The following is a 72089-nucleotide window of genomic DNA, read 5'->3' as shown; positions in this document are numbered from 1 at the left end:
TATAATTCGACCATCAAAACATGATGGTATCTCATATTTCCTATTATCACACCAAAATTTGTTCATAAAGCATCTTCTTTTCTCTTCTCCTTCAACTTTCTTCTTCTTCCTCTCCTTTCTGTCCTCCCCATCTCCTCCTTCTTACTTCTTTTTCTTTCTCTCCTCCCATCCTCTTCCTCTCCCCTTCTTTTTCCCTTTCTCTCTTTCTCTCTCTGGAAGAGGTGGAGATAAAAATAAGATTCTCGAGTTAGGGTAAAATAAAGATTTTCAAGGCATTAAATTTATTTCAGGTGTACCTGGCTGGCTCAGTCAGTGAAGCATCCAACTCTTGATCTCAGAGTCATGAGTTTGAGCCCCAGGTTGTATGTAGAGATTACTTTAAAAATAAACAAATAAATTTGTTTATTTCAGTAAACACTTACCAGCATTAATCTTTCAGGGGGAAAAAAGGTATAATGTTTTATTTAGGTTATCTGTAAAGTTGAATTTGGGGGGGCAGGCATTTGGATTCCCCCTTCATGAATTATTGTCTCATATCCTTTGTACATCTAATGGCATATTTGCATAGTTTATACCTGGTTCCATCAAAGGAGGGGATTACAACTCAATATCTGTAATTGAAGAGAAACAGGATCTTATTATTTACTTAAGTAAAGGAAAATTATATGACCAGGCACAGTATCCTTAAAGAAAACAAACTCCTCATCTAATGAGGTTCTTTGGAAGCATTTGTCTAGTGGTTGTATTAATTATAGAGGCAAGCGTGGGTTTACATCAGCCTTAAAAATGTGACCTCTACTAGTTAAAGAGAAGAGAGTGGGTTATTCTGGGAAGACTTTGAGGGGGCCCAGGGAAGACCACTCCAAAATATGCCACAATGTCATAATGATTATTTTGAATTACTTGAAAAGCAGCTAGGGCAAGAAGGGCATCTTGACTCTTTGTCTTCCTGAATGCAGGAAATAATTCTCCCATGTGAAGGGCATCCCCATCTTTACCTGGAGACTGAGAGAAGTATAGTTACCACCACAGATGGGATTTCAGGGTTGAAGAAACCTATATAGACAAACCTTGTTACTTTTAATAATTTACTGTCTCAGCCTGAATCATCTTTAGAATTCTTTATTAATTAAAGGTCACCATTTTCTTTGTCTGATCAATTACTCACAGATTTCTGCTTCTTTGTCTAAAGCATATAAAACTGCCTTTCTTGGTCATTTCTTTGGGTGTCAGTTTTACCACTGGGCCTCCATGTGCACCTGATTAAGCTTTTTTAAAATTATTATTATTCTCTTAACCTGTCTTGTGTTAATTTAATTCTTCAGCCAGATGAATCTTGAAGGATAGAGAAAATTGTTTCCTCCTCAACATCTTGGTGACTGGCTGGCTTTCAGGAATATTGGGCTGTCTCTGATGGCTTTCAAAGGAATTTTCACAAAAGCAAATTGATTAACAGAGTTGCTTGTTATCATGACTATAGAACTGAATCTTTCTTCAAGAAGCCTAAAAACTTTCTAATACCTAGTTTTTTATGCTAAGGATATTAAGCTTTTGTTGTGTTATTCAAATTTTTGTTTTTAAGTTTGTCTTTTAACTTGGAAATTCTTCAAATATAAAAATACATAGTTTATTAAATTCCCTTGTCTTTATGCTGCCTGTCAGTTTAAAATCTTTTAGAACTCATGGCATACGATGGGAATTTTCCTTTTTTTTTTTTATTAGTTTTCATTTTTAAAACAATTCTTTATACTGATTTATAATAGCCTCATATCTGTATATTTTGCTTCCTCTAAAATTCCAAGCTCCATGAGGTCAGGGTTATATCATTTTTTTTTTTCTCCCACAGCACATATTACAGTGTATATGAGGTATGTGAGTTAGCAGTGTGAAGCTTGGATTGGAACAGGATTAAAGACTGTAGGATATCTATTGGGGTAAAGAGTTAGTAAGGGTTGATGTAAACCAAGGACAAGTTGGATATGAGAAAAGATTCAAGAAGAGGTAAATGAGGTTCCAAATTTGATAGAACTTAACTTGTTCATAAAACAAATTCTCTTGGGTTGCAAAAATTTCTATAATTTTTTTTCTTTAGTAATTCCACTCCTTTCTTGTTTGTTTGTTATTAATTCAGTGGACTGGAAATAGTGGAGTTCTCTTGTGGGATCTTAGTAAAGTAAGATGGTTAAGCATAAAGACTTGTCTTATAAAAAGAGTCCCTAACAACTGAATTTAATAAATCCCAGAGGATTAGAAGACTGAGGACTCAGGTGGCAACTTTATTTAAATGGCTACTTCTAAACCTAGCAGACACAAGTAACCATTATTAGTGTGTTTACCCAAGGGTAGTTCTCAAAGGCACCCAAATCCCCAAGCCATACTGGAGCCATCCTAAGGGTAATGAAGATCAAGTTTTCTTTTTCCCAAAAGAGTCTCAAAAATTTTTGTACTTGTTGTATTAGGTTAAAAGACAGAATATTCTGTATTTAGATTTTCCATTATGTAAGGTAATGAATTTCTTCATGATGGTGAAAGAAAGGAGAGGAAAAGAAAAGAGAAGAAAAGAAAGGGAAGGAAGAAATGGAGGGAGGAAAGACAGAGGCAGAGAGGAAGGAAGGAGAAAGGAAATAAAAGAGAACAAAAAAGGGGAAAGCAAATAGACTAGAAATGAGAAGTCATACTCAGAGATCTAACAGATGTGAAAGACTGAAGCCTGGAGTCTAGTTTTCCTTGAAACAAGTGCTCTGCCAGTTATGGGTTAATTGTATAATGTTGTTGTGTGGGACTGCAAAGAGATCTAGGAGCAACCTAGTTCAAGTCCTTTTTAAAGGACTTTTTAAAGAAAATATTGAATGCTTAAAGGTTAAATTACTTGCTAAAGTTAGTACCAGGATTGGAACTATAATTCAGATCTTCTGATTCATACCTAATGGTGTGTAGTTTATGAGATGCTTCATTACACACACCAACCCCTGGCTCTTAGTTCAATAGCTAATAGGCGAGAGAGCATAGTCAACTAAACAAAGAGTTTGGCTACCTTTTAATGATTCTGGATGAATTCCTAAGGATGTAATTAATATTTCCCAGAAGGACTAAAGTCAATTTTTCAATTCCTTATGCACCTTACATGATCTAGGTTTGTTAGGCTCTATGGGGAAGATAAATCATTTATGGTGGCTCTGGCAAATATATGCTTTGCTTCCTACATCTTGCAAAAGAATGAATGGGTATGGAAAATAAAGTTTCTAAGAATAAATGTCTCTGTCTTAGTTAAGTGTGACTTTTCCTGGTAGGACATACATACTATTCATTTGCAGTGGTCAATGACAAAAACCAGACAAGAAGATTGATTTTATTCAGATCAGAGTATCCAGAGGGGTGGTATTGCCTTAGACTTTTATAGGCAGGGGTAATTTACAGTGGAGGTTGTTTTGTAAGCAGGGGAAGTCTCAGTCAGTTATTGGAACAAATGTTTTTCTCTCTAGTTGGCTAGTTTCAAGGAGACAAATAGTTCTAATCTTAGCTGAAAATCAGGAGACAAAGAATGGGAAGTTGGTGAGGTAGAAAGCAGGTTCAGGCAAAGAGGAATAGTATGTGTCTGGCCTTGTTACAGCATTTACCCAATCAACAATTATTGAATCACTCGTTCTTTTTTTTTTTTTCAAGGAATTCGTTTTCTCTCTCTCTCTCTCTCTTTTTTAAAGATTTTATGTATTTATTTTAAAGAAAGAGAGCTAAAGAGACAGGAGGTGGGGGATGTTGGTGGGGGTAGGGAGTAGAGGAAGAAGGAAGAAGAGAGAATTTCCAGAAGACTCCAAGCGCAGAGCCCAACATGGGTCTCAATCTCATGACCCTAAGATCATGACCTGAGCCAAAACCAAGAGTTGGGTACTTAACCAGCTGAGCCACCCAGGTGTCCCCGAATCACTCTTTCCCTCCCTCCCTCCCTCCCTCCCTTCCTTCCCTTTTTTCTTTCCTCCCTTCCTTAATATTTTATTTATTTATTTATTTATTTGATAGAGAGAGATACAATGAGAGGGAACACAACAAGGCAAGTGGGAGAGGGAGAAGCAAGCTTCCCACTGAGCAGGAAGTCTGTTGTGGGGCTCGATCCCAGGAACCTGGGATCATGACCTAAGTAGAGGGCAAACACTTAATGACTGAGCCACCTAGGCATCCCTCACTCTTTATTTCTTGATTGAACTAGTAGGTTCCTAAAGTAACCAGATCCACTGCCTTTGTCTAGTCTTAGTGGAAAGCTCTCTGTTACAAAATTAATTTATGGAAAATATAACAGTTTCTTGTGAATGCTTTTAAACGTTTAGTTACCAATGTTTTTGTGATTAAAGTTGTCCATGAGGAGTTCTCAGAATGGATAGACTTTGTAAGTAGCCATGAGTAAGATAAATATAGGGCATAAATTGGAAGATAGTGTGATGGTTGTATAATTTTGTGAATACACTTAATGCCATTGAATTTTTTTTTATTTTTTATTTATTTATTTGACAGACAGAGATCACAAGTAGGCAGAGAGGCAGGCAGAGAGAGAGGAAGGGAAGCAGGCTCCCTGCTGAGCAGAGAGCCTGATGTGGGGCTCGATTCCAGGAACCTGGGATCATGACCTGAGCCGAAGGCAGAGGCTTTAACCCACTGAGCCACCCAGGCGCCCCTGAATTATATATTTAAAAATGGTTAAAATGGGGGTGGGGGAATGGCACCTGGATGGCTAATTTGGATAGGCATCCAACTTTTGGTGTTGGCTCAGGTCATGATCTCATGGATTGTGAGATGAAGCCCTGAGTAAGACTCTGCTCCATGGGGAGTCTGCTTGAAGTCTCCCTTTGCCCCTCCCCACACTCACACTCTCTCTCTCTCTCTCTCTGAAATAAATAAATAAATCATTTTTTAAAAACCCCAAAATGTTTAAAATATGTTTTATGTTATATATATTTTACCACGATTTTTTTAAGCACATGGAAAAAGAGAAGAAATTAGAAAATGTAATGCACAGATCCTTATAACAGTAAGAGAAACTAGACTATCTAGAAAATTATAAAACTGTATAAAAAGACATAGAAGAACACCTGGATAAATGGAGAAACATACTATGTTTCTGGATTGGAGAACTCAATGTAAAAAAAAAAAAAAGACAAGGAAGCTCTCCTCTAGTTTATTTATGCATTCCATGCAATATAAAGGAAGTCTTTATAGAATTTATATAATATAAGTAGACAGACACACGTACACATGTACAAAAACTGATTCTATAATTATCAATGATCTAGAATGGATTATTCAGTAAGTAGTATTATGACAACTAACTAGCCAACTGGAAAGTGATAATCAAACTCCTACAACTTAACATACACCAAAATTAATTACAGTGGATCAAAAATGTGAACTTAAAACCATAGTGAAAACACAGAAAAGATAGACCTCTCCTCTCCAAATATGCTGAAGTCTTAAATAGGCATCACATAGAACAGAAATTCCAAATGATGAATCAGTGAAGTGCTATTCCCCATAATAATCAGTAAAAGCAGAATAAGTTATGTCTAGATCCACAATAAGTTACATCTATATACCCATCAGAATGAGTGAGTTTAAGAAGGTTAATAAAACCACATATTGGTGAGAAAGTAAGCAATGGGAACCTTTGTGCCCTGTCATTGGGAGCAACAACTGGGACAACTTCTTTGAGAAAGAGTTTGACATAAACATTCCCAACAACTCCAAAATTCCACTTCTATCAGCTCAAAAGAATATGACTTATTAATAAAAAAGGACGTCGGGGCACCAGGGTGGCTCAGTGGGTTAAGCTTCTGCCTTCGGCTCAGGTCATGATCTCAGGGTCCTGGGATTGAGCCCTGCATTGGGCTCTCTGCTCAGCGGGGACCCTGCTTCCCCCTCTCTCTCTCTGCCTGCCTCTCTGCCTATTTGTGATTTCTCTCTCTGTGTGTCAAATAAATTTTTAAAAATCTTTAAAAATTTTTTAAAAAAATAAAATTAAATTTTAAAAAAGGATGTCTAGAGAGCAGGTTCACATAAATATTTTGAACTGAAAAATAAACATAGGGGACATGCTCTCCTAGATATCAAAATATAAAGTTATTAAAACTTGTCATATTGAAGCAGTTATAAACAAATTGACCACTAAAAGGGAAGAAAGTTCAGAAACCATTAAGGACATATGTTTTTATTGTGTAGTTACCTTAAGGACATATATTTATACTATGTGGTTATATTAGGGATATATATTTATATTGCATAGTTACCTAAAGTTTCATCTCAATCAATGGGAAAAAAATGAACTATTGGGTAAGTACTGTTTTATCTGTTCTGATAAAAAAAAAAAAAAAGATTCACACATCACACCAAACATAATAAATATTTTGATTTGACTGACTGGGTGGGAAGAGCATGTGACTCTTGAACTGGCAGTGGTGAGTTTAAGTCCCACGCTGGGTGCACAGATTTAAGATTACTTAAATCAATGAAACTTAAAATAATAATAATAATAAATATTTGGGGGAGGAAGAGACTTAAAAATCCAAAGATAAACAAAGATACAAATTTACCAGAAAAAAATTTGTAGAATACCTTTATAATTTGAAGTAATGGGGTGAATGTGTGTTCGTGTGCATGTGTGTACCTTAAATATACATTGTATATACATTGTATATATAGTTAAAGAAAATTTATCTCGAACTTGGAAAGAGATAATATGATAATTAGTTGTTTTTTTAATACACGCTGCGCTGAGTCTGCTTGCCCTCACTTTGCCCAAAACTGGATTCACCTCCTGGTGGGTGTTGCGCCAAAAAGATACCACCAAGTCAAAGAAGAGGAAAAGGAAGGGTTTTACGTACAACAAGTGAAGAAGAAGACCAGGGCTAGTTCCCAACAGAACAACTCTAGGGAAGTTTTAAGCTAAGGATGCATATATATTCATGAAAGGGCTTGTGCAGTGTGGAATTTAGCATGGAATTGGGGCAAAAGTTATCTTAAGGTGACAGACTTTAGGTCTTGGTTGATTGAAGTTATGGGGGCCAACAAGGGTCAGAATCGTCAATTCTCTGGCTCCAGCAGGTCTGGTATTTGAGTACTCAAAGGAGTTTAAATCCTGCAAAGATAACTCAAGAATGTGCATAAGGTCAATCTTTACTTTTGAACTGGCACTGGGAGTTTTTCTACTGATTTATTGTCTCTGATATGATTAGGCTATCTCCTGGCCTGATAGTGGCTATTTGGTCTTACATTCTTTTGTTCTCTTAAAAACATTAACTACTGTGGTCTATTCTTCTGCCATTTCAACATATCCCAAGAAGTTCTGCAAGAAATGGGCTGTGGACAAGCAGTGCTGATCAAGCAGAGATCACAAGATGGCCAGGCTCTATAAAATGACTTCTCTTATGTCAAGAGAGCTATGTCTCACCTTTCTTTTTCTGGAGCTCCCCCAACTGCCTACACTAATGTGATACGCTTGGGAAATGACACTATATATTTGACAATAATCAACATCTGATGAAGTTACAGAAAGACAACTGATCTATAAAATTAAAAGTTAACATGTAAACCTGTAAGTTGTTAGGATACATACTACCTTGTGGAGATATTAACCATAAGTTATAGGCCTTTATTGCTCTGAAAATGTTAACCACTTTTATGGCCAATTTTGCAATCTTATTTGGCATTTCTTTCTCCTCTAACCAAATAAATAAGATGCTGTTCTTCAAAAACTTCTCAAGCCAGTTCTGTTCTTACCTGCTAATTCCTTCACAATTCAATAAAAGCTTGGCATGTGCTGGGGCACCTGGGTGGCTCAGTCAGTTAAGCATCTGCCTTCAGCTCAGGTTATGATCCCAGAGTTCTGGGATCCAGCCCTGTGTCGGGCTTCCTACTCAGCAGGGAGTCTGCTTATCCCTCTGCCCCTCTGTCCCTCTGCCCCCACATTTGTGCTCTTTCTCTCTTAAATAAATTTAAGAAAGAAAGAAAAAAAAACTTTACATGTATTAACAGGTTTATCTAAGAATTTTGCCTTTCAATATAATTGTATATTTATAGACAAGTCTCTGGAAGGAATGTACAAAAAGAAAATTAGACAATGGTTTTACTTCTGGGGATGCAAGTAGGACATTGAATTGTTACATTTCTTTATTAATTTTGTATTTTAAATGTCCCTTAATTGAGAACACAAAAATGTTATTGTGTCAATAAAAAGGAAGTATAAACAAAGAAAACAATGTTTCCATGAACTCTGTTCACTAGAGAAATGTTTTAGCAAACTACGATATTTTTTTCTTTGGAAAAATACACAATAATTAAAATTATTTTGTGAAGATAATGTTTTATTTTATTTTAAATATTTTCTTTTTAAATTTATTTTTTATTTATTTTTCAAATATTTATTTATTTGAGAGAGAGAGAGAGAGAGTGCAAGAGACAGCACAAGTTGGGAGGAGGGGCAGAGGGAAAGGGAGAAGCAGAATCCCCACTGAGTAGGGAGCCCAAAGTGGGACTCAATCCCAGGACTCCAGGATCATGAACTGAGCTGAAGGTAGATACTTAACCAACTGAGCCGCCCAGGTGACCCTAAATATTTTATTTATTTATCTATTTATCTATCTATTTATTTATTTTTCGAGATTTTATTTATATATTTGACAGAGAGAGAGAGACAGCAAGAGCAGGAACATAAGCAGTGGGAGTGGGAGAGGGAGAAATAGGCTTCCCTCTGAGCAGGTCCAGATGTGGGGCTCAATCCCAGGACCCTGGGATCATGATCTGAACTGAAGGCAGATGCTTAATGACTGAGCCACCCAGGCACCCCAAAGATTTTATTTTTAAGTAATCTTTATACCCAATGTGTGACTCAAAGTCATACACTCTACCTACTGAGCCAACCAGGCACCCCAAAGATTACATTTTAACATGTAAAACTATTGTTGTTTTTTTTTAAAGTATGCATAGAAAAGAAATCATGGGAAGAAAAAACAATATATTCATGATAGTCATCCATCTTAGGGTAATAGGCTATTAATTTTTATTTTTCAGTATTTTCCTCATTGTCTAATGAGCACCTCACCTTAATAATGAAGAAAACACTGATACAAACAGAGCATAGCATGTTTCAGCATGCCCTGACTCTTTGAGAATGTGTGATGCAATAATTTGGCCTTTTGTGACTTTTACAAAAGCTTATAGTTTGTGTTCCCTCCCACAACTAAGAATTTTACCTCACATAATGGATATTTGATAGGGGACTTTTTTTTAAAGGAGTGCAAGTTAACACTTTAAACTGTGATTGAATTAAAGGCTTGCAAGTTTTTACTAAGAAGACAACATTTCTGAGCTGTGTTGTTAATCAAAGGAGCTTCTTCAGATGGTCTATCTATTTCGAAATTTTTTTTAGTAGACACTGAGAGGAAAAAACCTCTACCTTATTAGGTTTAATACCTGGGAGTAAGCAAATTAAATAACAGCAGGAGAAAAGGCACTCATTTTTTTTTAATGTGTATAGGAGTTCACAGAAAAGAAGGGAAACTCAGAGAAACAGAGCTTATATATCTTTTAACAAGAGAAAGGGAGTTTGGGCTTGCAAGGACAATAAATGGTGGGGAAGTGAAACTAATGGAAGATAAAAGCTATTTTAATAAGTTTTGTTTATGCAAACTCATCCTGGTGATGGTTCCTTGGCTTGGACAATGAGAGTCACTCTTGCCTATCTGGTGGGGGTGGTTGTGGGTAGAGGTGTGATTCTTAATGTCTTCAGCACAAAATAATCCTTACACTTGGGGTACCTCGGTGACTCAATTGGTTAGGCATCTGGCTTTGTCTCAGGTCATGGTCCTGGGGTCCTGGGATTCAGCCCCATGTGGGCTCCCGGCTCATCTAAGAGCCTGCTTTTCCCTCTCCCTTTTTCACTTCCCCCACTTGTGTTCTCTCTCTCTCTCTCTCAAATAAATAAATAAAATCTTAAAAAAAAAAAAAAACTTACACCAAAGTGGCATATTTTGGGGAAGCATATTTAGATCCCTTTCAAACAAAAAGGAATAAAGTCACAATGTCTATAGGGTAAAAATTCAGCATTCTATGTAAAGAATTCATTGCTGTGCCAAATTTATGCTTTTGGGGGAGGCAGGAAGCCTCCAGGGTTATGAGCAAAAACTCCTTTTTTTAAAAAAGTTTATTATTTATTTATTTAAGTAATCTCTATATCCAACGTGGGGCTCAAACTCATGACCCAAAGATCAAGAGTCCCATGATCTTCTTTTTTTTTTTTCAAAGATTTTATTTATTTGACAGAGAGAGATCACAAGAAGGCAGAGAGGCAGGCAGAGAGAGGGAGATGAGGAAGCAGGCTCCCCGCCAAGCAGAGAGCCCGATGCGGGACTCGATTCCAGGACCCTGAGACCACGACCTGAGCCGAAGGCAGAGGCTTTAACCCACTGAGCCACCCAGGCGCCCCAAGAGTCCCATGATCTTCTGACTGAACCAACCAGGTACCCCCAAACAAAAACTCTTGATTGCCTGGCTTTTCATACTCTAGCACTGTGCCCTTCAGCAAAAGTATTAATCTCTTTGAGCTCAAATTCTTCACCTGTAGAAGATTATTGTGGTAAAGATAAGGCATAGTTAGCAAAATGTCTGGCACAGTAAACAATAAATGCTACAAATATCCTTTTATGTTTCTCTTTAAAGATGTTTTTTTCATAAGGGCACCAAAATCCTTGTATTAGGCAGTGTTAGATTTGAGAAGCAGAAACACTATCAATAATAGGATAAGGAGTTTATTGTAGGCATTAGAACTTAGACGATTATGGTAGCTGGTTGAGAAGATGTTTGTTAAGAGCATGATGTCATGCCTGCTGGCAATCAGGGGCTGGGTGTAAGTAGGGAAAAGAAAGAACTGGATTCAATAAGAAGAAACTGGAAACCACGAGGACAAACCATGATGTTGGGTGACCTGTGGTAGAAGCTGGTGCCCTTCCTCATTGGACTACACCCACACCTGGCCCAGAATTAGGGAAAGCTGAAGGAAGGGATATGGTGTGTGCTTGAGGAACTATGAACTGGGTATTACCATTCACTACTAGGTGCGCTAGGACATCAGCAGCAACATGCGATCACTACCACAATGCCTGGCACCCTATACTGACTTCTAGCATGAAAAAAATGGCAACTACTTCACTTAAGCCTTCTAAAACATTCCTACTTCTCCTGTGGTCAACTGTAACACAGAATCACACAGGCAAAGAAATTCTGGGAAAGTTAGTTTGAAGTTTGGTAAATTGATGTAGTACAAAGTCATTGTATTCTTTGTATTGTTTGTAATCCTGCTTACTTCAGTCGAAACTGAAAACTTAGAGGAAAAAACACACCATACGATTCAGATATTTTAAGCCTAGCTCTTTTATTTTGAAACTTGGGGACTTTTAATAATAAAAATTCACTTTCAAGGGACACCAGGGTGGCTCAGTTGGTTAAGCGTCTGCCTTCAGCTCAGGTCATGATCCCAGGGTCCTGAAATCGAGTCCTGCATTGGGATCCTTGCTCCATGGGGAGCCTGCTTCTCCCTATGCTTGTTCTGTCTGCTGCTCGCCCTGCTTGTGCTCTCTTTCTCTCTTTCTGACAAATAAATACATTAAATCTTTTTTAAAAAAATTTTTTAAAATTCACTTTCTATATTCTATTTGATGAATTTGTAGTTAAAACAAATATCATTCACTTCAGAACAGGTAATTTCAAGTTAACCATTTATCGCAGCATATAGAAATTTGTTTGGCAAGGGGCTATCAAACTCTTGTGAAGAACTGGCCTCTGAGAAAGGGTTGGGTCCAAGGAAATCTGAGAGGGTTGTAACATCATGTCAAGCATGATAGCATTCTTTGGTCCTCAAATAGTGCCCATCTACAGAGGGATTTAATATTTATTTATGTATTTATTTAAAAGATTTTTATTTATTTATTAGAGAGAGAGAGAGAGAGAGTGCGCACTGGTCCAGGTTGGGGGGTGGCAGAGAGAGACAGACTCCCCACTGAGCATGGAGCCCAATGCGGGACTCAATCCCAGAATCCTGAGTTCATGACCTGCCTTAATTCAGATGCTTAACCAAATGAGTCACCCAGGCGCTTTAGACATGGATCATCTAAAGGAGTTTCACTAAGGTAGGTACGATTCCCAAATAATCCCATCACAGTTAAGAGGTTTGCCTTGTTTTGAATAAGGAAGAACTGGGGTGGGTTCTAGAGTGTCCCTGCAATGGATAAATAGGTACAGGAGAGTGGAGATGATTTTGATGTGGGAGAGCAAGGTTCTTCTCTCACGGAGTTGAAGAATGAATCTCAGACAAAGGAGAGTGAATAAAGCCACAGAAGTTTTTTAAGGAAGGATACAGAAAAGCAGCTCTCAGGAGTGAGAGGGGTCCCCACAGGGTTACCACTAAAGACTTTTAGGGATGATCTTTTATAGAAAGCTAACCAGAGAACTTAAATCCTTTTAACAACTATATCAATAGCACCACTGAGTAAGTACTAGTGATAACACCTTCAGGGGATTACTTCCTTTTTAGGGTCCAGTAATTCTTGTTGTAACAGCTACTTGTGACCAACCAAGACCCCACCTCTGACACCTAGGACAGGATGGTCTGGTTTGTTCTCTTATCTCTGGTTTCCTTTCATCTCCCACATTTTGAATTTTGTGAGCCTGATCCCATGGCCCTCTGTATCTCCCCACCTAGCCCCACCTGTCCCTGACTTAAGCCAATCTAGGTGCAGAAAAATGCTAGCTATTTTCAGTTAAGAATAAAGTCTAGCAGCCTCAGGGACCACGAAGTTAAGTATAGGTAATAAGGCTAAGTCACCAGACTGTGGTAGCTGCTGTCATTACACCCAAACAAGGTGGGTGGCCTTTTGCAATGGGGTCAAATAAGGGGACATAATCAATGGGTCTCTGATGTCCATTATGCTATTGTTAAGACCCATAGAGTTTGTCCTGATTTTTTAATATACAAGTAGAAAGAAAGGGTTGTGATAATTAGGGAACCCAAGGGTTGTGAGTCTATTCAGGGCAAAGACCCAGGTGTGTGGGAATTAAGGGCCAGCTATCCCAAAATGGGCCTCTTTGGCATGAAGATTACTTCAAGTTAAAAAGCAACCAAAACCAGTAGATTCAGGAAAAGCTCTTTACCTCCCCCTCAACTGTCTAAAAAGAATTTAGATAGGCAACCTGCTCTGGGAAGAGAGCTAATCAGTACCACATTTGGAGAGGAACCAGGTATGGTAGACAAGGAGGAATCTAGCAAGTCCTCTTTGAGCTGAGCCCTTTATATCTCAGTATTTCTGAGTGATCCAGCAACATTTGTTTACCAAACATTTCCTTTTCTCATCTTCCTGTGAATTGCATGCATCCCTTCCCTCTGAAGTCCCAGACCACTAACCCCTTCTCCTTCATTCAGAACAACATGTATACCTTATTTTTGCCTGAGCATCTGTGGAATTTCTAGGTCCATGTGGATTCTGTGTACATGCAAAAAAGCAAATTTAATTTTTTCCTGTTAATCTGTCTCATATCAATTTGATTCTTTGTCAGGCTAAAAGGACATAGGAGGGGACAGGAAATTCCTATTCCCTGACATGTGTCAACTAAAGGTTGTATAAAGGGATAGCCAGTACCAAAAGTTAGGAATGCAATGTCTACAATATCCCAGGAGTCCAAGAACTCCTCGACATTATGCTTTGGTGATTAGCAAGGTAAAGTAATTAAGAGCTTCCACTCTTTGATGGGAAAGAAACTTTCCATTTTGTGCAATAATGTCATGACTAAGATAGCATTTCCTGCCCTTACAGAAACAATGTTTAATGGAGAATGCCAAGTATGAGAAGTCTCCACATGAGCAGTCTCACTTATAAAAGGGTGGCATCTTAGTAGGGGAGGTCAGTTTGGCTAATTTGGGGAACAGAATGTCAAAGATGAGTCCTTAAGAAAGGGTGTAATAATTCTTGTGGATTGGTAATCATTGTTTGGTCAAGAGTGAAGCAGATGAGGTTCTTCTCTTAATGAGTAGAAGAATGAATCTCGTGGACAAAGGAGAGTGAGCAAAGTGATAAGATTTTCGTAAAGCAAAGGTATAGAGGAAGCTCTCAGGAGTGAGAGGGGTCCCAACCAGGGGTGCCAATGGGGGCTTTTACTGGCAGTGTTTTGTTTAAAACTGACCAGGAAACTTGTAGACTTCCAATTCCCATGACGTCTTTTGTTGAGCAAGGATTTGTGATAACATCTTTGATGGTTAACTTTTCCTTTAAGGCCTGGTCATTTTTTTGGTGTGTGGTCATTTTCTATTTTCTGTGGTCACAGTGTAATTATATCAAACATTTCAACCCTACCCATTGGGGCAGGGTGGTCTGATTTTTCTTTCCGATTTTTATTTTTGTTCTGTCTTGGTGCCTGCATACCTGACTACCCTCAGAGCCTAGTTAGGGCCCTTCTTTCCCTCCCGAAAGTCCCCTGCTTTCCCTATTCATCCCTCCTCTTGGAAGAGGATCCCTGATTGCCATTAGGGAGTAAGAATGATGACAGCTCCGACTTCTTCATGCTGGAAAGGGAGGGTATGAGGGTGCGGCAGTCAGAGTCTACCCTGGGGTTGATCAGGAGGTCCACGGTACAACTCTGGGGAGATGTTGAAAGGCATGAGGTGACGCAGGCATTGACAAAAACAGAGAAAAACACAAACCAGTGATTATTTCACCAGCAAAATAGCATCCCTGAAATAATGATCCCATTCTCCAAGCCAGCTAAATAATCCAGAAGAGAACCTGATTTTGTCCAGTTTGGCTCGAATGTCATATATTGTGAGACTTTATAAGAATTGTCAGTTAAAACAACAGGTGTGGAAACTCTTTACAATCTAAGTGACGCAGAAGTAATAAATAATCGATGGTTGCCTGATTCTCCAGAAGTTGTCCCCTAACTTCGCTCAGTTCTTGATTTAGGGCATCTAACTCTTGGGACATATCATTCAAGGTTCTAAGGAGTAGGCACACAGTTTGTTTTATCCCATGGTGTAAGATTTTTCCAAGTGCTCAGAGTCCCACTAGAGAGAGGCAAGCCTGCTGTTTCCCTATCTGATATGAGAGCCACATTATCATCCTAATGGAGGGTGGGGTGGGGTGAAATGCAGCAAGTCTTGTTGATAATGTGTCACTGGGTGTGACATGATCAATAATCCTAGTTTGTCTATAGAACACCCCCATAAGAATTGTTCAGAGATGATATAGTCCATACAGGCACAAAACAGATCCCATCCTCTAGGAAGTTATGAGTTACTAGCTGGGGATGGGAAATGTAAGGTAAAGTTGTATTGAGTAGTAGGCTCATTACTGGCCATGCATCTGCAATTGGTTCTGATTACATGTTTTAGATGTATTGAGGGCCTGAACTATAGGGAAGTATTTCAAACTGAGTGGTAAGACTCTTGTTGAGTTGTAAAACTTTGGCCTGCGTGGCCCCCACACCCACTAGGCTATTGAAAAGCAAGTTTTGTGGGGAGTTACCATCAGCAACACAAAACTGAGATTGATTCATAATATTCAGAGCCATATGTATCCAAAAGTTGGCTAGGGCCAACGGTCTTGTAGGGACCGGGTTTATCATAACCATAATGGGAAGATAATTTTTATAGTAAGTATCAGGAGATCCTATTTGTATTTTTACATAGGTGTATTCTCCAGCATCTAATAATGTATTGGAGGCCAATTGCATTTGCATAGCTTGTAATGTGCCTACTACTCAATGCAACTTTACTTTACATTTCCCAACCCCAACTGGTAACTTCCACCTACCTACAGGACGGGATCGGTTTTGTCAAGAAAAGTTGAGGGTGATAATAGGTAGGGGCTATGGTCATGTGCAAGAAGGTATGATGAGGGACAACTGTGGGAACAAGAACAGTAACAGGTGTGGAAAATTCTTAGACCGTCTGTGTCTCTAACAACATTCAATGTCACCTGGGATACCACCACTGAGAATAAATTGACCTAACAAAACTGGGCTGAAATTCAGCCTTTAAAAACTAGTTCTCAACGATGGTAGGATTTTTTTCTCCTTGAACATGAATCTGAACAGAATAGTAGTTTCAACAAAGAATGAATTGATTAGTTATTAGCATCTTATATTCAGTCTTCCAAAATCAAAGCTCTTAGCATCTGCATTGCTAGGCTATTTTGTTTTTGATTGCTGAACCCTGTGACAACCTCTTATCCTCCTTGGTTTTTGTTTTCCAAACTCCCCTTGAAGTTTGTTTTCCAGTTGGTAATTCTACTCAGGGGGATCTTTTTGACTGTTCAAATAAACACAACACGGAGATCAACTTTACATAAGTTGAGAAGTAAATAGTCATTGCTAATGATGGGGAAAGGATAATTTTCTGGGTTTTAATGGAAATTCTTATAGCCTAAAAAGGAAATAATCTGGCAATATCTGTTATGTTAAAATTACAATTCAGCCCAACAGTCCTCCTCCTGGGAATCCTTCCAATACTTATGGATTGTTCATAAGTGGCAAAAAATTGGAAACAAAGTGAATTTCATTTAACAGACACAATTTAACTAATTATTAAAAATGACTTATAACAGGGGCGCTTGGGTGGCTCAGTGGGTTAAAGCCTCTGCCTTTGGCTCAGGTCATGATCCCAGGGTCCTGGGATCCAGCCCCACATTGGGCTCTCTGCTCAGCGGGGAGCCTGCTTCTCTTCCTCTCTCTCTGCCTGCCTCTCTGCCTACTTGTGATCTGTCTCTCAAATAAATAAATAAAATCTTAAAAAAAAATGACTTATAACAATTTCTATGACCTGGAAGCCAAATCAGAGAAGTGTGTAACATATGCTATTTAATAAAATGGTGACTAATATCTCTCTGTATGGATGTTTATTTATTAATACATGTTTGAGTGAGCATGGAGAAAAGTACTGAAGTACACATGGATGAAAGGGAATTGGTGGTTCATCGCTGTACCCAAACCATGTGTATCATTATTGGGTAAGTCTTGAAATCAGGTTGTGAAAGTCCTTCAGGTGTTTTTTAGGATGGTTTCTGCTGGTCTCATTCCTTTCTATTTACAGACTCAAGTCTCCAATTATCCTCTTCTTGTCAAATCCAAAGGAAATTTTCCTATTTTCTCTTCCTTGATATTTAACAAATGGCACAATATTTACTCATCTAGCCCATTCTTTTCTTCACCTGTGTAACAACATTCTCTTGGTTTTCCTTCTTTCTTTCTGGCTATTCCTTTGTCTCTTTAAGGTTTATCCTTTTCTCTTGCCATTAAACTTTAGAGTTTTTTGAGGCTTGGTCCTCATCTCATTTTTCATTTTTCATTTCACATAAGGCAATACCCCTTCATATCCAGAGTTTTAATAAACTTTTAAAAGATTGGAATTTACTTCTCTCTCAGTTAGATAATCTGGCTGTTCCAGGCTGGTGGAGAGTTCTTCTTTACAGATCTTTTAGTATCTATTTTCTTTCCATTTTGTTCCTTAAACCTTGCCTTGGGTAGGGGTTATAACCTGGAGTCCATTATATTATTTCTCTATTACTGCCATAATAAATTACCACAAACTGAGCTGCTTAAACAACACCTACTTATTATCTCACAGAGCTTTCAAGCCCATTCAGGTAACTGGCAGAATTTACTTGCTTCGCATGTTTTCCTTGTGGTCCCCTCCATTCAAGTCAGCAACAGTGAATTGAGCCTCTCTGATCCTTTCAATCTCAGACTTCCACCTCTGCCACATCTCTCTGGCTTCCTCCTCCACCTTCCTTTTCTGCTTTAAAGGGCTCATATGATTACATTGGGCTGGATCCACCCGGATAATCCAGACTCATTTGCTTATTCTAAGATCAGCTGATTAGTAATCTTAGTTATCTCTGCAAAATCCCCTTTGTATGTAACTAACATAACCATGGAGTAACATCAGGAGGTAAAGATTCCAGGTACCAAAATTCTGCCTACTACATTCATGGATATAATTTAGTAATACCATGAATTTGGAAGGTGAAGGAGTTTGGGACAGTGCGACAGCCCCCACTCTTCACCCCTACCCCCACTTTGGCATTTGGCATATGAGCTATTTCGAGCTGAAGGCAATCGAGACTTTGTGGGCTTAGGAGAAACTTTTGCCCCTCACTCTACTATATAGAAGAATCTAAATTGGAGGGTCTTTCCAGAATAAGGGTTATTAGCAAAGATAAATTTTATCTGAGTGACCCATCTGTATGGCAGGGCAAACACCTAATTACCAAAAATCTTCTCTTTTCTTACCACCCCGTGAATTACATTCTTTTCCTCTGAAGTTCCAGATCCCTATACCATTCTCCTTAGTTCAGAATGACACATGTACCTCATTTTGCCTATCTTTGGAATTTCCATGTCTATGTGAATTCCTCATACATATGTTATTAAATTTTATTTTCTCCAGTTAATCTGTCTCATGTCAATTTGATTCTCAGTCCAGTTAGAAGGACCCTTGAAATGGACCTTGCTCCCTTAAAGGAATACTTGCTCCCTGATAATGGCAAAATAATTAACTCTATTTTTACTCACACTTTACTGAAATGTGTTATATTCTTTGTCATTCGGTCAAGAAGAGGCTGTGAAGCAATCAAAGTGTTTATTTGGGGTCTTAGGGATTGCAATCTGGAAAACACAGAGTCCATCTAAATCCAAAGGATGCTTGAATTGGGAATTTGCAAATTATGAGTGGAAATTGCAGGACTATAAAGGCAAAAAACACAAGTTAACATAATTTGTTTTGGAAGAATTATAATTGGTGGGGCACCTGGGTGACTCAGTGGATTAAAGCCTCTGCCTTCGGCTCAGGTCATGATCCCAGGGTCCTGGGATTGAGCCCCGAATCGGGCTCTCAGCACGGCGGGGAGCCTGCTTTCCGTGCCCCCCCCACCTCCCGCTCTGCCTGCCTCTTTGCCTACTTGTGATCTCTGTCTCTCAAATAAATAAATAAAATCTTAAAAAAATAAAGAATTATAATTGGTGCTGGCAGACTTTCAACTATCTAATACATGATTGGCTATTTAGCTAACAGGTATTAGGTTATCTCTATTTCAGTCCAAAGTAGAAGGATATATCCCAGGAGATGGTCCAGTTGCAATTGACAAAAGTCAAAAGTTCATGGTGTTCTGATAATTGAAAGAGGAGATGTGCATAGGCCTTACTTCCTAATATCCTTCTAACTCTATTTAGAGTGACTATTTTAGCAATAGATAGGTCATTCTGAATCTTCTTTCACATCCTCAATTATGAATGTTGACAAAAAAAAAAATCCACAGTAACATAACAGTATTAACAATATATTTGTCATCATACAAATCACAGGTATTTTCAGATTATTAGAGTTAGTGCAGATGATCTTGAAATATCATTTCAGTCCATCGGTTCAAAAAAAATCACAGTTGTTATTGGATCTGCTACTAGATCTTATTTCTTAATAAGGAAACACATATTACTAGGTCATAATTAGTTTTTAAAATATCTTCAGAACTTTCATATTGAATTAATTTCCTTTGTAATCTTATGTATTTTATTTTAAGCATTCCCAAACACTTTTCTAAGTAGGGCTCTATGGGTTCTACTAAGCTACCAAAGAGAGTTTATGGCCCCCAAAAGGAAAAGAATTCCTGTCCTCAGGAATTATCTTCCTTTGTATGGTTGAAATTTGGTTATTGTCTTTTCTACATTGCAATCTAAATAAATGAGAATGATAGAGGAACTTTGGGTTAAAGCATTCCCTTAGGCCGAAGCTGTGTACAATTTTGCTCATATGTCATTTTGAGAACTGAAATATGGCATTACTTAGCTGCAAGAGCTTGGGAAATGTAGTCCCCAGTTATGTGGCTCTGTACCCAGCTAAATATTACTAAAAGAAAGGGGAAACAGAATATAAGAGGACATTCAAGAAAAGAAAAAGAAAATCAATGTCCTAATTTGCAACTTAAATGAATAATAGTCACCTTTTGTACACTGCTATAATTTCTTACTATAGACATGCTAATGATGTCATGCAAAGATTGAGATAATATCTATAGTCAAATTAATTTTGAATTTTTGCTTTCGAATGTTGGGAAACATATAGGGAGAGGATGTGTAATTTATGATGGGAGAGATAGGATAGAGTGATCTAATCTTTTGGGGACTGTCACCTTTGTGAGGTGGGGATCCTGATGATCTGGGCCGAAATGATGGGGGGACTACCGACTGATGATCAGTAGGAATCTTTATTTCTTACAATCACTTCTTTTATACCTTCCACAAGATCCGATTACAAATAGGATATAGATTTATGTGCAGGGGGTGGGCTACATGTGAAATGTGATTTACGTGCAGGCAATCAAGCGAGACAAGTGAGCAACAATTATCTCTTAGCTTTAAATGACAATATCTCTTAGCTTTAAATGACAAGAGCAAGTTAAGGATTCTGCATAATTATCAGATCTATCTAAAGGAGGACAGGAAAACATTCCAGGGATCCTCCCACGTTTAATCCGGATGTTGGCCCAGGAAGATTCTTGCCCTCCATCTTCTGGTATTTTCTCACAAGATTTCACATGACAGCAGTCACATTGGCCAGGATCCGGGTTGTGTTCCAACAGGGATATCTTTCCTCAGGCTGAACATCTGGATAACAACATACTTCGGCACACTGTGTTGTAAGTACCTGAAAGAGAAGGCAATATAGGGGTGCATGGGTGGCTCAGTTGGTTAAGTATCTATCTTGGCTCAGGTCATAATCTCAGAGTCTGCTTCTCCTTCTACCCCTCCTCCCTGCTTGTGATCTCTCTCTCTCTCTCTCTCTCATACTCTCTCTCAAATAAATAAATAAAATCTCTTTTTTAAGCCTTTTAAAAAAGAAGGCAATGTAAAGTCCAGCCCTGGATTAAACATACTTTCAAGTCCTAGAGATTGTGTCTTCCCTTTGCAAGTCTCCTCACTAGGGATCCTTCAGGGCTACTGTATTGATGACTGCTGGTTGTACTTTAGGATTTCTGGAAAGACCTAACGCTTTCCGGAAGTCAGACAAGCTTTACTTATCCAAAGGCAAAAGGAGAAAGTCAGCATAAACACAGGCAAGGATACATGGAAGAGAGATCAGCAGCTTCATCCCAAATACGGTTGTAGCTTCCTGGGCATTAAATCTTGCTGGGCATTAAACCTTCCTTAGGTGGTATAGGAGTGGGGTCTGCATCAGACTCTCTGGCAATAAAACTCCCTCTCCCTTGGGTTGATATCTCATAGCCGATGTGTGTGGTGGAGGCTCTGGAAAACCCCTTTTCTGAGCCAAGTGCACCACTCCATGTACCAGGAGACGGTCTAAATTATGTATTACTTTACGTAATGATCTCAATAATCCTATAAAGGAAGTATTGTATGCCCTGCTTTTCACTCTTCAAAAGTTCTCCTTATGCACTTGGCTTTTAGTGGCATAATGTACTTAGTACATAAGGTACTTATGCCACTAACATTAGTACCTGTTTTCACTAACCCTCAGAAATCTGAAGAGGATTTTTGCTTTCATGAAAAAAAAGGTGGTAAGTGAAAATAGTATTCAACATTTATTTTACTGCATGGACCCTGAGCAGCCAGAGGGCCACCACCACACTCCATCCTTGGGGAGGACAGTGGGTATCTCAGCACTGAGCTGCTATAGCTTTTAATTATGTCTGGGAGCATCTGTGCTGTATCCCAATTTATTTTGCGCATCTGTTAGCAAGATGTGTCCTAAGGAAAGCCTAGAAGGAGTTATTTTTTGGGTCTGGGAATGTTCAAAAATGTTTCCATATAAATTAATGGTCATCGCTTCCTCACTTTATACCATTTTGGCTTAGGAAAGTTTTCATAGGAATTCTCTACTTTTGGATAGCAGGAGAAACCTGCATTCCTGTTAATTCTTCTTTTGAGGCAGGAAAACTGAGCAGAGACAGGTTAAGTGATTTTCCCAGAGTTGTATGTCTAGTGAATCGCAGAGCCAAGATCCAAACCTCGGGGGCAAAGGAATACTCTGCCCTCCCTAAAGCAAGAACAAACCACCACTACCCTTTCTTATTCTTTACCCTCAGTCGTATTCCCTTATTTACGTCTTCCTATACAAGCCCTCATATGAAAAATGGTCTATTTTCTTTTGAGAAGTTTCCTCTGCATTAATGGATATTTTCCCTATTCCAGTGGCCTGGGGGTGGAGGGGCGGGGGGGATCTCCTTAGCTTCACTTGGTGCGGTTTTTTTTTTACATGTGTTATAAAGTTTGCCGACCCCATTCTCTGTATCATTGGTCCGGACACCAGCAGCAATAGCCTATCCTGGAAACTTGTTAGAAATCTACGCTTTCAGCCCTACTTCAGCCCATTGAATTGGCATCCCAGGTAGCGGTCTTTAATCTTTAATCCCTTTGTAACAAGCTCTCTGGGCCGTTCTGATGCAAGTGAGAGGCAGAGAACCACTGATGGAGAGAGTTTCTCCATCAGACACGTAAACGTGCCTTTGCAAATCTCGCCGCCAGACACTGGAAGGCCAGGCTGGCCACTGCCTTGCTCACACGGGTGGCGCTAGGACCCGGGCGGCACGGGCCTCACAGCTGCCGCCCACGGCTCGGGGCGGGGCCAAGCTGTGCGGGGAGCCGGGACCTTGCCGCTCGACCCGCCCCTGGAGGCGGACCGAGCTGACTTAAACTCAGGGGCCCGGGAGGCCAGAGCGTCCTCCCCGCTTGCCCGCGGTAGGTCGTTCGCCGGTCGGTAAGTGTGGGGCCGGGTAGCCCGCGGCTCCTCGCTCGCCTTCTTCCGCGCCCCGTGGGGCGCTGGGCGCCGGAAGTGTAGACGCCCGCGGGCTGGGGCCCGGCGTGTGGCGGCGGGCGCTTTTGTTCTGAGGAGGGGACGGGGTAGCGGGGTCGCGGACTCTCAGGCGGCTCCGGGCCTTGGCCCCGCAGTTCCCGCGCCCAGCCACCCGCCCCGCTCGTGGCCCTGAGGGCCGCGCGGGACTGGCGGTGGCCAGCCGCGGACGCAGAGCTCGAGCCGGAGGGCGGAGCCTCGTTGGGTGTTTTCTTTAAATTGCCTTATTCCTTGTGGTGGAGGTCGCGGGTGGAGAGAGCGAGTACTCATTTTGTTGAACTACAAGGCGGTTGTTTAGGCAGTGGGTGTGAAAAAAGCTTATGTTTGTCATTATTTCCTGTCGTCGGCGTGGAAAAAAAAAATCTGTTTTGCATTTACTGTTTCTCTAGCGTTCTTTTCCTCTCCACCTCCATTATTCTGACCCTCCCGAAACAGGATTGCTCGGCTCGTATCTCCAAGTGGCCCGCGAACGCCTCTGTACCGCCTGTGCTCTCCGTTCTCAGCAGTAGCTAGTTCTTGGAGGCATTTTTAAATGCACAAATGCATATCGCTTTTAGGTATTCTCGAGGGATGCGAAATGCCCTGAGCGAGTGTCCTTAGGGTCCCGAGTTCAGCAGCACCCTTTGGGGGAATCGTTTCAGTGAAAACATTTAATTTGTAACACTTTGATTTTTTTTAAGATTTTATTTATTTGACAGAGATCACAAGTAGGCAGAGAGGCAGAGAGCGAGGGGGAAGCAGGCTCCCAGCTGAGCAGAGAGCCGGATGCGGGGCTCCATCCCAGGACCCTGAGACCATGACCTGAGCCAAAGGCAGAGGCTTAACCCACTGAGCCACCCAGGCGCCCCTATTTGTAACATTTTGAAAAGGCCTATTTTTAAAATAGAACAGCCGGTGATGTGATTCAACTTGGGGTGCATTTGAATAGGCGGGTCACAGGGCTTGTTTGGGGATTTTTCTGTTTAATGTTGGCTGTAAACCGTATGTTTTATTCAGTGTTAACGTGCACGAATGTTAAGGTTTTACTTTTTTTTTCCTCCTGCATGGGGGAGATTCGGATTCTCTTATTTTTCTCTTACTATTCAGGAAAATTGCAAAGACAAAGTAGTTTTGTTTTAGAATGGTAGGACAGTCGTGAACCTGGAGGACCGCACATGAATTCTGAATTAAACAGTGAATGGTATTTTAGGCCACACCTAGTTTATATTTCTGTTACTTTGCACACCTAAGAAGAATTTTTGTAAACCTAGTATGTTTTTGGTGCAACCTTAAAGGAACTTTTTGCACAGCAGTGTTGTATCAAGTAAACAGATTAACATATACTTTTATTGTAACTTTGAAGTAAATTTCATATACATAAAAATATAAATCTTATATTAAATTATTATTAATTACTAAATGTTTCTTGCTCTTCCTAGGACCAAAGAAGTAAACACTGTGTGAAGGGGGAACACGTTTTCAGAGGGAAATGGGAACATACACAATAATATAAGAGTAAGATTGTCCTTACAAGTAAGTATGTTACCTCCAAGTAACCTTCTTTAATTTATCTGTTAGGGAATAAAATTGGTTAAACATTAAATGGTAGGACACAATGGATTTGATGACAAAACTTGAGGAGAAATGGTATGGTTGACAAAGCACAGAGAATTCAGTTGTTAATCTTTGCAAGATAAGGAAGAGTAGATTATGGTGAGGTGACGGGTTCAAGTCAACTCAGGTAGAGGTCTACTTAAGATTGCTCTGTTTCTTGATTCTTTAAAATTTGGTTTTATTATTTCTGGCAAGGGGTTGGGATAAGGCACCACAGAGCACAACTCTGAGAACCATTCTGTGGGATAGAAAGCTGGAGAGATCATCTCTAGGGCTTCTATTCTGTAAACACCCAAGTTGTGTCAGGAAATAATCTGTAGTGATTAAGACCATGGCCTTGCAGTCGATTGCTAAGCTTCAAACTTGGCTCTACCATTTATTATCTATACAACCTTGGGAAAATTATTTAACCTTTTGCCTTAGTTTCTCATCTGTAAAACGGGGATGACAGAGCACCTACCTCATAGCATTGTTGGGATAAGTTACATGATTTTACTCATACAACACACTTGGAATAGCTGTCAGCTATAAGTGGTAAGTGGTTAATAAATTTTAGCTATTGTTTTGTTAGAAGAAAGATATTTTATAGCCCAAGACAACATTATGCCTAATAGGGAATTCAGTCTGCTAATGTAATCTCTAAGTTGACCAACTCCAAGTCAGTTTACCAGCTTTGTGTTGATTAAATCCCTGCATTATAGACCCTGCTGTAGGTCCAGTTTTTGTAGGAAAGTACCAGACACAGCTCTAGTTTTTACCTGCAGGCTTAATTTGAAATCAGGAATGCCTCCATTAAATTCTTTATCGAGGGCAGATTTGCCCGAAAGACTTGTTTTTCCATGTTACCGTGTGATATACAGGAATCTCTTCCCGTTTAGATTATTGATGTCTGGCACAAATAGGAGTGCAGATGTTTAGGGAATTGATGTTGCTTTTTAAAAAGGTGTTTATAGGAGCGCCTGGGTGGCTCAGTCAGTTAAGCATCCGACTTCTGCTAGGGTCATAGTCTTGGGGTCCTGGGATTGAGCCCCATGTCCGGCTCTGTCCCATGCTGGGCTGGGGGAGGGGGTCCTCTGTTTTTCCTCCTTCCTCTGCCCCCTCTCCTGCATGCACCTGTGCCCTCTCTCAAGTAAATAATGAAATCTTTAAAAAGGTATTTATAAAGGTGAATTTCCAGTTTTCTGTGTGTGTGTGGAGGCCTTCTCCACCCTTCTGCCCCCCACCCCATGTAAGGCATACTCTGAAACAGACATGGAAAGCATTCAGTTTGAGATAAAGAGACGACAGTTTACCAACTCTGCAAGTTAAAATTTACTTTGTAATAAGCCTTGTAAAGAAAGAAGTAATCTTGCGGACTTTGAGGAATTCTAAATGGTTTGTTGGGAGGCAGCATTGTAGTGTATATATTCTTGGGATCTTAAGTGTGCTTATAAATTGAAGGGCAATGTTAGAGGCTGGCCTGTTGAGGTAAATGTCTCAAGTGAGACATTTGCTCATAATTGTAATGACTGCAAAGATTTAATGACAATAACTAAGATTCTCTTGAGATGTATTAAATTACAAGACTTCTTTGTAAGTAAAATCTTTATTCTTAAAGTTGCAAAATGTTACATGAAATATTGTGCACCTTAGGTTTTAAGAAACAAAGAAATCATAAGCAAATTATTTTTTTAAATTCCAAAAGGTAATTTATTGGATCACATCATTAGAAGTTCAAGTAGCTCCATCTTCAGCTGGATCTAGCATGTGAATCTAAGGAAAGAAAATTTTTAGGCTTTAGAGAGACATTCCTGTCTTTGAGCTCTGCTGTCTTCAGCATTGACTTCATTCTCCCTTCATTGAGTGGCTGCAGCATATCCAGGTATATACCCAAATAGCTTCGTCTTGGACATGCCTTGTGTATGATTGCTTTACCAGAAGTCTATAATTAATTTCATTGGCTTTCATTGGGTCATGTGCCTGTCTGTGCTGATAACAGGGAAATGCTGTGTTTAGTTCTTTACAGTTCGGGGGTAGAATTCATACATACTCATTAATTCATTTTGTCCGTTTACAGAGTACAGTGATTTTCGGTATATTCACATGGTTTGCAACCATCACTGCAGTCATTTTAGAACAATTTCTTGATACCAACCCCCCCACCCCAAACAGTTTCCATGTTCAGTAATGGTGTCAGCTCATGATGATGAGGCTGTAAAGCAACCAAAAGAGTTTCTTAGGCATCTTTGGGACTGCAATCTGGGACACACAGATTTGACTGAAATCCAAAGTGTACTCCCAACGAGTGGGGAGTGCAGGGTTATAGAGGCAGAAACCACAAGGGTACGTAACTTGTTTTGAAGAATAATGATTGGTGGTACCAGAGTTTAAACTAACTAGAATACATGATTGACTGGCTAATGGGCATTAACATTCTCTCTGTTTCACTCCAAAGTAAGAGGATGTGTTGCAGGAGGGTGGTCTAGTTCCAGTTGACAAAAGTCAAAAGTTCATGGTGTTCCAAAAATTGAAATAAGACAAGCACTGGCCCTATTTCCTCAATATCCTTCTGACTCTATTTGGAGTGACTGTTAGTAATGCTTACTCTGTTTCGGAATGTCGTTTCACAAATCCCTCCCTCCTCCACCCCCAACCCACCCCAACCCAAGTATTCCCAGGCAACTGTTAATCTAGTTTCTGTCTCTAGGTTTGTGTGTTCTGCACATTTCTTATAGATGAATTAATAATACATGATCTTTTGTGACTTTCTCTCACCTCACGTGTTGTTTTCAAGGTTTATCCATGTTGAATCATGTATATACTTCACTGCTTTTTATTGCCAAGTAATAGTCCATTGTATGGGTATGCCGCATTTTGTTTATCCTTTCATCAGGTAACAGATACTTGGCTACTGTAAATAATGCTGCTGTGAGCATTCATGTACAAATGTTTGTGTAGACATACATTTTTAATTCTCTTGGATATATACATAGGAGCAGAATTGCTCCATCATATGATAACTATTTGATCTTTTAAGAAACAACCAGGGGCACCTGGGTGGCTCAGGGGGTTGAGCCTCTGCCTTTGGCTCAGGTCATGATCCCAGGGTCCTGGGATCGAGTCCCACATCGGGCTCTCTGCTTGGCAGGGAGACTGCTTCCTCCTCTCTCTCTGTCTGCCTCTCTGCCTACTTGTGATTTCTGTCAAATAAATAAATAATCTTTAAAAATTAAAAAAAATAATAATAAAAAAAAAAAGAAAACCAGAGTGGGGAGCCTGCGTGGCTCCATCTTTAAGCATCTGCCTTTGGCTCAGGTCGTGGGAACGAGTCCCACATCGGCTCTCTACTCAGCAGGAAGCCTACTTCTCCTCCCACTCCCCCTGCTTGTGTCTCCGTCAAATAAATAAATAAAATCTTAAAAAAGAAAGAAAGAAAGAAACTGCCAGAGTGCTCTTCATAGTAGTGGAAGCATTTATATTCTCAACAGCAATGCATAAGAGTTCCAGTGTGTCCACATCCATGGCAAGCACTTTTTGTGGTATGGCACTGTTTTTTTTTTTTTTTTTTTTTAAAGATTTTATTTACTTATTTGTCAGAGAGAGAGAGAGAGGGAGAGTGAGCACAAGCAGATAGAGTGGCAGGCAGAGGCAGAGGGAGAAGCAGGCTCCCTGCTGAGCAAGGAGCCCGATGTGGGACTCTATCCCAGGATGCTGGGATCATGACCTGAGCTGAAGGCAGCGGCTTAAACCACTGAGCCACACAGGCGTCCCTATGGCACTGTTTTTGATTGATGGTTTATGATGTTGAACATCTTTTTATGATCTATTTAGATCTTTGGAAAAATTGTTCAGAATCTTTGTTGACTTTGAATTTGAGTTGTCTTTGTATTGTTGAGTTGTGAGAGTTCTTTACTGAATTCTGTTCCACTGATCATTGTCTATCCTGTTTGATAGATAGCACATGGTTTTGTTACTGTAGTTTTGTAATAAGTTTTGAAGTTGGGAAGTGTGAGGGGCACCTGGGTAGCTCAGTACTTTAAGCCTCTGCCTTGGGCTCAGGTCATGATCCTTAGGGTCCTGCGATTGAGCCCCACATCAGGCTCTCTGCTCAGCCGGGAGCCTGCTTCCCCCTCTCTCTCTTTCTGCCTGCCATTCTGCCTACTTATGATCTCTGTCTGTCAAATAAAATCTTCAAAAAAATTTAAAAAATATATGAAATTGGGAAGTGTGAATCCTCCAAATTTACTCTTTTCAAAATAAATTTTAGGATCACGTTCTCAACTTCTGAAAAGACATCTGGGATTTTGGTAAGGTTTGCACTGAATCTGTAGATGAGTTTGGGGAGTATTACCACCTTAACATTATTAGATCCTTTAATTCATTGAATGTGGGATGTTTTCCATTTTTTTTAGGTCTTTAATTTCTTTTTTCTTTTTTTTTAATAAAACTTTTTTTTTTTAGTAATTTTATATCGAACATGGGGCTCAAACTCACAACCCTGTGATAGAGGTGTATGCTCTTCCTGCTGTGCCAGCCAAGTGCCCCAAGTATTTTGTTTGTTTTATCTAGGGTTTTGTTTTGTTTTTTTCCTCAGAATTATGACACCTTGGGGTGTCTGGGTGGCTCAGTTGTTGGGCATCTGCCTTTGGCCCGGGTCATGATCCCCAGGGTCCTGGGATTGAGCCCCACATAAGGCTCCCTGCTCAGTAGGAAGCCTGCTTCTCCCTCTCCCACTCCCCCTGTGTGTTCCCTCTCTTGCTGTGTCTCTCTCTGTCAAATAATAAAAGAATTATGACACCTTTTTTTTTCTTTCTTTTTAAATAAACTCCACACCCAACATCAGGCTCAAACTTACACTCCAAGATGAAGAGTTTCATGCTCTACTGACCCAGCTAACCAGGTGCCCGTGGTCTTTAATTTCTTGCACCAATGTTTTACAGAATATAAATGTTTCATTTTTGTTAAATTTATTCCAAAGTGTATTTGGTTCTTTTTAGTGATGTAATGGATTGTTTACAAGAGTTAAGTGTTGTTTAGTTTAGAAATACATTTGGGTTTTGTATATCGAGCTTGTACCAGGCAACCTAGTTAAATTAGTTTATTACTTCGTTAGTTTTTTAGTGGATTCCTTACAGTTTTCTACATACAATATGATGTCATCTGCAATTAGAGATTTTTTTTTAATTATTTTTAAAAGATTTTATTTATTTATTTGACACAGATCACAGGTAGGCAGAGAGGCAGGCAAGATAGAGGAGGAAGCAGGCTCCCTGCTGAGCAGAGAGCCCAAAGCGGGACTCGATCCAGGACCCCGAGACCATGACCCGAGACGAAGACAGAGGCTTAACCCACTGAGCCACCCAGGCGCCCTGCAATTTTACTTATTCATTTCCAATCAGATATCTCTCTCTCTTTCTTTCTTTCTTTTTGTATAACTGCCTTGGTTTTTTGCTTAACCCTCTAGTACAATACTGAACAGAAGTAGCAAGAATAGACATCTCTGTTTTGTTCCTGATCTCTTAGGGGGTAAGCATTCAGTCTTTGTTCGTTATGAAGTAAGCTATGGGTTTTTTGTAGATACCTTTCATCAGATCAAAGAAATTCCCTTCTGTTTCTAGTTTGAGTGTTTTTATCATGGACATGTGTTAGATTTGAATGTGCATTTAATTTCTGCCCTATTAGATCCTTCTGCATCTGCTGAGATGATCGTGTGGTTTTTGTTCTTCATTTTATTGGTATGTTATATAACGTTGATTTTTTTTTTTTTTTAAATGTTGAACCAATTTTGCATTTCAGGGACAAGTTCCACTTGGTTATGGCATATAATTATTTTTATATGCTACAGTATTTGGTTGCTGGTACTTTGTGGGGATGTTTTTGCATCTGTATTCATAAGAAATCGGTGTGCAATTTCATTGTGATCTCTTTTCTGGTTTTGCTATTAGGGAATATTAGCCTCATAGCATTAACTTGGAAAGTATTCCCTCCTCTTTTGCGTTTTAGAAAAGTTTATAGAATTGGTTTCTAATATTTAAATTTTTTATATGATTCACCAGAAAGCTATCTGGAACTAAGCATTTCTTTTTGGGTAATTTTCTGGTTACTAATTCAATCTCTTGATAGGTCTGTTTAGATTTCTTGTATCTTCTGGAGTCAGTTTTGGTCAGTGTGTCTTTTGGGGTCTTTTGGGATTGTGCACTCAATTCCACTCTGTGGGGGAAGGTTCCTCCCACATCAACAACAAGCAGTTCTCTGGAGATATGATGTGGGTATTCTGCAAGTCAACACATTTCTGATACTATATACCTGGAAGTAGCATCAGATTCTGTAGGTTGAGGGCTCTGTCCCACAAGACTGTCCTCACCCCCATGTAAGATACCAGTTGCAAGCCCAGGTTGTCCCTTGTGCTTCTGACCAACAGGCTACATATTGTAGGTTTTTCTCTGACCCTCCTTGGACTTCACATATTGGTCACAAGTCCAGATTGTTTGTTACCTGTACTTCCAGCTAGCTGGCTGTGTAGATCACAGGTTTCCACAAACCCTTCCCTGGAGTCTGTTAATTTGCTAGAGAGGCTCACAGAACTCAATCATTTTACTTACTAGGTAACTGGTTTATTGCAAAGGATTTTAAAGGATACAAATCAGTGGTCATAGAAGAAATGCATAGGGTGAGGTATGTGGGAAGGAGAGTGGAACTTTTGTCTCCTCTGAGCATGCCACTCTCCCCAAATCTTCATGTGTTCACAAATGTAGAAGCCCTCAGAATCCTGTCTTTTGGGTTTTTATAGAGGCTTCATTACATAGTCATGATTGATTAAAAACATTGGCCATTGATTCAGCCTCCCATCTCCTTCCTCTCTGGAGGTGGGAGAGGGTGGGACTGAAAGTTCCAACCCCTTAAGCAGGGGGCTGGTTCTCTTGGCCAACAGCCCACCTCTTTTGGTGCATTCTGAAAATTTTCCGTATTAACATAACAAAAGGCACCTTCCTTCATCACATAACTTTGGAAAACCTGAGGATTTTAGGAACTCTGGCAGAAATGGGGACAAAGATCAAATACATATTTCTTACTATAAATCACAATATATGATTTTTATCCAAATTATCAAATACATTGGCATACAGTTGCTCGTAGTATTCTCTTTATGTTCAGTGAAGTGTTGATAGTAATGTTTCTATTTCCTGATTTTAGAAATTTGAGACTTTTTGGTCAGTTCAGCTAAAAGTTTATCCATTTTGGTGATCTTCTCAAAGACCCAAGTTTTGGTTTTGTTCGTTTTCTCTATTTTGTATTCTCATGGCTAAAGTTTATGACAGCAAAATACAATATATGACCAACAGAGAGAAGAGAGAGAAGGCACAGGCAAAGTTCATGGAGGTGAGATGCATGTTTCCAGGTTCTTCTTCGATGAGTACTGCATGCGTATGCCATCTCTGCAGCTGCAGATGGCAGGGACAGATGGTCTCCAGAAGCATTTATGTACATTAGAAATTCTTTAGAACCCCAGAGAGTATTTGTTTATGTAGGTTATATCAAATCTGCTTTTGCTTCAGTTTTTTTCCATGTACTGTTTTAGATGAAGTAGTTGAGGGTGTTTATTGGATGTATGAAGTAGATCAGTGCTTCATTACAGTGCTGAAGGATCACTGCCACAGCTTCTATTGGTTTTTACATTTTCCTTCCATGTGACCATGTTACTGGACAAAGTGTTGTGGCTAGGGTGGCTTAGAGCATAGTATAGATCAGTTCATAATTGAGTGATTGTCATGCCATCTCACCTACAAAACTTGCATAGGTCCCCTATGCTGGTTGGAGAAGGAAGACAGTAGACCTAGGGGATCAGGGTTGGGGAAGAAGGCAGAAACTTGTAATCTGATTTACCCCAGGCTGTTGCTACCTACCACCCTCAGTCAACATACCGCTGGCTAATTGAAGATTGTAATCTGAGGACTCTTACCAACTCTCAGCCCCTGCTGATTTGGAGAGTGAATGTCTTTGGGAGTGTGTCCTTTGGGTCAAGGCTTCTATACCTTGTCCTTCTAGTCATGATTTCCATTGGTTTCCTGATCAGTGAAAGCGGAGTTCTCCTGTATGTATTTTCTGGACTAGAGTTATAGGCTCTGGCTTTAAGTGGATATGTTATCCCCTGCCTGACCCTTCTAACAAAGTAGATTGTGTCCCACAGGTCTCTTCTGGTACTTTAGGTCCCCTTGCATCATTAATCTCAACCTTCAGTCCTCTGAAATCTAGATCTTAACTCCATGCCAATAAAATGCCTCTGTTACAACAAAGTTCTTGTGACCCTCTAAACTAAACCTGGGACAACCAAAGTGGATGGTAGAATGTGGCTTATAATGACAGAGATAACTAACACTGTGTAAAAATTCTCAGATTTTCTTCGGGGCAATTCAGCCTGCTTTTATGGCTCCTATTTAGTTTTGTTCAAAAAGTTTATCCACCTCAAGAGCCACAGAATTGGCTCACTCCTATTATAATAGCAGTATTTAAACTCCTAATAAGTACACTTTGTACCCCAGCAGCATGTTGCATCTTAGGTAGCTTATACTTGCCTGGCAAACTACTTGTGTACTTGAGACCCTTGTCAGGGATTTCTAGATACTTGAAACCACTACCCCCTAACGAGTCCTTTTTCCTTCCTTACCTGGAACAGTCTGCTAGGCAGAACTCCAAGGAAGGGTAACTGACTTTCTCATGTGTGCTCTGGGATCTTTAATTCCCACTCTAGGGTATAGTACAACTATAAAGGTAGTCTGAAATTTGTCTCTGACCTCTGCTTTAGAGACCCAGTAAAGTAGCATAAACTTCCTAGCCGGAATGACAGATGGATTGCTCTGAACTTCCACTGGCCAGTTAGGATGCGATATATGTGATTCCCAACACCCTGTGCTGTCCTTTAATCAGTCAGCAAAGGTAGAGTAGTTTATTTCCTCCTCCCTTGTTCTTCCAGGGAGAAAGCCATGTAGCTGTCATTGGTGAACCTTGGTGATGATACCTGGGACGTACTTTGCTGACTTGGCTCTGTGTGGAGGCCTGACCTCCACAAAACACCTGATCATCCTGCTAGGGATCAGGGTCAAGTCAGTCTTTTCCATTGTTGCCTAAGAGAAAAGTACAGTTAATTAAGGTATTTGACCAACTGTCCTGTGCTTCTGAGTAAAATTTGTAGCTGGACACATGAAAGGTAGAGAAGGTAGAGATGTAGGGGGAGAGGGCAGCTTCACCATGGTACTCTGATTACCTTTGTCTTCTGATGGGCCGAATAGGCAAAGCCTAATCTCTGTCTGAATACCTTGGCAGGACACCCAGCATGTCCTCCTGGAACAAAGGTTGATAAGAACCCTTGGGGAAAACGACCATGAGGATGTTTTTTTGTTTGTTTGTTTCTTTCTTTCTACTGCCCTGGTGTCCATTGAGCACAGTTTACCACCTCCCTTACCCTTGAGATATAGCTGCAGGCTATAAAATGATTACGCTTGAGTTGGCTTCTCAGCACCCTGTGTTCTTAGCCATGTTGGTATCATCCTCCAGGAATAGGGACACTGATGTTGGTTTGTTTGTGTAAGTAATAAATTGCATATGAAATTATAGTCTTGTCTCCTTTCTGTCTCTGGCAGCGTGGAGACCTCACAGCTGTGATAGTGGGACTTCCAGCCCTGCCAGCCATGACACTACTGTGTGGCATCGTATCTTAAAAGCATTCAGCACAGTTCTCAATTCTCAATGTTAACTGTTACTTATAGAGTTGTATTATAAATAACACAAAACTTGGAATATTCTTGAAAACTTAATTCAAGGATTGATAGCCTAATTTCTCCCGTGACTAAGGTTACAAGCAGCCAAAGGTAGAATAGGTTGAGTAAATATGATACTTTGGCATTCCTGAGAAGTGTTGGTATTTGTGGCTTTGTTGATATTATAGAAGTATTGGTAGCTTTTTCTTTTTCTTTTTTTTTTTTTTTTTTAAAGATTTTATTTTTTATTTACTTGACAGAGAGAGATCACAAGTAGGCAGAGAAGCAGGCAGAGAGAGAGAGAGAGAGAAGGAAGCAGGCTCCCTGCCGAGCAGAGAGCCCGATGCGGGACTCGATCCCAGGACCCTGAGATCATGACCTGAGCCGAAGGCAGCGGCTTAAACCACTGAGCCACCCAGGCGCCCCTTGGTAGCTTTTTCTAGTGCAGATTGGTTTTTTTCAATGAAAAATACTGGCCTTCCTCAATTTAACCACATCAGTGGACACTCCCAAATAAACTTTGGTATAGAACACATTAGAAGTGGAACTTAAAAAGCGATAAGGGAGAGTTCCAATTTAAAATACCAGAATAGTTGTTTATTTTTGCTTTTTTGTTTGTTTGTTTAGATAGGAGAAAAGTATATTTCTTAAGTTTCTATATTTTTGAAGTACTAAAAGGCTAGCAAATGAAATCATGTGATAATTATGGTTGACATAGATCTGAAGGGAGGGGTGGGAATTTTTTCCCCATCCAGAAGTTTAAATAGGGACTTCTTTTTAACTTGATGTTCAGCACTTATAGATAATGTTTATTCATTTGACATTTATTGAAGCCCACTGGACATTGTCTAGATTTGCATCTTTTGTGTTGCTCTAAGACAGTCTTTTTTTATGCCTATCATCTTGGTTATTAATAGCATTGTCTTTCACTTTAGTAATGTTCCAGTTTGATAAATTAACAGTCACCCTGTATATGAAACAGTTCTTGATGTGGCTTAGTTTGTCCTATTCTTTCTTACTATTTCATCTGACCTATAGTAGGCCTGGCCATGGCAAACCATAATATGACAGTTCTTTTCATAAGAGTTTTGTTCGTAGGTATGTGTGCTTATGTGTTTCTGTAAGATAGATACTATGATTATTCCTCCAAGCTGTGATTTTTAGATTATTTTTTGCTTTATAAATTTCTGTAATAAGGCTAAATTACAAATAAAATAAGCTGCTGGGTTGACAATTTTTCATTTAAACTACAATCTTTGCATTAAATGGATATAGAATACTTTAAAATGAAAAGACAATTCACAAATCTTTTCTTACTTTGGTGAGGGCTTTATGAAATTTTTATATGAAAATCACATACATTGTTAACATACAGTCTCTTATAGCTGTTTGATTAATTTTTTCCCTGCTTCACAAGTTAATTTTGCATTTCATAGCTTACTATTAACAGCTTCTTATACTTTGAATTTTTAGTGACTTGCTTTCTTCCAGTTTCTCACAGGATGTAACAGTGATAGTATCAGAAAATTTAAAGCCCCAGACTATGCATTTCATAGCTTACTATTCACAACTTCTTATACTTTGAATTTTTAGTGGCTTGCTTTCTGCCAGTTTTCTCACAGTATGTAATAGTGATAGTATCAGAAAATTTAAAGCCATAGACTGTCTAACCTAAAGGTAGTTTGTCTAGGGACGCCTGGGTGGCTCAGTCAGTTACATGGCTGACTCTTGATTTTTGGCTCCGGTCATGATCTCAGGGTCTTGGAATGGAGCCTGTGTTGCTCAGTAGGGAGTCTGCCTAAGGACTCTTCTCCCTCTGCCCCTCCCTCTCCATGTGTGCTCACACTCTTTCTCTCCAATAAATAAATCTTAAAAAAAAAAGGGGGGGGGGGGAGAAAAACTTTGTCTATTTCTAGGATGTAAAAAAGGTTTTTTTAGCTAAAACTTTTAAAATTGTTTTTATGATGACACACAAACCTCACAGATCTTCTCTTCAGGGTAGGAGTGTGTGTATTGACTCTGACTTCCTCAGTTTGGGTTATGGCACTTTTATCATTGTCAGCATACAAGGACTTCTGGCCTCCCAGGGAAGGCCAAACATCTTACCAGCATCAACATATTGGTATTACCTATTCTTCAGACTGCAAAACCTACCAGATGCGGGGGGGGGGGGGATTAGTAGAGCCAGACTTTGTGCTAACTGTATCAAGAGTCATTATTCAGGGTTTGCTAATTTACTTACAGCTAGTAATAGCAAGGATGTTCCTAGAATTTCCCACAGTTGAATATAAAATTCCAGTGTTTTGGTGGCTTGATGACATCTCCCATTACGGGCGGTCTGCTGATCTTTCACCACTGGACAAAAGTACTTGAACTGTTGTTGCCAAAGTGGGGAGAGCCTTAAACTTAGAAGGCAACCAATGGACAATTATTTACTAACCCACAACTTAAGATACTCAATTTGTTTTAATCCCTATTAGAAACAAATACAGGCGTGTATAATATGTTCTGTACTTCTCTTTCTTCATTGATTTTTCTGCCAGTTCTATTCATTATTGAAAATATGGAATTGGAATTTTCAACTCTTGGTGAATTGCCTTTTTCTCCCTTGTTCGTGTTTTTGCCTTTTTTTTTTTTAATTTGAATGCTCTTTTAGGTGTTTTTAATTGTTTTATCTTTTTGTTAGATTGACCCTTTATGGTTGCAGAATACTTCTTATTTCTAGTAAGATTTGTTTATTTTGTCTGATAATTAGCATAGACCTTCCATAGTTCTCTTAGCTGCTGTGTTTGCATGATATGATGCCTTCTTTATTCTTTTACTTTCATTCTGTTTGTATCTTTGGATCTAAAGTGTGTCTGTTAGAGAAAGCATTTTAGTTAGATAGGTTTTGTTTTTGTTTTTTTTTTTTAATCTAGTCTGATATTCTCTGTCTTTCGGATTATTTAATCCATTCACATTTAATGTTATGGATATAGTGGGATTTATATCTGCTATTTATACTTTTGTTTTCTAGGTCTTGTTTTCTAGTGTACATTTTAATATTCTAAATGTTTTTTTCCCCCACTGTATATTTTGTGGAAGCACTAATTACTTTTTTTGTAAACCACCTGAAAATCTTTCTTATTGTATTTTTCTGTATTTTGTATATGTTATATATTTTTTTATTTTATTTTTTCAGTGTTCTAAGATTCATTGTTTATGCACCACACCCAGTGCTCCATGCAATACGTGCCCTCCTTAATACCCACCACCAGGCTAACCCATCCCTCACCTTCCAAAACCCTCATTTTGTTTCTGAGTCCATAGTCTATCATGCTTTGTCTCCCCCTCCGATTTACCCCAATTCACTTTTTCTTTCTTTCTCCTAATGTCCTCTGTGTTACTCCTTATGCTCCACAAGTAAGTGAAACCATATCATAATTGACTTTTTCTGCTTGACTTGTTTCACTCAGTTTAATCTCCTCCAGTCCCAACCGTGTTGGTAAAAAAGTTGGGTATTCATCCTTTCTGATGGAGGCATAATATTCCATCTTATATATGAACCATATCTTCTTTATCCACTCATCTGTTGAAGGGCATCTTGACTCTTTCTATAGTTTGGCGATTGTGGCCATTGCTGCTATGAACATTGGGGTACTTTGGCCCTTCTTTTCACTACATCTGTATCTTTGTGATAAATACCTAGTAGTGCAATTGCAGGGTCATAGGGTAGCTCTAAATCATTTTTATCTATACCTTTAAAGGTATTAAGCATTTAAAATCTAGCTTATTATGCTTGTGAATTTTTTTAAGATTTTTTTTTTAATTTATTTGAGAGAAAGAGAATGAGAGAGAGCATGAGAGGAGAAAGGTCAGCAGGAGAAGCAGACTCCCCACTGAGCAGGGATCCTGATGTGGGACTCGATCCCAGTACTCCAGGATTATGACTGAGCCAAAGGCAGTTGCTTAACCAGCTGAACCACCCAGGTGCCCTATGCTTGTGGTTTTAAATCAAACTAAAAGATTGTTACTAGTATGGAGGTAGAGAGGTGAAGAATATGGGGCCCAGTGAGGTCGATCTCTTGTTTTTGAATTCTGAATCCTAGAATATGTGTGTACCTGTGTGGAAGCCCTAATCCTGGAAAGACAGGTTGATAACTAGGAATAAAGGGAAGGGGAGTAGGATTTTATTTATTTTTATTTTTTAATTTTATTTATTAGAGAGCATGAGCAGGGAGAAGGAGCAGAGGGAGAAGCAGACTCCCTGCTGAGCAGGGAGCCTTATGTGGGGCTCAGTCCCAGGACCCCGAGATCATGACCTGAGCCAGAGGCAGACACTTAACCCACTGAGCCACCCACATGCCCTGGGATTAGGATTTTAAATGTGGAGATTCTGTATGAAGGTCAGCTTTGTTGTCAGAGATGCATGTTACATTTATATTGGTGGGCTTCATAGATTTGATGATGGGAGAACAGCAGATGATGCTATTTTTTCTCTGAAATATAAGCAGCTGAGTTAGGGCAGGGAAACGTGTGTGGGTTGGAATAGCTGGGGACCTGAGAGGAGAAGTCTTAGAGAATAGGGAAATTCAATAAAACGAAGTAGAATTGTTGAGCAGTGTTAAGTTTGATGTTTGTGTTCCTGAAATAAAAACAGTCTGCTGACTTGTGTGACTTTTATTTTTCCCCTAGAAAACTTCAGCTGCTCCTGTGCAGAGAAGGAGATTCTTAAAATCAGCCATACTTGGGGTTTGTCAGGTGAGTGCCATGGCTGTCACAGGTGAAGGGTGATGGAGTGGGGTGGTGATTTTGTCCAATAATTCATTTTTTCAAGAGAAATTAAGATGATAGATAGCTCATGTAAATCTTGTCTCTGGTAATCTCCATTACATTATATTCTCAGAAGGCTTAATACTGGGTATCCAAAAGTAGAGACTTCAAGTTACTCAAAAAGGTCATTTGTCTTCCTACCCATAGGCTCTATATTGGTCCTCCAGGGTTGCCCTAATGTAACAGACTGGGTGGCTTAAACAACAAATTTGTTTCTCTCAGTTTTAGTCTGGAAGTCCAAGATCAAGGTGTTTGGTTTCTCCTGAGGCCTCTCAGCTTGTAGTCAGCCTCCTCTGTGTGACCTCACATGGTCTTTCCTCTGTGTGTCTATGCCTGATGTCTCTCTTAAAAGGACATCAGTCCTATTGGATTAGGGCTCTAGCCTTATTGCCTCGCCTTACTTAAATGTAATGACCTGCCTGAAGGGCCTGTCTCCAAATATAGTCACATTGAGGGTTAGGGCTTTAGCATAATGAATTTGTGGTGGAACGACACAATTCACTTCATAACTGGCCTCCCACTGCAAGTATGAATAAGAACTAAGGGGAATGTGTTAGGCATCATTAACTCCAGTGTAAGTGCCACTTTCCATTAATGCATCTGCTTGATCAGGTCAGTTGTATTATTATTTCTGTTTTAAGTAAACTGCCCCTGATTCCAGCTCATGACCCTTAGATCAAGAGTCTAATGCAATGCTGACTGAAGCAGCCCGGTGTCCCCAGTCAGTTGTTGTATTCTAACTTTCTTGTGAGAAGGCACGTGAGGAATATGCGGATCTGTTTTTTCTTCTTCTTTAAGTTTATTAGCCAGCATAATAATAATTACATCATTACTTTCAGATGTAGAGTCGGTTATTCCTCAGTTAATATATAACACCCAATGTTTATCACATCACATGCCCTCCTTAATGCCCATCACGTAGTTAACCCTATTCCCCCACCCTCCTCCTCTCCAGCAACCCTCAGTTTGCTTCCTAGAGTTAAGAGCCTCTCATGATTTATCTCCCTCTGATTTCTTCTCATTCAGTTTTTTTTTTGTTGTTTTTTTTTTAAAGATTTTTTTTTTTATTTTATTTATTTGACAGAGAGAGATCACGAGTAGACAGAGAGGCAGGCAGAGAGAGAGAGGGAAGCATGCTCCCTGCTGAGCAGAGAGCCCGATGCGGGACTCGATCCCAGGACCCTGAGATCATGACCTGAGCCGAAGGCAGCAGCTTAACCCACTGAGCCACCCAGGCGCCCACTTCTCATTCAGTTTTTCTGGGATCTGTTTTTAATCCAGAAGCATATATGCCTTCTTCAGTTTTTGTTTTGCTTCTTAATGAGAATACTCCGATGCATAAATTAATATATCTCAAAGATCTGTAGATTGTTTTGGGTTTTCTACATAACCTCTGCATAGTAGTTTTTATGTTTTCCTTCCTGATTCTTAAACTTTTTGAGGATCTCCAGTACAGTGATGAATAGAAAGGGAAATAGTGATGTATTGGTTTTGTTGTCAGTCTAAATTTTGAAAGCTACCATGTATCAAATTTAAGGAAGTTTCTGTTGTTGGTTTGATACAGTTTTCTTCAAATGAATGAATGTTGAATTAAAAGTTCTTGCATGTGTTGAAATGAACTTGGAATTTTAAAAATTATTGTCGTTATTACTTTAATTTTCAAATGACATCTTGTATTTCTGAAATAATCCCAATTTGATATGATAGGTTATTGTTTTCATATGTCACCCTTTTTGGTTTGCTAACATTTTATTTAGGATTTTCGCATTTGTGTTTCTGAGAGAGATTGGCTTCTTAATTTTCCTTTTCATCTTTTGGATGATAGCGTCAGTGAATGAGCTCTGAAGTGTTCTCTCCTTTATCCTTTGTTATTTTGAATTATTTCTTTCATAAATGATTGTTAGAATACTCCAAAGCCATATGGGTCTGGCATTTTCTTTGAAAAGATACTTAATTAGTGGTATTTTTCCTGGCTAGGTGTATTTTTTTGAAGAATTTCTCTATTCCACCTAAATTTGAAATGTATTGGAAAGGAATTTTTCAGAATAATAATGTTATTTTAAATCTATAGGGTCTAATGGTAGTCTCTATTCCCCATATTGTACTTTTTAAATAGAGATTGATTGATTCTAAAGATAGAGTAAGTGGGTGCATGCAAGCTGGGCTAGAGGCAGAGAAAGAGAGGGAGAAAGAGAATCCACAAGCAGACGCCCCAGCTGAGTAGGGAGCCAGATGTGGGGCTTACAACCCTGAGATCATGACCTGAACTGGAACCAAGAGTTGGCCACTTAACCAACTGAGGTGCCCACCCCACTCCAACCCCCCACCGCTGCCAGTATTGCACTTTAAAAATGTCATGATCAGTATTGTCAGAGGCTTACTGATTTTTATTCTTTTTAAAGAATTACCTTGTGACTTGCTGAATCTCTACATTTGCATTCATTATTTTGTTTATTTCACTCATCATTTCTTTCCTTGGATTAACTTATTACTCTGCTTGTGATAAATGTGGGAATTGTTTCCAAGTCATTTCATTTTATTTTAATTAATTTTTTAAAGATCTGAAGTAATTTCTGCACCCATCGTGGGGCTCAGACTCACAACCGTGAAATCAAGAGTCACAAGCCCTGCTAACTGAGCCAACCAGGCCCCCCTTCCAGTCTTCTTTTTAAAGTACATTTATTTATGCTATGAATTATCCTCAAGTGTTACATGACCATGAGTGTAAGAGCAAGTTATGGCCTGAATTGTGTGTCCCTCTTTCCCTGTTCATAGGTTGAAGCCTTAACCCCTAATGTAACTATTTGAAGATAAGGCCTTTAGGGAGGTAATTAAGGTTAAATGACATTACAGGGGTGGGGCTCTGATTCAGTAGGACTGGTATCCTAAGTAGAGGAAGAGGCATCAGAGCACTTTTTCTATGTAAGTATAAAGTACATTCCTTATTTCTCAGTTATTTGGCAATTTCCTGGTAACTTCCCCCCCTATAATTTCTAGATTGATTCTATTGTAAATTAATCTGAATTATTATAATTCTCTGAAAATTGAGGTTTATGGCTCAGTTAGATGGTCATCGGTGGTAAAAGTTCCATGTGCGCTTGGAAGGAATGTCTGCATTGGGTGATCTATTAATGGCCTGCATTTGGGATGTACTATTAATATGTTAAGTTTGTTTAATTTTATTATTTTAATTTGTCTTCATTTATTATGGTTATAGATTTGACTTTTTAAATTTATCAATATACTGTTGGTGAGTGTAAATTATTTTTAATCATTTTGGAAGGCAATTTGTCACTGTTTGTTTTTAATGTCCTTTGACACACTAATCTCATTTCTAGGAATTTTCAGAAATAATTAACCACAAATATAAAAGCATAAATACAATAATGGTTAGGGTAGTATAGTTAATAGGTGCAAAAACTTAAGAAAAACAAATAGAGGACTGTTTAAACTTAAGTCAGTAGAGAACTGGTTAAATGGGGATATACCCAGAAACTTTAATGTTATACAGTGAAGTTAATATATTTATAGTGAAATTATAAGTATTCCAGGTATAGTAATGAAAATCAGACAAAAAGATAAGATTTTCTTTATGTGTTTGTTTTTTGTGTATAAAATTTCATGAAAGGAAACTTAACAATGGACACCCCTAGGGAGTTAGACAATGGACTTTTTACCATGTGTTTGAACTTTGTGTTTGCTTCAGTGAGCATGGTTTACTTAGAATAAAGAGCCTATTAAAATAAATAATAGCAGAAAGTAATTGCCACATCAGTGTAACAAAATACTTAACTGTATAATGTAGAATGAATTTCTGTAAAACACCCCAGAAATCTTGATCTTTGACGTAATTTTTTATTGTATCCTCCTTTGCTCTTTCCTTTGTTTCTCTTCCCCAAGTTAAATGAGACTCCTTGGTCTGAGGTGTCTGGAATTACGATAGACATAGCATTGGTGTTAAGGTTACATAGCCACAATTGTAATAAAAGATCTTTATTTCCTACAGATTCCTGACATTCAAAGCAACTGACTGTTAACACACTGCTGCTACATCAAATCAGCAATGAATTGGAATGCAAAACCAGAGAATGTCACCTTACCACCACAGTATCTTAAAAAGCAGTCATGTTTTTTGGAGCAGGCATTAATAAATACACTTAACACAACATCTCAAAGTTCTTTAAACTATCCTGGAAGTAACCAAGAAGCATGTATTCTTGGTATTTCAAATCCAGTTTCACAGCCACTGCTAAATATCAGGAATTACACAACTCCTCAGCAAATCCCTTTTCCTGATATGCATAATGGGACACTTGTGGCCTCACAAACTTCAGTAGAACGAATCACATATGCAAATGTTAATGGATCCAAACAACTAAATCACAATTTGCAAACGTCTTCAGGAGTTACCCAAAATGTATGGTTGAACTCACCAATGAGAAACCCTATGCTTTCTCATGCAGGCGCAACTATGTCCCATCAGACTGGTTTTGGAACTAATACACCTAGTATACATGCACTACAGAATCAGTTTGTAACATCAGACTCCTATTCTGTGCAACTACAAATGATCCCTTCTAATTCTGCAAGAGTTCCTGTAACTTATCAAGGAGCCCCAGGACTTAACCCATCTTTATCAGAACGACAGGTTGATTGGGCACCACAGTATACATCCAGTGGACTGACTTATCCAGATTACAGACCACTTTCAAAGCAATACAGTTACTCATCACGAAGCTTTTTGCAAGATCCTACTCTTCAAAAACAAACCTCTGTGCCATCTACATCATTGCATATTAAAAATGTTCACCCTCCAGATTCTCCACAGACTTTGCAGTCAAAGCAGACTGCAGCCATACAGTCCTATCAATATGCAGTTACTCAAACTGACAAAAGACCTCCACCTCCTCCTTATGACTGTAGATACGCAAGCCAGCCTTTGCAGAGTACTCAGCATGTTATTAAACAGGCTTCTGTGGACATTCCTCAGAGTCAAGAACTGCACTTACCTGAAATGAGGAAAGACTACTCTAGAAGCTTTCAACAGCATTGGCAAAACCTTAATGAAAATGTCAGCACAGTTGGAAATTCCTGTAACTTGAAAGTAAATACCAATGTCACTCAGCCTTTTAATGAACCTGTTAGATCTTCTGTGGATGGTGTTCAGGCCCTTGCTCAAAATAATCAAGAGAGAAGAAGAGACTGTGATCTAACTTCAAATCAAGTACTGGACACAAGTGCCACAAAAGAAAAGTTAGTGAGGGATATTAAAACATTAGTAGAAATAAAAAAGAAGTTCTCGGAACTTGCAAGGAAAATTAAAATTAATAAAAATCTTCTGATGGCAGCAGGTTGTATTAAAACAACTGATACCTCTTCTAATGAATTAGCTCCAAATTCTGAATTATCTCTGAAACAAACTGCCCAAATCCAGTCTGGACCACAAGTGACCCTAGGGACTAAAGAGGATAAACCACGAACCATAACAGAATCTGCAAAAGAAACAAATAGAACACACAATAGAATGAATTCCAACATTCAGGACCCAAACTGGGGAAATTGTAACCAAATGAATTCTGTTTTACTAAATTCTGTCTGTTCAGAAAAGTTGCCTATGCCAGACCAGTTACATGATTTAAAAGTTAGGACTTCTTTAAAGGCATCAACTGTTGAGATTACCCAGGCAACATTAAATAACACTCAGATTTCATCAGGAAATGTCAATGTTGAACTAAATGTGCCAACAAATTCTGAAACTACTAGTGTTCCTCAGTCTACATCCTTTGAGGAATATGTTTCAAAATACCCAAATAAAAATACGCTAATTCTCAGTCTGCTTACATGTAGAGATCAACCTCAGGAGAAATTATTTAAAAATGCTAGTGAAACTATTCAGGGTTCTAAACCACATAGTTTTGAAATTAACCCAAATACCCAAATCACTGGTAACCAACCGTCTTTGAAAACCATGGAAACTCCAAGTACTTGTAATCTAAATGCCAGGGTTTTAGACAACTCCTTTTTCCTCGAGCATAAATCCTCAACAAGTGGAATGCCTTCTGACAGTGACAATCACTTTTCTATGGAATTGCTAGCAACGTGTCTTTCTCTGTGGAAAAAGCCTTCAGAATCTACAGAGGAAAAACAGTATGAGTCAAAAAACAGAACAGCAGTTGGAGTTTCAAAGCCTGTGGAAACCTGTGATAAGAGTCCATTTTCAGTTATAGGAAATTCTCATAATAAGAAGGTAAACACCTCACAAGAAACAACTTTGTCAACAGTAGTACAGAATTACGAGTCTTCCAGTGCAGCTGTTACAAAGGGAACAGAACTTCAGGTTGCTGTGGTGTCTCCCTTAATTCTTTCAGATGTCAAAACATTGTCTGCCAAAGGAATAACACCTGAAACTGTACCTGAAACACTGTATCCAGTTATTAAGGAAGGCAGTGTTTGTAGCTTACAAAATCAGTTGGCAGAAAATACAAGTGTTACTGCTGCTTTAAAAGCTAATCTTAATGAACCAGTAGCTGGTACCTCAACAGACACAAAGATGTTCTCACCAGTTCAGAATGAAGAGCAAAGTGAGTCATGTAATTCAGAAGACACACCTAAAAGCAATCAAGGGAAGCGCATCAAGTTAGAATCAGATACCCACTGTTCTGTGAGTGAACAGCAAGCCTCATACAAGTCAAGGAACACTGATATTGTTAGTGGTGATACGTTACATATTGACAATATTTGTTCTCTTGTTGAAGGTGATACATCTTACAATTCTCAAATAGCAAAGATATTTAATATGCCTCCTTTGAAAAGGGTTGAGCCACAGAAATCTCTACCTAATCAAGTGATTACTAAAGAACAACAAAAAGAAAAAATAGACAGCCTCACTGAAAATAAAGACTTTAGTTTTCAAAATGATAATTTTTCACAGTGCACAGATGTTTCATGTAAAATAACTGATCAGGCAGAATCTCCACAACCTCCAGAATCATCTTCGAAGTATGTTAAAGTGGATAGTGGAATTCTAGAGGAGAGTAACATGGACCATATCACTAAAAAAGAAAGCACAGCTAATGATACGTGTTCATTGTCAGCTATTCAGCAGGATAGTTGTCTTCAGGAAGTTGACATGTCTGGCAGTTACACTGCCCAAGATCCTCCAAGAAGTGAGATTCTCAGTGATAAAGCATCTGTCTTATACCTACATGATCAGCTGTCAGAACTCTTAAAAGAATTCCCCTATGGTATTGAAGCTGTGAACACACATGAAGGTTCTGTGACCCAGCAAATAACAAACCAAATCTTGAAAGATCAGACTTGTGATAAAACTGGTTGCGACTCTAAGGACTCAACAGACCAAATACAAATTACAATATTAAACTCAAAGCAAATGAGAGAATTATTTCCTGAACATGATGATCAACTCTGTGAGGTCAACAAGTTGATGGAACATCAGAAAGAACAACCTATAAAAAAAGGGAGCAGCCATTGTGACCCACAAGCAGATGCCGATGGAAAGACTGATGATAACTTAGTGGATTCAGAGAAAGACGATGTCGGTTGCTGTGCATTGGGGTGGCTATCTATGGTTTATGAAGGAGTACCCCAGTGTCAGTGTAGTTCCATCAGCAATTCAATTTCAAAAGAAGAAGGGGAAAATCAGTGTTCTCCTTCACAGATTAACAGTTGTGAACAAGAAGAAAGAACTTCTGATAGAAATGTACCTGTTGGGTGTAATAGTTCTCTAAATAACAGTCCGAAAATTCCTTCGACTTTTCCAGATACAAAAAAACATTTTTCTGAAATAGAGCAAGGGAAAAATAGAAATGATGTGCCCAAAACAAAATATCATAAATCAGTGAAGACAGAACAAGAAGTATCAGGTCAGTTTTTATCTAAAGGTGATAAAAAATTAGATTGCATGCAAAGTCACAAAAGAAAAAGAAAACTGCAGTTTCATGAGGTAACTTTCAATACCAGTAATAAAATGACAAAATTTTCTCAAGAGAGCCTGCAACAGAAGCTCAAGGCACAAAACTTACGTCCACTAAAACCAAAGGCAGGGTTTTTGACAAGTAAAAATAAAGATCTGCGTATGAAGAGTGGTTCTTTGGTACAGTCACTATCCCCAGAGAAAATAAAATTGAAAGCAGGTGGCTTAAGACAAAAAGTTTTGGAAAAAAGAAAGTTAGATGATGGGAGCATACTTGATTCAAAGATAAAGAAGAAATATGAACGGGAGCAGAATAAAAGTATGGGAGATAGTACCTTTAAATTATGTAATTTTTTGTCAATTACAAATGAAAGAGCTAGGGTTAAAGAAAAGGCGGTATCACATGTTAAGTCCTCAGTTTCTAAGGATAGTTCATCTAAAATTAATAGAGTTCTAACATCAAAGGAGTATTTGCAAAGGCAGAAGCACAAAGAAGCAATGGGTAGCAATGCATCAAAGAAAAGCTATGTGAGAAATGTACCATGTGATTCTCAATACATGAAGTCTAGTAAACTCCCCATGCAGGTTGGGAGTTGTGGGAAATCAAATGAGAGACCTAACAGCAGTGTACAGACTTCTAAAGAATCCTTAAATATTTATTCAAGCCATGGTAAAAGCCTCAAGATTCACCATTCTGAGGAATCTAAAACACACGTTTCAAGAAGTGTTAAGGGTATGGTTGGTGGAAAGCAACCTGATAAAATGTGGATTGATAAAACCAAGTTAGACAAAACTTCAGGCAACATAAACAGTGAAGTGGAGTTCAGTCAAATGTCTCCCCAGTCGAAGGATCAAAGGAAACTGTATCTGAACAGAGTTGCGTTTAAATGCACTGAGCGTGAGAGCATTTGTCTCACAAAATTAGAGAGTTCACCCAGGAAGCTTCATAAAGAGAAGAGACTGGAAAATAAACCTCAGAGCCTCTTACCTGTGAAAGATGCCACAGAAAAACGAAGCATGCTGGAATTTAAATTATGTCCAGATGGAATGATGAAGAATACAAATTCTGTTCATGACTGGAAGGATCTGCAGCCTTGTCCTAGGAAGGAGCAAGCCCCTGTGCAAGGTCTAGTATGATTTTCTTCATGGTGTCTGGAACATTGTCAGGCATTATAGGTGAACAAGTAGGTTAGCACTACTTAAGCCATGTGGGTAGCTAGCAAAGACTTAAATGAATTTGCTGTTGCTTGGTATTTGTTTTTGTAAATCAATGGATCATTTGGGCAGTATTTATCTCCCCCTTACTGTAAATTGTCCTCAATTTGTACTTAAGAGGTATATAAAATTGGAAGTTTGCCAAATACAAAGATTTCCTTTTGCACCAAGAAGCCTGTATTACGAAAAACGGTTTTTGCACTAAGTTAGAAAAATGTTACGTACTATTTCAAGTATTTTGATTGTCATTTGGGCTTGGAATTTCAAAGCCCTGTGAACTTGAAGATTTTGTCTGTCTAAATATGAGGAGATAATTGTTACATATTAGTGAAAACTTGTCATACATAGGGAAATGGCTCAGCTTATTGTCATCTTTAAAGTAGTTGGTGACTGTGTTACCACAAAAAAGTATGACTATGTAGTCTGCTCTTGAAATCTTGAAATGGGAGGACCGTGGAAGTAGTATTGTCCAGTATTTAGTTACCAAAGCCAGAACGTTAAGCATGACTGTCAGTTAGCTGCTGAGTAATAGAATTTTCAGTGTAGTGTCAGGAAGGAGAAAACAGAGGACTAATTTTTTATGATAGTAAGGAAACATTTAGGGGTTGTGGATATTACATATAAAACATTGTGTTTAGAAATTCAGATTGGAGAACTAAATGATTTGAATGACAATCTTAATTTCTCCCGTGATGTTTTGATGGTATCTGTTGGGGCACATAAAATTATGATATAAATACAAGGTATCTTTTCTTAAAAGGAGATAGGGATATATGATAAAAATCAGTATAAAATTCAGTTTGTAAAGTATTGGTGATTTCACTTGGCTATGTAAGTAGATCTTTGGAAACTGAGGCACAGGTGTAACAAGAACATTAGAAGTGGGTGGGGGCAATGGGAGTGACTTTTCTCTGTCTCATGAACCCTTAAGTACCTTGAGATTGGTTGATGTTCAGCCTAAGTGGGAGAAATACAATTCCATAGTGAAGATAAACTTTTAAAGTAATTTCTTTTCCATTTATGTGATATTCAGGCACTTGAAATGGAAGAGAGTGTTTTTTTCAGGCTTCTTTTAGACTTGGATTATATGTGAATATATTATATGATACCTTTTAATCTCTATTTTATGCTTACATGATTTTCCTTCATTATAGTATTAAAAGAGAGATGAATAGCAATTTCTAGAGATCTGAAAATGAATATTTAGTTTCAGGAATAAAAAGTACAAAAGAAGACTGGTTAAGAGGTGTAACTGAGGAGAAAAGGATGCCAGAAACCAGCCAAGAAATAGGTAAAATCATCACCTATTTAAATTTTTATTTTGTTTATTGGGCACTTGGTTATGTAGAAGCTGGATTATAGTTATGAAACTTGTAAAATTTGTTTTTTATCCATATTTTTAGTGATTAAATATTTGTGTGAGTAGTAGGAAGATATTTTCCCTTCCTTTGTTTTTTGGTTTTCCTTTTTTTAGATTTTATTTGTTTGACAGAGACACAGCAAGAGGGGGAACACAAGCAGGAGGAGTGGAAGAGGGAGAAGCAGGCTTCCTGCTGAGCAGGGAACCCTATATGGGGCTTGATCCCAGGACCCTGAGATCATAACCTGAGCAGAAGGCAGATGCTTAACAACTGAGCCACCCAGGCGCCCCTTCGATATTTTCTGTCCTACTGTAGAGAAGGAAGAGGTTCCTCTTTAATAAAAAGATGTTTCTTATCATGAGTTAAGGGCTTGACATACTTTTTTCCTGTAGGACTAGATAGTAAATACTAGGTTTTGCAGATCATGAGGTCTCCTAAATACTTGTCTCTGACACTAGTGAGAAAATGGCAGTAGTATAATAAGTGAATGAGTATGGGCTGTGTTTCAGCCATACTGGGCTAACGGCTGGGCTTGGCCTACAGGCCATGTCCTTGTTTGCCAGTCCTTGGGTTGGGTGATTTATAAGTTAATCCATTTAATTCTCAAATCCAGATAGACAGGGGTGTCCCCATTTTATCAATGGGAGGTTAGATCATTTGACTGAAATTCCATGACTAGTAACTGAGTAGGCACTTGAAATTGGTCCCTTTTCTTTTCTTTTTTTTTTTTTTTTTTAAGATTTTATTTATTTGACAGATCACAAGTAGGCAGAGAGGCAGGCAGAGAGAGGAGGAAGCAGACTCCCTGCTGAGCAGAGAGCCCGATGTGGGGCTTGATCCCAGGACCCTGAGATCATGACCTGAGCCGAAGGCAGCGGCTTAATCCACTGAGCCACACAGGCGCCCCGAAATTGGTCCCTTTTCAAAGTTAATTGTGGAATCTGCATTATTTTGATAAGACTGAGCCTCCTAGTTAAAATTTATTTATTTTTGCAGGGAAGGGATTTGGGCTGAGGGTCAACCAGAAAAACCAGAGCTTTCAGTATCTGATTTAATTAGTGGAATGAATGTGCTTAGTTTTTAGGGTTTTGCACTGAGAATTAGAAGCTAGGGGTCATGAGTTTTAGCTTTGTTTTGGTTAATTGAATATGCAAAGACAAGGGTTTAGAATTCTTGAAGATGGAGGGAAGCAGAATTTCACCATAAGCAACAATTAGAAGCACATTTTTTTTCCTCTCATCTTAATTATTTTTTTATAATTTATTATTATTTTATTATTTTTTATTTTTTTAATAAACATTATTAGCCCCAGGGGTACAGGTCTATGAATCGCCAGGTTCACAGACTTCAGAGCACTCACCATAACACATACCCTCCCCAATGTCTATAACCCCCCACCCTCTCCCTACCCTCCTACCCCTGAAGAAGCACATTTCTTAAAAGAGAGGAAGTGTGACAAAATTGAGAAGAGAGCTTAAATACAATTTTTAGAAATTGAGTCTATACATTAAAGGTGCATATAGGGAAACACTGAGTAGAATTGAAGACTCAAAGAAGGAAGAAATGCACACTTAATCAGAACAGGAAAACAGCTGAAGAAAGGGAAAATGAATTTTAAGAGTCCTGAGAGTAGAAAACACTTCCAGAGTTGGAACGCAGGAATTTAAAAATGAGGAAGATGAAAATGGGCATGGAGATTGAGCAAGAAAGAGCCTTGGAAATAGGAGAGATATTACCTCGTAGATTCAGTGAGAGGCATGATTGGAATCTGAATCTGAAAACACAGATGCCTGCACAGATTGACTAGAAAAGATACCAACAGATAGGATGAGCAATAAACTGAAGTAGAATAAACAATACCCAGAGTCATGATGAAAAAAAATATAGACTAGGGGACAAGCTCAAGGAGATCTGAAACAGGGTAGAGAAAAGCCAAAAGCCAAGGTACAAGTCACAGCTCTGTCAAAAGTGTAAGATGAAATCACCAGGTTGTACCTGAAACTAATATAATATTGTATGTCAATTTAATTTCAATTAAAAAGTAAAGGCAAATAAAATGCACCTGTAATTCAAAAAAGCTGGATCAGATTCAGGGAAAGTGTGAAAGAACAAATACCAAGATGAAGATGTGGACACTGTGAACCAATGTGAAGAAAGATAAAAAAACAAATGTCATGAACTCCCAAATAGATGCAGAGAAACTTTTTAGATAATTGTACATCTAAATTTGGTAGCAAAGATTGGAGTATAGATGGAGCAAGTTGTGAAACTCAAGTCAGGATAAGGTTCAGAGAAGAGGAGCTGACAGAATGCAGTGGAAATGATTTAGGGACCCATCTTGGGTATCCGTATCACTGACATCATAAAAGAAAGCTATTGAGGACATACAAGAATTCTGAATCATGTAAAGAACCAAAAGAACTAGAGCATCAGAAAAAGGTAAAATGGTACTGTATTCTAGAAAAGATTGGGCTTTCTAGAGTAGGAATAGACTTCTTAGAGCAGGAATGAAAACCATGGGAATTCTGTATAAGGGGAATGGATACTGAGAAATAGAGGCATATCTAGAAATTCAAGAATTAGGAAAAACTGAACCCATCAAAAAGATAATGAAGCTAATGCAATGCTGAGATGGTCTAACAAAACAGAAAAATGACAGACATGACAGACTTGTATAGTCTAGCAAGGCCAGAATGTTAAAACTGTCTTTCCCATTCACTGGTTGAAACTGGCTAGTGTTTATGCTTTTTATGTTGTTAGTTTAGATAGTTGTTAAAAAGGTCACACTTAAATATTGCGCAAATGATAGTAGAACATAATAGCCCTGGGCTTGTGAAGATGGGATGAGAGTAGAAAATAGTGCCCACAAGAGAGGCAAGATAACCTTTGTGCATAATTTATCATTCTCTAGGTAAAAAGCCATAGTTTTTGTTTGTTTGGGGTTTGTTTGGGCAGCAGAGCAAAGTATATTGAATGATAGTACAGAGCTCCTGCAGAGAGAGGGGACCGGAGAAGGTTGCCCAAAAAGCCAGTTTATCAAACTCTCTTTGTTAATGATATTTTATCCCAAAGAAGAATGCAGGTTTTCCCTCTTCGTTTTAATTCTATATTGGTCACTAATACTGAGTAATAAATAAAATTTCTGTTTCCTTAGATAATGTTTTGGCTAATTCGAGACTCTCCAAGAGAAGCTTCAGTGCAGATGGATTTGAGACACTACAAAATCCAGTAAAAGATTCAAAAGCAATGTTTCAAACCTACAAAAAGATGTATATGGAGAAGAGAAGCAGAAGCCTTGGTAGCAGTCCTTTAAAATAATTTTGACGGTAATTTTTTTGATGGTTCTGTAATTGGCACCAGAAAATCCCTGCCATTTTCTGTTCAGGGTATTTTGCTGGAAATGCTCAGAATTACCATGATAAAATCTCTCAAGAGAGTTTGGTTACCACTTAAGTTATGTATATCATTGAAATTACTTAATTAAAACGGCTTGAGGACCTTACCTGTGGGTACCAGGCATAAGAAATAGATGGTATTTTTCAGGGAAACTGCAAGGTATTGAATTTTGACATTATTGAACAAAGTTTACCATTGTTTATTTTGAAATGCTAACTATCCATCCTGAGGGAGGGCTGTTCTCAGTTAAGTACTTGTTTATTTTAGCTGGGACTGTAAATATGTTTTTATTTCTAAAGCTTATTAGCAATACTTATTTTTTAAAAATGCTCACTGTGAATGTCAGAGTATATTCTTAAGTATTTTATACCTAATTGTAAACTTTGTCAGAAGTCTTGTTTTGTACTTGTTAAGCTGGACATAATTTTTGGATAATGTTTAAACATTACTTTTCATACTTGAAATAAACATTTATTTTTAAAATATATATGTATGAAATTATAATGGTTTGTGTTTGATTTCCTACCCTCACAACAAGGCACATCTTAGAAGGGTGTTTTAAAAAAGAGAAATTTTAGTTAAGCTGTCAGGAGTAAATATTTTCAGGTTATATTCAGAAGAAGAGCAAACATTTTTCTAGGGTCAGGAAATGGCAAGAAAGCATGGAAAGCAAAATGTTTCTGGCTTTCATTTTATGGCTACTAGAAAAGTGTTGATTATTTTCATAAAATCTCAGTGCTACATGTACAGTTCATATTAATTTAAAAAATACATTTCTGGGACTAGGGAGAAATGGAGAGTTCAGTGAGAGTATAGTTTTAGTTTTGCTATTGTGTGGATATTCTTAACACTATTGACCTGTACATTTTAAAAATCCTTAAGATAGTAACTTTTATGTGCATTTTATTACAAGTCTAAGAACTGTATTCTGAAGACTTCAGAAGACTGGGCTTCTCATAAAATAATAAGCATCTGTGCTTATCTTGCCACTTTGATGGTTTCCTGTCAATAAAAGATTGAGTTAGGAAAGCAATGGTTGGGAAAACTGCCAGCACCATAGTACCAGTCAAGGCAATGGCTTCAAACTGTGATAGTCATTATATTCATCATTGTATTCTTTACTGCTGGAAATTCACAGGATATTTTTTTTTTGAAGTCTTAATGTCTTTGATAAAATTTAAGTTGTTAATATTATTAAGTCTCAACCCTTGAGTATACATCTTTTAAATATCCTAAGTGATGAAAACTGCATTTCAGAAGAATTTGAAGCAGAGATGTACAAGCTATGATGGTACACTGGCCATTGAGGAAAAATGCAATTTTTAGGCTTGTAAATTGAACTGGTCCAGTGGGACATTATTTTTACTTGAAGAAATCATTGACATTTTTCTCAACTATGTCATCCTGACATTTCAAGGAAAATAAAAGTATTTGCTGTCAATGATAAAACTTGAGCTTCCCAAAAAAGGAAAATGTGTCTGAGACCAGGTTTGATAGCATCCTACTACTAGATCTCTGATGAGTTCCACAGGAACATTAATGAATGTAATTAAAATACTTTAAGCTCCACACGGAACATGGGGCTTATACTCAAAACCCTGAAATCGAGAGTCCTATGCTCTACCAACAGCCAGCCAGGTGCCCCTGAGTGTAATTATTTTTGATGTATGCTAAAGTCTGTCAATATTTGGATGATCTGCATAACTTGGTGAACCAGCATTTTCTGATGACCAGTGCAAGTTGATGAGAGATCTACTCGGAATGCCAGGTAAACCAATGGATTTTAATAGAAGAATGCAAAAAGATACCTGTCATCAAGCTTCCATGTTGCAACTAACCTTTTAGGAATCAACTGTCAGCTTTTGGTGCAGTATTGAAGAATATATGTGATCTGGAAAAGATAAGGAGCACTCTTCTCCACATAAAAAGCCATTTATATGTGTGAGATGGGATTTTCTTGATATACTCGAACCAAGGCATAGGTCAACAACAGGCTGAATGCAAAAGTAGATAAGAGATTCAACTGAGTTCTATGAAGTCAGACCTTAAAGAGATTTGCAAGAATGCAAAAAAATGGTAGACTTCTCATGGATATTTTGGTTTTGATACATATTTTTCATTAAAATGCTATTTATGTAACTATGCAATGGGTTTACTTTTAAATGAAAACACAAGATGTTTGAATTTAATGGAACAAATATCGATAAATCTCAGTTACACAATTTTTAAAGATTGTTTTAAAAAAGAGTGTTTACAGTGGTGATTGAGGAACAAGCACAATTAGATGAATATATTCAGTCTTGCATCATTGCCGAAAAGTCAACATTAACTTTCAAGTGCTTTTCTTAAATAGTATAAAACATTTAGAGTTACATATAAGTAGTTAACAGTGTTGAATTGGCTGCTGTCATTATTCTTTAATTGTTAATGTTTTCATGTTAGGTGTGGCTTTTACAATTTCAGGCTAGAACCTTATAGGTACCAATGAATATTATTTTCTGATACTGAATTTCAAAGAGTAATTTCAGTATAAGATTGAGAGAAGCCTGCATAGACTATGAAAATTTAAAAAAAAAATTAAAAAAATAGGGAAAACTGACTGGCTCAGTCCATAAAGTACCCAACTCTGATCTTAGCTCAGGTCTTGTCAGTGTTGTGATTTCAAGCCCCACTTTGGGCTTCATGTTGAGCATGGAGTCTTCTTTAAAAACAGTAATAATAAAATTATTTTAAAAAGTCAGTCTTGGGGTGCCTGGGTGGCTCAGTGGGTTAAAAAAGCCTCTGCCTTCAGCTCAGGTCATGATCCCAGAGTCTGGGCTTTCTGCTCAGCAGGGAGGCTGCTTCCTCCTCTGCCTGCCATGATCTCTGCCAAATAAATAAAATCTTTAAAAAAAAAAAAATCAGTCTTTCAGGTGTTTGAGGTTCAGGGCAGTATTATGTAAAATATTCCCTTATGCATGATACAACGAAAGACACCCTCAATGAAATAAAGATCAATGAATTTCCTTCAGGAAGAAGGGAATTGAAAATAGTGAGATGCAAGGGTGAAAATCAAATCAGTGGACATTCATCTAAAGAATGACCAGGGAAAGAACACATCAATTAAACCAATTTTAAAGGAAAAATGCAGTGGAAAATCCACCTAAATGGTAATGCTGACTAGCATGTTACATGTATCTTATTTCCTGGAGATGGAGATAAATTTGCAAATAGTAAGTACCTATATTGTATGAAGCTTTGTGGCAACTATGGTACTATTATAGAAGCTGCAAACACAAGTAAAACAAGTTATTTCCTTAGGAATCTCCAATCTAGAAAAGGAGAAGATGCAAGTATGCAAGTACCAGTCAGTACTCATATGAGGCATAAATGGGGAGATGAAATGAGAGATAAAAAACAATTACTATAGAAGTTTTCTTACTGACTTTGGGATGCCTTTTATTACCTTTCCTTAATCCAGGTTAATGCCTTCTCTTGCCCATCTATTATCTAGATGAAAGTGGCCAAAACCAACTACTGGTCTTATCAACTAATTTTCATTTGAGTTTCTATTCAAGAAAAGGGTCCAGAAAAGAAGCATAAGTAATGTGTTATTACAATAGAACCATAAAATTGATTTGCTGTTACTATTTCCATGTTCAAAGGAACACAGTCAAGGTTCATTTTCTTCCAACTCTAGATATTTAAAAATAGAACTTGGAAAAGTTTTTGAAATTCTTACTATGTTAGGTTTAGACTGCAGAGCAGAGATTATGGAATATGAATCATGATTGCAGTGATACTGTATACTTAAATGAAGACTGTCACATCAAAACGGCCATCAGGCCATCAGAACTCAAGCCTCTTAAATACTGAAGAAAGCTTGAGACTGATGATCAGATTATTATGCTTCAAGATCAGGAAAGTGCCTTGAGAAGGGTGTGAATACACCTTTAAGAAAGCATTGCAAGGGAAGGTTAAGAATGATGCAAGTTGATAGCATTTTGATAGTTCTAGAATCCTAGTAAACATGCCGTAAATACAGGTAACCAGAAAGTAAACAACAAGACTTCCTGTCCAATATGGTAGCTGTTAGCCTTATGTATATGTATTGAGCACTAGAATATAAAATGTACTAGACAGTTTGGATCTATATTCTAGAGGAAGAGCCAATGGAACTTGTTGCTGGATTGTATAAGGGAGAACAAGAGGGGGGAATCTTGTTTCTGGATTGTGCCACTGTGTGTAGAGAGGCCTGCCTTGCCTGTGTGAGTAGGGAGTTGGAAGTCTTTAGGCTGAGCAGGAATTGATTTCTTTAAGCACATGGCCAGTTTCCATTGGAGCTTTTACCTGAAGGCCAGCCTTCAAGGCAACAGTCTTGAAAAATTAATACACACCATTTAGTGGCTGAGTCAACTCAGCATAGCTTCTAGAGAGGAATGGAGTCATTCTCAGGACACCATTTTCCCAAACATCATTACTTTCATATTTCTGATATGGAGATTTTTTATTACTGATTCAATTTATTTGCTGGTTATGAGTCTATTCAGACTTTCTAGTTCTTCCTGTTTCAGTTTTGATAGTTTATAATTTCTAGGAATGATCCATTTCTTCCAGTTTGCCTAATTTGTTGGCATACAATTGCTCATAATATTCTCTTATAATTGTTTGTATTTCTGTTGAGTTGGTTGTGATCTTTCCTCTTTCATTCATGATTTTACTTATTTGGATCCTTTTTTCTTTTTGATAAGTCTGGCTAAGGTTTTATAGATTTTGTTAATTCTTTCAAAGAACCAGCTCCTAATTTCATTGATGTGTTCTGTTTTATTTAATTTCTATATCATTTCTGTATCATCTAATCTCCTGCTGGATTTAGGCTTTATTTGCTGTTCTTTTTCCAGCTGGGATATAAGATTAGGTTGTTTGAGACTTTTCTTCCTTCTCAAGGAAAGCCTGTATTGCTATATACTTCCCTTTTAGGACCTCCTTTGCTGCATCCCAAAGTTTTGGACTATTATGTTTTCATTTTCATTTGCTTCCATGTATATTTTATTTCTTCTTTAATTTCCTGGTTAGCCTATTCATTCTTTAACCTCCATGTACTTGTGGTCTCCCCAAATTCTTTCTTGTGGTTCAAGTTACATAGCATTGTGGTCTGAAACTATGTATAGTATGATTTCAATCTTTTTGTACTGTTGAGGCCTCTTTTGTGACCCAGTATATGATCTGTTCTGGAGAATGTCCCATGTGTACTTGAAAAGAATGTGTATTCTGCTGCTTTAGGATAAAGTGTTCCAAATATACCTGGTAGGTCCCATCTGGTACAGTGTGTCATTCAAAGCCCTTGTTTCCTTGTTGATCTTCTACTGAGATGATCTGTCCATTTCTGTGAGTGGGGTGTTAAAGTCCCCTACTATTACTGTATTATTACTGTATTATTATCAATAATAATAATTATTATTATTAAGTTTGTTATTAATTGGTTTATATATTTGGCTGCTCCCAAGTTAGGGGCATAAACGTATATACAGTTGTTAGATCTTCTTCTTGGATAGACTCCTTTATTATAATATAGTGTCTTCATCTCTTATTACAGTCTTTGTTGATAATCTGGTTTGATATAAGGATGGCTACTCCAGCTTTCTTTTAATGTCCATTAGCATGATAAATTGTTCTCCACCCCCTACTTTCAATCTGGAGATGTTTGGGGGTCTAAAATGAGTCTCTTGTAAGCAGCATATAGATAGGTCTTGTTTTTTATCCAATCATACCCTGTGTCTTTTGATTGGAGCATTTAGTCCATTTACTTTCAGAGTAAATATTGAAAGATGAATTTAGTGTCATAGTATGATCTGTAAAGTCACTGTTCCTGTAGATTGTCTCTTTCTTTCTAGTCTTTGTTAATTTTGGTCTCTCTTTCCTGCTCAATACATCCCCTTTAATATTCCTTGCAGAGCTAGTTTAGAGTTCATGAATTCCTTTAGTTTTTGTTTGTGTTGGAAGCTCTTTAACTCTCTTTCTATTCTGAGTGACAGCCTTGCTGGATAAAGTATTCTTGGCTGCATATTTTTCCCATTTAGCACGTTGAATATTTCTTTACACTCCTTTCTGGCCTGCCAAGTTTCAGTGGACAGGTCTGGTGCTAGCTTCATGTGTCTACCCTTGTAGATTAAGGACCTTTTGTCTGTATTTGCTTTTAGAATTCTCTATTTTTGTATTTTGCATGTTTCTCTATGATATGTCATGGTATTGACCTATTTTTGTTGATTTCAACGAGAGTGCTATGTGCCTCTTGGACTTGAATATTTGTTTCCTTCCCCAGATTAGGGAAATTTTAAGCTATAATTTGTTCAAATAAACCATCTTTGCCTTTTTCCTGCTCTTCTTCTTCTGGGACTCCTATGATACGGAGATTATTTGATTATTTTGCTTTATGGAATCACTGAGTTCCCTAAGTCTACCTTTGTGATCTAATAGTTTTCTTTCCCTCTTCTTTTCATTCTTTTCCATAATTTTACCTATTCTCTCCTCTGCTTCTTCAGTCCTTGTGATTATATCCAGTTGGTTTTGCATCCCAGTTACAGCAGTTTTGTTTTTTAGTTTTTTTTTTTAAGATTTTATTTATTTATTTGACAGAGAGAGATCACAAGTAGATGGAAATGCAGGCAGAGAGATAGAGAGAGAGAGAGAGAAGCAGGCTCCCTGCTGAGCAGGGAGCCCGATGTGGGACTCAATCCCAGGACCCTGAGATCATGACCTGAGCCGAAGGCAGCGGCCCAACCCACTGAGCCACCCAGGTGCCCCTGTTTTTTTTTTTTTTTTCACCCTGGCTAGTTTTTAGGTCCTTTATCTCTGCAAGGATTTTTTTGGTGTCTTCTATACTTTCCTCAAGTCCAGCTCGTGGTCTTATGATTACTAAATTACTGTTCTAAATTCTTGTTCAGATATATTGCTTATATCTGTTTTGAGCTTGTGCATGGCTGTGATTTCTTCCCGACCTTTCTATTGGGGAAAATTCCTCCATCTTGTCATTTTGGTTAAGTTCCTGTCTTTTGCATGTTATGAAAGCTTGTTATGTTTCCTGCACCTGAGGGTAATGCTGTATTAAAAAGGGGTCATACACTGTCCAGGGCCTGGCACTTTAGGAAGTGTTTCTGGTGTATGCTGTGTGCACTCTGCTATTGTGTTTTGGCTTCTCTTTTCCACTGGTCAGGCCTCAGCAGAGTTCCTCCTTGCTTGCAATGGGGAGTATTTGGACCTTTAACTTTGTGTGCCTTGATTTGTTTATTAAAATAATCCTGGTTTGGGGGGGGCACCTGGGTGGCTCAGTGGGTTAAGCATCTGCCTTTGGCTCAGGTTGTGATCTCGGGGTCCTGGGATCGAGCACCACATCAGGCTCTCTGCTCAGTGGGGATCCTGCTTCCGCATCTCTCTCTGCCTGCCTCTCTGCCTGCTTGTGATCTCTCTCTCTCTCTGTCAAATAAATAAATAAATAATCTTTTTTTTTTTTTAAGATTTTATTTATTTATTTGAGAGAGAGGCAGTGAGAGAGAACATGAGCGAGGAGAAGGTCAGAGGGAGAAGCAGACTCCCCGTGGAGCTGGGAGCCCGATGCGGGACTCGATCCCGGGACTCCAGGATCATGACCCGAGCCGAAAGCAGTCGTCCAACCAACTGAGCCACCCAGGCATCCCAATAAATAATCTTTTTAAAAAATAAAAATAATCCTGGGGGAGAAAAAAGAAAAGGAAAAAATAATACTGATCCAAAAAAAAAAGAGAAGGAAAAGGAACCAAAAAACCAAATAGACAATCAAAAAACTATAAGCCTGATTCCAAAGAAAAAGAAAAGAAAAATAGAAGGAAAAAAGAATCTTGATCCAAAAAAATAGATAAGGAAATGAAAAAAAAACTAACAAAACAAAAACTATAAGCCAGATTCCAAGGGGGAAAAGGAAAAAGAAAACTACAGCCTGGTCGTATTTCCACCAGAACTGAAGGTAACACTTTGAAGCACTCTTTAGTCAGTAGACTTGGTGCATGCAGGGTGCTGCCTGTGCTGGTCTTCTGGGGGATAGGCCCGCTGTGCTGGGTCAAAGTCAGTCCTGCCCTAGTAAATATGCGCCTGCCAGGCACAGGAGGATGGGGTTTGGTGTAAGTGACTCCCGCCTTCACTGGGCGGTGCTCTTTTGTTCTCTGAAGTCTGATCATGTTGGTGGTGAGGGTAAAATGGTGCCACCCCACTCCGTAACAACCCCAGCTGTTTAGGAAGCCCTCACAGAAAATCGAGGGCCCTCAGTGCTCCTGGCGCTGCAGCTCTCCTGCATTTTATCTTTAGCACACAGCTGGGGTCCAAAACGTCTTAAAGGACCTGGCACCACACAGATCTACTCCTTCCTCTGGAATAGAGACTCCCCATCATGCTGTGTCTGGTGTCCTTTGTCCCAGAAAAGCTGTCCACACCTGTGCAGTGCATGGAATCTATGTTGTAGCACTGTAAAAAGCAGTGACCAGGTTATCCACTGTATGCATATACCTCTGTCCCCTGCCAGTTGAAGACTTTTGCTGGTGCCTGCAGAGTTTTGTCCTTGAAGTGGCAATATGCCTTCTTCCAAATGTAGTCCAGGAAGTGGGACATTCTTTCCCAGTCCAATCCAGGACATCCCAACATCACTTTGTGCATTCTCTGGCCTGTGTCCTCTTCCTCCCCGAGAGTGCATGCCACAGGCTCCATTCAGGCAAAAGTTGTGCATTTCCAAAACCTCAGAGTTTGAGCACCACACACTTTTTGCAAAACACTTGTGACCCTCACTTCCTATTCCTCACCAGTCCATGGTCCAGGGAGGTTTTCTTCTTGTGTGAACCCAACACTGTACTCTCTCAATCCCTCTTTCTTCCTCTCCCCACAGAAAGGGCTCCCTCCCCTCTATGGCATGACAGTTTTTCTCTTGCCCAATCCATTTCCACATACCTTACTCCTGTCATGCTCTCTCCCTACAACTGTGGAAATTCTTACAATCCTCCAGTGAATTTCCTGGGTGTTCCAAGTACTCTAAAGTCATATAGTCATATAGTCTATAGCCATGTGTTAGGGGTGAGAAAGCCCAGATGATTAAGTTTTTTATATATTTTATATTTATATATTTTAGATATTAATCCTTTATCAGATGTATCATTTGAAAGTATTATCTCCCATTCAATAGGTTGCCTTTTAATTTTGTTGATGGTTTGCTTTGCTGTGCAAAAGTATTATATTTTGGTGTAGTTTCAGTTGTTTATTTTTGCTTTTGTTTAACTTGCCTAAAGAAACATATTGAGAAAAGTATTGCTAAGGCTGATGTCAAAGAAATTACTGCCTGTGTTTTCTTCTAGAAGTTTTATGGTTTCAGATCTCTGTTCAGATCTTTAATCCATTTTGAGTTTATTTCTGTGTATGGTATAAGAAAGTGGTCCTGTTTCATTCTTCTGTAAGCAGCTGTCCAGTCTCCCTAGCAGCATTTATTGAAGGAACTATCTTTTCCCTAAGAATAACTCTTTTTTTTTTTTTTCTTTAAGTAGGCTCCATGCCCACCATGGAACCCAATGTGAGGCTTGAAGTCATGATCCTGAGATTAAGACCTGAACTGAGACCAAGAGTTGGTTGCCTAACCAACTGAGCTCCCCAGGTATCCCCCCAAGAATAACTCTTTTATATAACCTTTGCGTTAGTATACTCCAACATCCTATAGACCATTCTTTTATGAAAAAATTCTTGGATATGATTAAATGTAAAGCAGAGAGAGAGCACTGGTTCATTCACCTGTGCAGCTGTTGGCTAGTTAAGAAGATCACCAGCTACTCCTACTTTGGAATAGAAGCACTTCGTGTAGCAGCATTGTCCCATAGTTCTGTATCTATGTGATGTAACCATATAGCTGCTAGCTACCTGTGTCTATTAAGAAACTGACTTTTTAATTTTATTTAATTTTAATTAATTTAAAGTTAAATAGCTACATGTGGCTATTTGACCACATGTCCCTTCTTGGATAGTATAGTGTTAAAAAGTGTATTTGTCTGTCACTAGGATCCCCATAGGTTTGTGCGAGTTATCAGTAGGACCCTGGTAGTGCCTAAGGCCTTATCTGAGATCCCTTGTGGGCTGACTCGGCACCTGGCTGTTCTCTGGCCTCCTGACCATAATTCTTTCAACCTCTATGACATGAACATATAACAATGAATATACCTGCTTGTGGCTTAGACATCTGCCTTTGAACATTTTCCTTTCTTTTATGGAGTGCAATTTGTCATCTTGGTATCCTGTAGAACACGGGTCCAATTCTTTGATGATATTATACTGATTGGACCTGACAGAAAAGAATAAGCATTCTATGAGATTTAATAAAACATGCACTACAAAGAAAGAGGCACAGTGTTTGGAGAACCTCTGCGGGGTTTGTGGGCAGCATACACCATATATGGATATGCTGCCCTAAGTAATTTATAAAGTAATTCACATAACTCCAGCTGTATAGTGGCCTCAAGCAAGAGAATGCTCTACAGCATACACAGGCTGTGGGGCAGGCTGCCTTGCCCCTCAGGCCAGGAGGCCCCAGGGGGCCCAATGGCACAGGGAATTTCTATGCTGTATGAAGCCTCTCAAAAAACTGTTTTTTTTAGGAGAATCCTAGCATCATGCCCTGTTTTGCTGATAGGTATTCTCCATTTGAAAAAAAAATCTGCAATCACTACTGGGCCTTATTCTTAGGACACAAGTTAACTATGCAGCTGAACTGTCCATCATGATGGAGTGCTCTCTGATTCACAAAACTATATAATTGGGGGTGGGGGGTGCCCTGGGTGGCTCAGTCGGTTAAGCGTCTGCCCGCAGCTCAGGTAGTGATCCCAGAGTCCTGGGATCGAGCCCCACATCAGGCTTCTCACTCAGTGGGAAGTCTACTAGGATTCTCTCTCTGCCCCCCCACCCCTGTGCATGTGTGCACACACACTCTCTCTCAAATAAATATATCTTTAAAAACTATATACACATATGTGTGTGTGTGTGTGTGTGTGTGTGTGTGTGTGTGTGTGTGTGTATAATTGGATTGGTGCAGCAGCATTTCATTGTTAAGTGAAAACAGTATATTCATTTTAATCCAAGCAGATCTTAAGGCATAATTAAAACATATAGTCGAGTTGCCCCAGTGTTCTGTCATACCTGGGGCTTTCTACTTGTCTGCTTTCCTCTGTGCACACACATATGCCTGCATGAGGAGTGAACGAAAGGAAAGTAAGGTCCTGGTTTATGAACTGGTTTGTGTGGTATGCTGAGTCCACCCAGAACTATTTGATAGCCTACTTAGAGACGATACTAAAAGATAGTGATAAAGCCAATTTCACTATGGCCTGCCACCAGGAACAGAGAGTAATTCCTTTAGGTAGCTCTTGAGTTACTTATACTGAGACAGCCCACAGCCTTTATAAGAGCCAATTCTTGGATGTGATTAAATGTGAAGTTGAGACAAAGCACTAGTTCACTCACCATTATAGCATCTACAAACTGACTAAATATGCATTAAATAACTATCAGAACACATGTACACAATGCCCTATCTGGTTTGATAAACCTATTAAGCAAGAACCAAAGTGACTGAGGAGCCTGTGCATCTGGTTATCAACTTTGGACTTAGGTGTATAGATACTCTGATGTATGAGTCAATATTGATTCATGGACAGTGGCTAGTGGATTGACCGGCTGGTCAGAAACTTACAACAAGATTGACACATTGTTGTTAAGGAAGTCTGGGAGAAAAATCATGTGGAAGACCTCTCAGAATGTGCATAGTATGACAAATCTGCAGCCCGTATCACCCGAGGGCCTCCACTGTAGAATAGGCTCTCATTATCAGATGGACAGTATATCCAGTCCTGTGGGTCAGTCAACCTCTTTCACCAGCCACACTGCTGTTTGGTTAATTGGCCCATTTATAAAGTGAGATGGCAGCAGGGATGGAGGCTCTGCATGGACTTCTCCTCACTTTCTGCCCTTGCTAGGTACCCATTGCTGTGAGTCAAAGCCATGCTGAGTCCCTGACAGAGCACACCGTTCTCCAAGGAACTGATGAGCTACTTGGAGGTAAATCAGTACATTGGACACTTTCCATCATGGAGAGAGGAACGATTTGTTCTCTTGGGCATAGAAACATATTTCAGATATGGCTTTACCTTTCCTACCCCAAATGCTTCTACCAGCACTAAACAGAAGGCCTTATTCATTCATGTTCCATACAAATCACCTCAGACCAAGGAACATATTTACAGTGGACAATGAAATGCAGTGGAATTACACTCACAGAATTCACCAACATTACCATAAGCCCCAACAACATCTGGCTTAACAAAATGGTAGAAGGGCCTGCTAAAAACTCAGTTACTATATGAGCTCAAAGAAAATTACCTTACAGGATTAGGGAGCTGTTGTATGGGATGAATAACTAACTTAAATCAGCAGACAGTATATGGTGACATCTCCCTCATAGCCAAATACGTGAGCCCACAAACCAAGGAGTGGAGGTCCAGAGTGGTTCTATTCAGTTTTTTCCTTGTTTTTAAAAAGTTGAGATATACATCATATATACATCTAAAGTGTACAATGCAGTGAATTTTTAAAGTATATTCACAAAGTGGTGTAACCATCACGACTCTCTGATTCCAGAACATTGTCATTATCTCTAAAAAAAAAAAAAGCTGGTAGTCTTACTGGTGTACCTCAGTTTCCTCTCACCCATACGTCATGTAATCACTCATGCACTTTCTGCCTCTGTGGATTTATCTGTTCTGGGTATTTCTTATGAATGAAATGATATAATATGTGGCCTTTATATTTGGCTCCTTTCACTTAGTAAGATGTTTTCATAGTTCATTCATGTTGTAGAATGTATCAATACTTCATTCCTTTTTACAGCTGGATAATATTCATTCCATTGTATGGCCTTTTACTTTTATTTTATTATCATAATTATTATTTTTAAGTAATCTTTATACCCAAGACGGGGCTTTACCTCACAACCCTGATATCAAGAGTTGCATTTTCTGCCAAGTGAGCCAGCCAAGCACCCCCATGGCCTTTTACCTTTATTTTATTTTTAATTTTTATTTTTTCAAATTTTTATTTAAATTCTAGCTAATTAAACATAGTGTAATATTATTTTCAGGAGTAGAATTTAGTGATGAATCACTTACACATAATACCCAGTACTCATTATAACAAGTGACCTCCTTAATAATCATCACTCACTTAGCCCATCCCCCACCTACTTCTCCTCAGCAACCCTCAGTTTGTTCTCTGTTGTACAGAGTCTCCTATGGTTTGTTTCCTTCTCTCTCTTTTCCCCCTACCCATACGTTCATGGGTTTTCTTAAAGTCCACATATGAGTGAAATCATATGGTATTTGTCCTTCTCTGACTTATTTTGCTTAGCATAATACCTTCTAGCTCCATCTACATCATTGCAAATGGCAAGATTTCATTCCTTTTGATGGTTGACTAATATTACATTGTATGTATATATATACCACACCTTTATCCATTCATTAGTCAGTGGACATTTGGGCTCTTTCCATAGTTTGGCTCTTGTTGATAGGCCTTTTATTTTTAAACATAATAATCCAATTAAGGAATATTTTCTTCCCAATCTATAATAACTGGACTCAGTGGGTTTGGAGGTTCCAATGTCCAGTGAAAGAATGGTCCACTAGTGAACACTGACATAGTTCTGCTACACTGGTAGCTGTAAGGTTTTGTAGGCGAGGTAAACACAACACCAGGCAAGGTAGGCACAAGGCAAGATTTATTAAAGGCACTCTCCAGCAAAGTTTCAAGGCTCAGGAGAAGGCAAGCCAGGAAAGTCAAGCGGGGAGGAGGTGGGCACCCTCGGGTGAGGTTCCTCGACTCCGGAAAGGGGAGTGGGGGAAGTCGCACTGGGAGGGAATTGGTGGGGGTCTTTTATCAGGCCAAGGTAAGGCATGGGCTCACATCCATATTTGGTGATCGGAGGGCGGTCTGTGATTGGCAGTTCCCAATTTGGAAGCTCCTGAGTGGAGAGTTTCAGTTTCCTGACGGTGACATGGCGGCTGCAGTGAGGGTGGCGGGAAAGTCCGCCATCTTGGAGAGGGTTGGCGGGAAGATCCGCCATTTTGGAGCTCTGGTTTCCCAGCCGGCTCATCAGTAGCTGGTACTTCCTCCTACCATTTTGGGTTCCTCATGCCACTTAAATACCAAGCAGTGAAAAAGGGGTCACTGGCTGGGTGATTGATCTCGGTTATTAAGGGGAAATTGGATTGCTGCTGACTAATGAAGGAAGGAGGTCAATCCAAGTCTGCAACCCATGGAAATGGGGAAGAGGGAACAGATTTAAGAAATGCAGAGGAAGTTATGTTGTCAAGACTTTGTGATTGATGAGGTGTAGTGATGGAGGACCAGGAAGGACTGCTGACTTAGTGGCTCTAAGTTTCTGTATCTTTTTTTAAATTTTTCTACCTATTTTTCTATTAGTTACTCGGAGAAAAGTGACAAAATAACCAACAATAATTACAAAATACTCAAATTCTCCCAGTTTTGTCACTTTTGTTTTCATATAACAGTCTGTTTTGAGATTCTGTTATTAGGGCATATATGTTTGTATTGTTGTATCTTCTTAATGAATTGGTTCTCTTTTTGTTGTGAAATATCTCTATCTCCACTAATATTCCTCATCCTTAAGTCTACTTATCTGATATACACAACCACTCCAACTTTCTTATGACTAGCGTTTGCATGGTATAACTTCTTATACTTTTTTAACTTATTTGAGTCTTTATTATTTAAAGACTTTCTAGCATATAAACAACATACAGCAGCATATAAATTTAATATTACTTTTGTTCTTCATATGTTCAGATGGTAACCGTCACCATACTTGCTGCAACTATTTTTTTGAACTATATTTCATTGATCTCTTGTATTAGTGAATTTTTAAAAAAAAAGTTTTATTTAAGTAATCTCTACATACCCTATGTGGGGTTCAAATTCATGACCCCAAGATCAAGAGTCTCATGCTCTTCCTACTGAGCCAATGAAGTACCCCTTAGTGGATTTTAAAAGGAGAATTCTTTAAAGGGAAAGTGGAAATTGAGATTACCTGCCTGATTCTTTCTTCCAGTATAATCTTGCTCAGGAATATAAAACTGTGAAGAATACATAACCTCACTCTTTACCTTAGGATATGCTTGCCAGTCAGTGTATCTGAGAAGATGATCTGTAGGAACAGCTCTCCTTTTAAGATAATAGCATGCTTACCTGGAAAAGAGCTTACTTCTCTGACAACAGTTTGCTTATCAAAAATTACTTTAAAATCCTCACTTTCCTGTCATAGACTTTTCCCAGTTCCAATCAGGTCTCCACCTAGGACCTTCTTTAAACCACTGGGAGTCTAGACCTTCAAAGCCTTAATCCATAACCCTTCCTTAATCCACACACCTCCCCTCCCTCTGACTCACAATTGAGTTGAGGTGGCACTGCCCTCTGCTGCAGTAAATTTGATAAAACTAACTTTGAGTAATTTCTCTGGTGGGATGTTGACAAATTTTTGAAAGCAAAATGGGCATTTTTGTACAATTTGTAGGCAAATAAAATTCTCTGTCAAATACTGAATTTATGATCTAATCCTACTTCATTTTTTTCTACTGCTCCTTATCTAAACCCTATTAAAATGACAATACTTGTTTTGAGCTAACCAAAATAATAAAAATCTGTGAACATTGTTAAGATCGGATTTTATTTTGCCAAATAATTATTAGTAGGCTGTCAATATAAAGGGCAAATATTTGTAACCATGATTAAGACTTTTATCTTTTAAATGAAGAAGCTGCACAGAGGTAAAAACCTCTGCTTTTGTATCTACAGTATTTCTAGTTCCTTTAGCTGAATGTGATCATTTATGGGAAATAGACTATGGTTAGGTTTGTTATACTTTGACTCTCAGAGCACCATCTTTGGAGTACAAATCTTGTCGGCCCTCTGCATAAGATCTTCACTGACCTGGCATTGCTCCGAAGGTAATTTCAACATCCATACAGATAAAAGATACTGGGTCCTCTGGCTCTTGCCTGCCTGTCAATTTTCAGGTCTCAACATTTCCATCTCTCTCACTGTTTCCCAACACCCAAGCTTCCCTCCTTTCTTTGAATGCCCCAGACTCCTCTGACACTGAAGGCCTTCACATTTGTAGTTCTGTTTCCTGGAACATTCCCCTTCTCTTCACTATTTCTTTCTCCTCCTCTAAGCCTAATTCTTTAGTTTTCAGCTTAGATAACCCTTCCTAGGACTCATCCCCAGGCACTCCAGTCCAGATTAAGTCTTCCTTTCATAGTTTTCTTTGCATTCTGCCTTTTCCTTCCTGGCGCAAACCTCAATTGTAAATACATAATTATTTGCATACTTGTTCCACGTTATCTCTCCCACTGGGCTCTAAGTTCTCTGAGGCACTTTTCTTGATTGCACAGCACACTGCTTTCTCCTAGGAGGCTCTCCATAGGTATTTGTGAAACACATGAATCAATTTTTAAAACTCACTTTTCTTCATAATTGCCCTCTCAATATAGGAATGTATGCCAAGTAAAATAACATTTTTCTTTTTTTGCTAACTTTTAGACAAATTAGTTACAGTTACAGCTTAGTTATGACGATATCTAGGTAGATACAGTTATATCTGTAGATATCTATAGAGATACAGATATCTATATAGTTCCACTTTTCTGGACCTTTCATATAAAATCAAATTCCAAAAGTCCCTTTGAATGAGCAGATTCTTGGGTGGCTTCTTGCTTTCTTAGCTTATCACTTTGGATGAACTTCTTCCCTAACAAATATCCTCTAGTCCCTGCAAGCATGATAAGAGAACCCTCATACTTCATCAGTTAGCAACTTTGTGAAACGAGGGAGGCTTTTCAGTCTCAGCATGCTGGTGCCAGGACTCCAAAAAGTAGGAAAAAAACCAACCAAGTTTTAAGTTTCTGCAACATCTGGAAATATAAGTTCTCTTCCTTCAATTCTTCAACTATTAAAAAAAAAAAAAAGTAAAGTTTTTTTTTTTTTTTAAACCCCTAATTCTAAAGAGATTAAGTCTGTAGGAAAAGATTGGGAAAATTCAAAAGAAATTTAAAATGACCCCAAATCCCACCATCTATAGATGATAATGATTAATTCTTAGGTTATTTCAAATAGCTTGTGTTTAGGGCCATTTTCAGATCCCTAAGGTGCTGTTCTAGGTTCAGGGAACATCTACATAAGTTTACTTCACTCCAGTCTCAGTGGGGTTTTTTTGCAGCTCTTTGAATGAATGAAATACTGTACCCCGGGACCTTTGTACTTAACTGTTCTTTCTGCCTGGAACAATATCTGCTTAGATAGCTATGGTGCCCTTCCCCCAACCCCCTTTATACAGGCATTCAAATATCACTCTGATAGTTAAAATTTATGTGTCAGTTTCACTCAATCAGGAATGCCTGGATATCTGGTTAAACATTGCTTTTGGTCATGTCTCTGAGGGTGTTTCCAGGAGAGATTAACATTCGAATTGGTAAAATGGTTTGCCCTCCTCATTGTCTAGTTATTATCTAATCTGTTGAGGGCCTTATTAGAACAAAAAGTAGAAGAAAGGTTGAATGAGCTTTCTGCCTAGCTTCATGAGCTGGGATATTGATGTGCCTTTGGTGCTCCTGGTTCTCAGGCCGGCGGAGTTGGACTGAACTTTACTATTGACTGTTGGCTCTCAGGCTTTTGAACTACACCTCCCAAGTTTTGTGCATCTGCAGATTACAGACGTCAGATCTTGGGATTTCTCAACCTCCATAATCACAAGAGCTGATATCTTATAATAAATCTCTCCCTCATTCTCTCTTTTCCTATCTCCCTATTTAGCTGGCTAGCTATACTACTTCTGTTTCTCTGGAGAACCCTAATACTGTCACTTTTCAGAGACACCTTCCTAGGCCACACTATCCAAACTACACCCTCATCCTTGGGGCTGATTTATTTTTCCTTATAGTATCTATCACAATATTTTATTATATAATATGTGTATTAGTTTATTATTTCTTTCCCTGCTAGAATTTAAATCTCTGAGAACTCAGATAGTCACAACCTGACCATGGGCTATTTGGAAGGTCAGCATGAAATCACTGCTCTCTAATCCAAAATCCAGTGTATTCTTTGACTCCTGCTAAAGTCTGGAATCACAGATTCATTGGTGGCAACTTTCTAGTGTATAAATCAGATCAAAAGATTTGAAAAAAAAAGTTTAAATTTTTTTCCTGAAGGTAAATAAGTGTAAAATGAAAACAAGCAGGAGTGAATGTTGGCACAAAATGTAAATCGACACACACAAAAATTTAAGATAAAACTGGAGCATCTAGAACAATGTTTTGCCTGGGGTACACCCCCTTTGCAGTGCTCCCACCAGTTAAGAGAAGCCCATTCACTCTCCTAGAAGTAAGACCCTAAGGAGAATCCACTTCACTGGGAATGCCGGAGGGTGGAGGACCCACAGAGAATGCGCAGGAAGAAAGCAAGAAAGAGTAAATGACCTTAGCCACAAAAACCATGAGTCTGGGCTGTTACAGGTTACAGTGTGAGTCTTGGCTTGTTCCTGTTTCCATAATCATGGCAATGGAGAGGAAAATGCAAACACTTGACCAAATGGTTGCCCCATTGTGGATGATTTCACATTTCTAGACAATGAAAAATACATGACTTTTTACATTCCCTGTCCTTCCCTATTTCCTTCTTTAATTTTCTGCCAGATCAGTGGGAATCTTTTGCTAGAGAGCTGTGCTCACTTTATAGCTTGATTTTGTTTACCCTGGGTCCAAGGACAATTCCATCTATGTTTAAAGAGGCAGAAGATAGAAAAAAAATTGTGATTCTTTGTCCTTGAGCCTGGCATGAAGTCTAGGCAGTAGAGCAAAATTCAGGGTTAAGGGCCTTCAGGAAGGTGGCATTAATAATTAGTTTATTCAAGTTACTAAATGCTAAAGCCAACAACATTTTAAAATTTTAGTTAGATAACTACCTGTTCTCCCTGTCTTGCGAAATGTCTTAGAGCGGTGTTAAAGAAGAACCCTACTGGCACAAACCAAGACTCTTCTTGATTTAATTGCGTGAAGTTG

The 72089-nt window shown here is 38.7% G+C and overlaps 1 protein-coding gene across 6 annotated transcripts; it reads left to right on the top strand.

The window, feature by feature from the left end:
* Nucleotides 1-22721: 22721 nt before the first annotated feature.
* On the top strand, nucleotides 22722-53416 carry LOC111161326 (KIAA1551 ortholog). 6 transcript variants are annotated; one of them, XM_022524921.1, is made up of 8 exons: nucleotides 22776-22792; nucleotides 24304-24397; nucleotides 26163-26339; nucleotides 29301-29357; nucleotides 38887-38952; nucleotides 43031-48083; nucleotides 49380-49463; nucleotides 52688-53416. In XM_022524921.1, the coding sequence occupies exons 6-8, from the start codon at nucleotides 43088-43090 to the stop codon at nucleotides 52849-52851; spliced, it is 5244 nt and encodes a 1747-aa protein (XP_022380629.1). In that variant the 5' UTR covers nucleotides 22776-22792; nucleotides 24304-24397; nucleotides 26163-26339; nucleotides 29301-29357; nucleotides 38887-38952; nucleotides 43031-43087; the 3' UTR covers nucleotides 52852-53416. The 6 variants fall into 6 exon arrangements, with proteins under 6 accessions (XP_022380625.1, XP_022380627.1, XP_022380629.1 ...); XM_022524917.1 differs by lacking the exon at nucleotides 29301-29357 and having other exon boundaries at nucleotides 22722-22792; XM_022524919.1 differs by lacking the exons at nucleotides 22776-22792; nucleotides 29301-29357 and adding an exon at nucleotides 22759-22773.
* Nucleotides 53417-72089: the final 18673 nt, after the last annotated feature.

Source organism: Enhydra lutris, unplaced genomic scaffold (genome assembly GCF_002288905.1).
Source record: "Enhydra lutris kenyoni isolate GAN:26980312 unplaced genomic scaffold, ASM228890v2 scaffoldscaffold84, whole genome shotgun sequence".
NCBI classification, from domain to species: Eukaryota; Metazoa; Chordata; class Mammalia; order Carnivora; family Mustelidae; genus Enhydra; species Enhydra lutris.
This window is presented reverse-complemented; position numbering and strand designations above follow the sequence as displayed.

What these genes read in the sequence shown, in the direction of transcription:
- LOC111161326 (XM_022524917.1), top strand. Translation starts at nt 43,088, where the DNA reads ATGAATTGGAATGCAAAACCAGAGAATGTCACCTTACCACCACAGTAT. An exon ending in GGAGCAAGCCCCTGTGCAAG is followed by an intron (nt 48,084 to 49,379) that starts GTCTAGTATGAT and finishes ATGAATATTTAG; the next exon opens with TTTCAGGAATAAAAAGTACA. An exon ending in AGAAACCAGCCAAGAAATAG is followed by an intron (nt 49,464 to 52,687) that starts GTAAAATCATCA and finishes CTGTTTCCTTAG; the next exon opens with ATAATGTTTTGGCTAATTCG.